Source organism: Rhinoderma darwinii, unplaced genomic scaffold (genome assembly GCF_050947455.1).
Source record: "Rhinoderma darwinii isolate aRhiDar2 unplaced genomic scaffold, aRhiDar2.hap1 Scaffold_969, whole genome shotgun sequence".
Classification (NCBI taxonomy): Eukaryota; Metazoa; Chordata; class Amphibia; order Anura; family Rhinodermatidae; genus Rhinoderma; species Rhinoderma darwinii.
The window spans coordinates 55,144-127,232 of record NW_027464544.1 but is presented as its reverse complement, the minus strand read 5'-3'; the positions used below and the strand labels follow the sequence as shown (position 1 = coordinate 127,232).

At 44.9% G+C, this 72,089-nt stretch overlaps 2 protein-coding genes across 2 annotated transcripts; one reads left to right on the top strand and one right to left on the bottom strand.

Annotated features, from left to right (window-relative positions):
- Positions 1 to 4,923: 4,923 nt before the first annotated feature.
- On the top strand, positions 4,924 to 27,920 carry LOC142734251 (opioid-binding protein/cell adhesion molecule homolog). The gene is made up of 6 exons (XM_075849564.1): positions 4,924 to 5,212; positions 16,891 to 17,016; positions 22,911 to 23,045; positions 23,406 to 23,526; positions 26,270 to 26,421; positions 27,465 to 27,920. Exons 1-6 carry the CDS (start codon positions 4,924 to 4,926, stop codon positions 27,560 to 27,562), a joined length of 921 nt encoding a protein of 306 aa, XP_075705679.1. The 3' UTR covers positions 27,563 to 27,920.
- A 17,017-nt stretch (positions 27,921 to 44,937) lies between these two features.
- On the bottom strand, positions 44,938 to 70,709 carry LOC142734250 (protein CEPU-1-like). Its single transcript, XM_075849563.1, has 6 exons — positions 70,579 to 70,709; positions 52,285 to 52,405; positions 51,407 to 51,558; positions 49,967 to 50,002; positions 49,142 to 49,174; positions 44,938 to 45,821 (listed from the first exon to the last, which is right to left on the bottom strand). Exons 1-6 carry the CDS (start codon positions 70,700 to 70,702, stop codon positions 45,703 to 45,705), a joined length of 585 nt encoding a protein of 194 aa, XP_075705678.1. The 5' UTR covers positions 70,703 to 70,709; the 3' UTR covers positions 44,938 to 45,702.
- Between the last annotated feature and the right edge of the window lie 1,380 nt (positions 70,710 to 72,089).

Here is a 72,089-nt window from a genome sequence, read left to right as displayed (position 1 = left end):
AATGACTTCAGGGGTTTCCTATCGCTGGAGTTCCTGAGCAAAGCATCAGCACTATATGAGAAATGGATAAATAGGGACAGAAAACAAGATTCAGAATGGAGGGAATACATAGAGGGGGGGCTTTCAAATACTGGGGTGCTGGCTCATCCATAAATATGCAGACTTCTGAATAGGGGGAAAGAGAGGAACGGGGAGGTTTTAGTTTTATTTCCCTTTTTTGTTGTGTGGGACATTTGGGAGGAGGGGGCTGCGGTTCTTATTTTGTATAATATATGTGATATTTTTTCTAATAAACGTTGATATTTAAAAAAACAAAAAAATCCTCATCCTATCCTAATGGATCAATCGCGTGATCAATGACAACCAAGCATCCCCTGATCAGCCGGCAGGAGGAACCTAGAAGGGTGACTGTGCCCCCACCTCTAATTCATGATGTTACACCTGTCATCCCTGTAAGCCATCTAGCCCCCCATCAGAACCTACTTATATATTGACATGGTGCAGGAACTATATAAGTGAGAGTAAACCGCACCGCGCACCGCAGCAGCCCGGATATAAGAGAGCTCGGCCTCCAGCACAGAAAGGGTTCGAGGAGTCCATAGGATTACATGTACTCCTCAGTTGGGACCCCCTGGTTCATGCAGAGCCCTCAGGCTGAGGATGTAGAGAGGCGGCTGCACATAAGCTTCTCTTACACTGTACTAATCCGTTCACTTAGAGCAGGATATCTGTAACAGCCGATCGATCCTCACATGGCGTTAATGAATTTAGGATAATGCCACCTTAATCCTCCCCGGCTTTATGGAGACTCCCCAGTGCCGGCTGCACTCACCGCTTTACATGTTCTCCCAATCCTCTTAAGATGACCCCGCGTCTCTGGTTCTACGTTCCCTGTACGCACATTGTCACACTGACTGATGGAGCTGCACCTCTGATCTCCTCCGGAAAACTTAAAGGCGATGTTCACATTCAAAGGTGATTTTTTTTTAACGACATAAAATAAAAAAGTCAATCAGTATTTGGTGAAACTTTATAATTTCGTTTTTTTATTAGAAATTATTTTTCTTTTTGAGATGCAGCTGCTTTGTGTCCTGTATGTAGAGCGGCTGTGTCCTCTATGTAGAGGGGCTGTGTCCTGTATATGGAGAGGCTGTGTCCTGTATATGGAGAGGCTGCGTCCTGTATATGGAGGGGCTGCGTCCTGTATATGGAGGGGCTGCGTCCTGTATATGGAGGGGCTGCGTCCTGTATATGGAGGGGCTGCGTCCTGTATATGGAGGGGCTGCGTCCTGTATATGGAGGGGCTGCGTCCTGTATATGGAGGGGCTGCGTCCTGTATATGGAGGGGCTGCGTCCTGTATATGGAGGGGCTGCGTCCTGTATATGGAGGGGCTGCGTCCTGTATATGGAGCGGCTGCGTCCTGTATATGGAGCGGCTGCGTCCTGTATATGGAGCGGCTGCGTCCTGTATATGGAGCGGCTGCTTCCTGTATATAGAGCGGCTGCTTCCTGTATATAGAGCGGCTGCGTCCTGTATATAGAGCGGCTGCGTCCTGTATATAGAGCGGCTGCGTCCTGTATATAGAGCGGCTGCGTCCTGTATATAGAGCGGCTGCGTCCTGTATATAGAGCGGCTGCGTCCTGTATATAGAGCAGCTGTATCCTGTATATAGAGCGGCTGAAACCTGTACTTGTCAGGTCTGCGGGACTGACAGGTTCCGTGTCATCGGGTCCTGACAGATAAGTCTCAGCACTAGATACAGCCGCTCTATATACAGCACACAGCCGCCCTGCACACAGGACACAGCCGCCCTACATACAGGACACATCCGCTCTACATACAGGACACATCCGCTCTACATACAGGACACAGCCGCTCTACATACAGGACACAGCCGCTCTACATACAGGACACAGCCCCTCTACATACAGGACACAGCCCCTCTACATACAGGACACAGCCGCTCTACATACAGGACACAGCCGCTCTACATACAGGACACATCCGCTCTACATACAGGACACATCCGCTCTACATACAGGACACAGCCCCTCTACATACAGGACACAGCCGCTCTACATACAGGACACAGCCGCTCTACATACAGGACACAGCCGCTCTATATACAGCACACAGCCGCCCTGCACACAGGACACAGCCGCCCTACATACAGCACACAGCCGCCCTACATACAGGACACAGCCGCTCTATATACAGCACACAGCCGCCCTGCACACAGGACACAGCCGCCCTACATACAGCACACAGCCGCCCTACATACAGGACACATCCGCTCTACATACAGGACACATCCGCTCTATATACAGGACACAGCCGCTCTATATACAGGACACAGCCGCTCTATATACAGGACACAGCCGCTCTATATACAGGACACAGCCGCTCTATATACAGGACACAGCCTCTCTATATACAGGACACAGCCTCTCTATATACAGGACACAGCCTCTCTATATACAGGACACAGCCTCTCTATATACAGGACACAGCCGCTCTATATACAGGACACAGCCGCTCTATATACAGGACACAGCCGCTCTATATACAGGACACAGCCGCTCTATATACAGGACACAGCCTCTCTATATACAGGACACAGCCTCTCTACATACAGGACACAGCCTCTCTACATACAGGACACAGCCTCTCTACATACAGGACACAGCCGCTCTACATACAGGACACAGCCGCTCTACATACAGGACACAGCCGCTCTACATACAGGACACAGCCTCTCTACATACAGGACACAGCCGCTCTATATACAGCACACAGCCGCTCTATATACAGCACACAGCCGCTCTACATACAGGACACAGCCGCTCTACATACAGGACACAGCCGCTCTATATACAGGACACAGCCTCTCTATATACAGGACACGCAGCCGCTCTATATACAGGACACGCAGCCGCTCTACATACAGGACACGCAGCCGCTCTACATACAGGACACAGCCGCTCTACATACAGGACACAGCCGCTCTACATACAGGACACAGCCGCTCTACATACAGCACACAGCCGCTCTACATACAGGACACAGCCCCTCTATATACAGGAGACGCAGCAGCTGCATCTCAAAAAGTAAAAATAATTTCTAATAAAAACTAAATGATAAAGTTGCACCAATCACACTGACTGTTATTTTTTTTTTATTAAAAGGTCATTGAAAGGTTTACATAGAGTTTAATATCAAATAAGAGCTACAGTTATGCCGGATTGATGGCCAGTTACAGAGTGTCTTCTACTCCAGCCAAAGCTGCAGTTCTAGTGGTCCGGCTGCAGCCCCTGCTGGTTCAGTGTCTGTAAACGCATCGAGTGATCGTCCAAGATAGTCATCTCTCTCACTACGAAACGTTCATAAAAACGACTATGGCGCGGACGATGAATCCAATCTCACTGGTCACTTTCCTGCCATCGTCCGCACAAGAACTGCAGATTTGTCTTGTGTCTGCAGAGCGGGGGCGCCCTGTGGCCTGACCTCATATATGGCACCTTACAGGGAGGGAAGTGTCCTATCTGGTGCGCTCCTCCTCCGGTCACTTCTGGTCTCCAGTTAATGCGATCTGAGCCGAGTGTCCTGTTCATCATGTTGAGAAGGCGTTGATGTGAATGACCGCAGAACATTTTCCTACCTGTGCAGCGGATACGCGACTAACTGACAAGGAGCTTCCATTTTTCCGTCCTCTAATTCAGTTTTGTCACCACTTTTTGGGAAACATGCGGCGCGGAGAGCTAATCCCGGCAAGAAAGAGAAAGGCCATTACCTAGTTTTAAAGAACATTTGTGCTGCGACGAGTGAAAGTTCCAGCCGCAATGTGGGTTATTGAGCGGAACCTGCGCAGCCGGGGAGCGAGCTCGGAAAGTGCACAGCCTCGATCTGCTCCTGGTGCTCATTGAAAGCTGCGTCTGTACTGAGCGGAATAATCATGTTTCCAGCAGAGACGCTAACAGCTTCCAGGAGCGGAGACCTGATCTATACCACATGCCCAACTGTGAGACAGCGGTGCGGAATACCAGGGGTTAATGAAGGACGCCGGGGCTGATCTCTGTACACGGATTTATTAGAAGGCCGTCTAAATGTTCAGTTAAACCCATGGAGGACCGCTGTAAGGGTCAGTTCACACGTTGCGTAAATACTGCGCTTTTTGCCGCAAAGGAATTTGTTACAGGAAAATCTGCAGCAAGTACAGTAACCGCAAAGTGGAAAACAAATCTCCTCCACCTGCTGCGGAAATACGGAGCGGAAATCGACCTGCGGCGCAGAAATGTGTTCCGCGGCGTGTCCATTGTATTTTGAATTCAATGATTGCAGTAAAACCCGCAACAAATAGCAATTGTTGTGTTTTTTGCCGCAGGTTCACATCTCAGAAAAAAAAACTCATAGCCAGAAGTCTGTGTTCCTCCGTCCAGCGCGGCCTCCTGGGATGAGGCTTCATCCCATGTGACCGCCGCTGCAGCCAATCACAGGCTGCAGCGGTCGTCTGTGATGTCATCCTGGGAGGCGGGGCTGTTAGCAGGGCGGATAAGTGCTGCAGTTTTCCGCATGGGACATTCCGGACAAAAAACTGCACAACGGCGCACAGGGCGGATGCGCTGCGTACTTTTATGCAGCGTATCTGCCCCGTGTGAACTCAGCCTAAAGGTTGGAATTTGGGAAATGTATGAAATGTCGGAGCAGATGAGGTTGTGTAAGACTCTGAGCCCCAAAGATCGCAGATGTCGCCCAAAGTCGTCAACCAACAGCGTACGTTTCTTCCCTTTTTGTAGTTCCTATGTTGCATCCATAAGTGTGTGGTCGTTTCCAGCGTATACACCGCTCCAGGTGAAGATGCTGCCTGTCTATAGATATAGGGTGTCCGTAGATTTCTGAGGACCCCCCCCCCCCCCAATTCTGTGATGTTGAGTGTATTGAAGGTTCTTCTCTTTACCAGACTCCCTCCTTCTCTCTGCAGGTGCACGGTGGACAACAGAGTGACCCGCGTGGCCTGGCTGAACCGCAGCACCATTTTATACACCGGCAATGACAAGTGGTCCATAGACCCCCGTGTGGTACTTGTGGCCAACACCAAGAGCCAGTACAGCATTGAGATCCAGAATGTGGGCATTTATGATGAGGGACCCTACACCTGCTCCGTGCAGACCGACAATCACCCCAAAACCTCCCGCGTGCACCTCATTGTACAAGGTAAGTGTGACCCTCCTCATTCGGTCCTGGGCACTGGGGTCAGTCTGCAGGAACAGTCTTACCTTTACATTTAATACTCGGGTGTAAATGGAATTGATGGTTTTGGCCGTTAGGTCATTTTTCTCTTGTGAATCAGATTCTATAGAATAACCAGCAGTTTTTATATTTCGAGATCTTCCGATGTCCTGCCAGTTCTGGTGCAATGTTCTGCAGGCCGGGGCGCTGTGGTCAGAATGTGTGCGCTATTCTCATTGAGCCAGGTAGCGGTCACTTCGAAGAGCTCCTGCAGCAGCTTCCACGTTCTGTGATGGATCAGGGACAATGAATCCCAGTAAGATCCGGACTCCCGCGCTGTGATCACTGATGACTTCACAGTCCGATGCTGCAGGTTGTACTCGCTGTACCGGAGACGTATATTCATGCAGTACCACAGTCTGGATTTCTTGTATATAGAGTCGGGGCATCTCCGCTCCTCCACCATATTAATGATCGTTCTTTACATTCTGGTCACTTTTGTTTGCAGTAATTGTGAAGTTTGGGACTTTGCTGTTGTACCCCCCCCCCCCCCCCCATGACCTCTCCTCTTGTACTGGCTCACCCCCCCATGACCTCTCCTCTTGTACGGGCTCACCCCCCCCCATGACCTCTCCTCTTGTACGGGCTCACTCCCCCCCCCCCCCATGACCTCTCCTCTTGTACGGGCTCAAACCCCCCCCCCCATGACCTCTCCTCTTGTACGGGCTCAACCCCCCCCCCATGACCTCTCCTCTTGTACGGGCTCAACCCCCCCCCATGACCTCTCCTCTTGTACGGGCTCAAACCCCCCCCCCCCCCATGACCTCTCCTCTTGTACGGGCTCAACCCCCCCCCCCATGACCTCTCCTCTTGTACGGGCTCACCCCCCCATGACCTCTCCTCTTGTACGGGCTCACCCCCCCATGACCTCTCCTCTTGTATAGGTTCACCCCCCCATGACCTCTCCTCTTGTATGGGCTCACACCCCCCCCATGACCTCTCCTCTTGTACGGGCTCACCCCCCCCATGACCTCTCCTCTTTTACGGGCTCACCCCCCCCCATGACCTCTCCTCTTGTATGGGCTCACCCCCCCCCCCCATGACCTCTCCTCTTGTACGGGCTCACCCCCCCCCCCCATGACCTCTCCTTGTACGGGCTCACCCCCCATGACCTCTCCTCTTGTACGGGCTCACCCCCCCCATGACCTCTCCTCTTGTACGGGCTCAACCCCCCCCCCCCATGACCTCTCCTCTTGTACGGGCTCACCCCCCCATGACCTCTCCTCTTGTACGGGCTCACCCCCCCATGACCTCTCCTCTTGTATAGGTTCACCCCCCCATGACCTCTCCTCTTGTATGGGCTCACACCCCCCCCATGACCTCTCCTCTTGTACGGGCTCACCCCCCCCCATGACCTCTCCTCTTGTACGGGCTCACCCCCCCCCATGACCTCTCCTCTTTTACGGGCTCTCCCTACCCCCCATGACCTCTCCTCTTGTACGGGCTCACCCCCCCCCCATGACCTCTCCTCTTGTATGGGCTCACCCCCCCCCCCCATGACCTCTCCTCTTGTACGGGCTCACCCCCCCCATGACCTCTCCTTGTACGGGCTCACCCCCCATGACCTCTCCTCTTGTACGGGCTCACCCCCCCCCCCCCCATGACCTCTCCTCTTGTACGGGCTCACCCCCCACCATGACCTCTCCTCTTGTACGGGCTCACCCCCCCCCCCCCCATGACCTCTCCTCTTGTACGGGCTCACCCCCCACCATGACCTCTCCTCTTGTACGGGCTCACCCCCCCCATGACCTCTCCTCTTGTACGGGCTCCCTACCCCCCATGACCTCTCCTCTTGTACGGGCTCACCCCCCCCCCCCATGACCTCTCCTCTTGTATGGGCTCACCCCCCCCCCCCATGACCTCTCCTCTTGTACGGGCTCACCCCCCCCCCATGACCTCTCCTCTTGTACGGGCTCACCCCCCCATGACCTCTCCTCTTGTACAGGCTCACCCCCCCCCCATGACCTCTCCTCTTGTACGGGCTCACCCCCATGACCTCTCCTCTTGTACGGGCTCACCCCCCCATGACCTCTCCTCTTGTACGGGCTCACCCCCCCATGACCTCTCCTCTTGTACGGGCTCAACCCCCCCTCCACCCCATGACCTCTCCTCTTGTACGGGCTCACCCCCCCCATGACCTCTCCTCTTGTACGGGCTCACCCCTCCCCCCCCATGACCTCTCCTCTTGTACGGGCTCAACCCCCCCTCCACCCCATGACCTCTCCTCTTGTACGGGCTCACCCCCCCCCCCATGACCTCTCCTCTTGTACGGGCTCACCCCCCCCATGACCTCTCCTCTTGTACGGGCTCACCCCCCCCCCATGACCTCTCCTCTTGTACAGGTTCACCCCCCATGACCTCTCCTCTTGTACAGGTTCACCCCCCCATGACCTCTCCTCTTGTACGGGCTCACCCCCCCCATGACCTCTCCTCTTGTACGGGCTCACCCTCCCCATGACCTCTCCTCTTGTACGGGCTCACCCCCCCATGACCTCTCCTCTTGTACGGGCTCAACCCCCCCTCCACCCCATGACCTCTCCTCTTGTACGGGCTCACCCCCCCCATGACCTCTCCTCTTGTACGGGCTCACCCCTCCCCCCCCATGACCTCTCCTCTTGTACGGGCTCAACCCCCCCTCCACCCCATGACCTCTCCTCTTGTACGGGCTCACCCCCCCCATGACCTCTCCTCTTGTACGGGCTCAACCCCCCCCCCCATGACCTCTCCTCTTGTACGGGCTCAACCCCCCCCCCCATGACCTCTCCTCTTGTACGGGCTCACCCCCCCATGACCTCTCCTCTTGTACAGGTTCACCCCCCCATGACCTCTCCTCTTGTACGGGTTCACAGCCCCATGACCTCTCCTCTTGTACGGGCTTACTCCCCCATGACCTCTCCTCTTGTACGGGCTCACTCCCCCATGACCTCTCCTCTTGTACAGGTTCACCCCCCATGACCTCTCCTCTTGTACAGGTTCACCCCCCCATGACCTCTCCTCTTGTACGGGTTCACAGCCCCATGACCTCTCCTCTTGTACGGGCTCACACCCCCATGACCTCTCCTCTTGTACGGGCTCACCCCCCCCATGACCTCTCCTCTTGTACGGGCTCACCCCCCCCCCCCATGACCTCTCCTCTTGTACAGGCTCACCCCCCCCCATGACCTCTCCTCTTGTACGGGCTCACCCCCCCCCCATGACCTCTCCTCTTGTACAGGTTCACCCCCCCATGACCTCTCCTCTTGTACGGGCTCACCCCCCCCATGACCTCTCCTCTTGTACGGGCTCACCCCCCCCATGACCTCTCCTCTTGTACGGGCTCACCCCCCCCCATGACCTCTCCTCTTGTACGGGCTCACCCCCTCTTGTATTTGTCCGTGTTCTTCACGCTCCACAATCTTATGAGCAGAGAAATCTGAAACGCTTCATCAACCTTCATCATCGAGGCTAGAGGAGGTTTACATCGGCCTCATAAATAAATCCTTAAACTACAAACCGAGAGGAATATTTCATTATTCTCCCAGTTATGTGCAGAGGGGGAATAGCCGGGCCGTGTTTTCTATACTGGCTCCTGGAGCTCCTGAATGTGGCCCCTGGGGATGAGTGCCTGACACTGGACTTCTCAGAGATGATTCTCAATATGGCTCCTGTATGAGAGACATTCAATAGTTCACATCTTGGAGAGAAGCTGAAGCACTGCTGGGAGTTGTAGTGCTGCAGCATTGATTTCCTGCCTTCTCTGCTGTGTACAGCAGGGGGCGCTGATACATTGGTTCCCCCAGGTTTGTGGATTCAGGGTATGAGGGTAATAACTGAAGATGATTCCTGGGAGCAGAATCCACAAAGCAATAGTAACGTGGTCTCCAGGACGAGCGCAGCAGACGCAGCTCTATCTGTTCCTCATCAGCTGGGAATCAAGTGCAACCAATCAGGGGGCTCAGGGCTAACAACCAATCAGCTCTGGTGTCGCGGACAATCACGCTCCTCTTCTACGTTAAACAGCCCTGACTGCTCCGATAATTCACTTTCTGCCTAATTGTAAACTGAACGCTCATCCTCTCCGTCATCTCCTGCAGCGAGAATGTGAATAAATGTACAACCCGAGCAAGAACTAACGAATCCAGACGAGAGGACCCAAGTACCCCCCCCCCCTGATACCCACACCGTGGACGACACACACATATATATATACTATCATGTACGAGGATCATATATGAGCTGCGGTTATAAATGACTTCCCCACTACACAGTGCAGAGACCTCGCTGCTCCTGGGTATGAAGTGCTGCACCATCCGATACTGGAACATGATGGAGCAGACTTTATTGTAGCCTTCATGACTGATGCTTGAACGTCTTCAAAAAAATTGCGTCTGGTGGTGATCGGGTCGTCTCACGGGCCGAGATGTTCACCCGCGCTCTAATAAACAGGACAATCGTGTAACGAGCCGCTCTAATACAGACGTGCGAACATAACGGCCGCCGGACGGAGCACACGTGGAGCCCGATCTCCCATCACCCGCACACGTGGAGCCCGATCTCCCATCACCTGCACACGTGGAGCCCGATCTCCCATCACCCGCACACGTGGAGCCCGATCTCCCATCACCCGCACACGGAGCAGCGCTATTCATCGGCGTCATTATGAGGCCAGGGCAGCGTTCAGCTTGGGGCACCAAATCCGCGTAAAGGGCGTCATAGTCAGAGCGTCCACATGATGTAAGACGTTGAGACCGGCCGGACATCGGAACAGAGCGCAGAACTGGACCAACGCTGCAGAAAGTGCAGCTCTTACGTGGGGTTTGCCTTAAAAAAAAAAAAGCAGATGGGGCATAAAGTAGAAGAAGCCGCAGATTAAACCCGGGACTACAACCGCTGCTCAGTGTCCAGTCCGGTGTCCAGAGGAAAGTACATTTTGCATTTCATTTGGAAGGTCCCGGAGTCTGGAGGAAGAGTGGAGAAGCGTCAGTCCAAGTGTCTGCGCTCCAGTGTGAAGTGTCTGCGCTCCAGTGTGAAGTGTCTGCGCTCCAGTGTGAAGTGTCTGCGCTCCAGTGTGAAGTGTCCTGCGCTCCAGTGTGAAGTGTCCGCAGTCAGTGATGGTTTGGGGGCCGTGTCCTCTGCTGGTGCCGGTCACTGTTTTATATCAGGTCCGGAGTCAGCGCAGCGTCTAGCAGGACATTCCCAGCACTTCATGCTTCCCTCCGCTGACAGCTTTATGGAGACGCTGATTTAATTTTCCAGCAGGACTTGGCACCTGCCCACACTGCCAAATGTACCAACACCTGGTGTAATAACCACAGGATCACTGCGCCTGATTGGCCAGCAAACTCACCGACCTAAACCCCATAGAGAATGTATAGGGTATTGTCAAGAGGAGGATGAGACCCCAGACCCAACAATGCAGACGAGCTGAAGGCCGATATCATACAACCTGGGCTTCCATAACACCTCAGCAGTGCCACAGGCTGATCGCCTCCATGCCACGCCACATTGATAACCTCTCAGCAGTGCCACAGGCTGATCGCCTCCATGCCACGCCACATTGATAACACCTCAGCAGTGCCACAGGCTGATCACCTCCACGCCACATTGATATCACCTCAGCAGTGCCACAGGCTGATTACCTCCATGCCACGCCACATTGATAACCCCTCAGCAGTGCCACAGGCTGATCGCCTCCATGCCACGCCACATTGATAACCCCTCAGCAGTGCCACAGGCTGATCACCCCCATGCCATGCCGCATTGATGCAGTAATTCACGCAGAGTCTGAGCCCCGGCCAAGTATTGGGGGCAGATACTGAACAGACTTCTCAGTAGGACGACATTTCGTATTAAAAATAATTTTGATATTGGGCTTATAGAATATTCTCATTTTCTGAGACACTAAATTTTGGGTTTTCAGTAACTGTTCCCATAATCATCAACATTACATGAAAACAATGCTGGAAATAGATCCCTCTGTGTGTAATGAAGCCATAGAATATACGTGACACTTTATGAGCCGAATTACTGAAATAAATGAACTTTTTGATGATCTTCTAATTCATTGAGAGGGACTAGTATGTACACAGTGACTCCACCAGCAGAATAGTGAGTGCAGCTCTGGAGTATAATACAGGATGTAACTCAGGATAAGTAATGTATGTACACAGTGACTCCACCAGCAGAATAGTGAGTGCAGCTCTGGAGTATAATACAGGATATAACTCAGGATCAGTACAGGATAAGTAATGTAATATATGTACACAGTGACTCCACCAGCAGAATAGTGAGTGCAGCTCTGGAGTATAATACAGGATGTAACTCAGGATCAGTACAGGATAAGTAATGTATGTACACAGTGACTCCTCCAGCAGAATAGTGAGTGCAGCTCTGAAGTATAATACAGGATGTAACTCGGGATCAGTACAGGATAGGTAATGTAATGTATGTACACAGTGACTCCACCAGCAGAATAGTGAGTGCAGCTCTGGAGTATAATACAGGATGTAACTCAGGATCAGTACAGGATAAGTAATGTAATGTATGTACACAGTGACTCCACCAGCAGAATAGTGAGTGCAGTTCTGGAGTATAATACAGGATGTAACTCAGGATCAGTACAGGATAAGTAATGTATGTACACAGTGACTCCACCAGCAGAATAGTGAGTGCAGCTCTGGAGTATAATACAGGATGTAACTCAGGATCAGTACAGGATAAGTAATGTAATGTATGTACACAGTGACTCCACCAGCAGAATAGTGAGTGCAGCTCTGGAGTATAATACAGGATGTAACTCGGGATCAGTACAGGATAAGTACTGAAATGTATGTACACAGTGACTCCACCAGCAGAATAGTGAGTGCAGCTCTGGAGTATAATACAGGATGTAACTCAGGATCAGTACAGGTACAGAATAAGATCTCTGTTTCGCATTATGGTTCTATATCACATTGACATGACAGCCTCTATACAACCTTCTTAAGAATGATTAAATCGCTGCGCTCAGTGTTTTTGTCGCATTTATTACATTGGGTGCTGGTAATTTCCAGATAATGGAATGTCAAATTAGAGGGAAAATACCTAAATGTATTATCCGAGGTTCTCAGTGTATTCACCCAACTCCACTTCACTTTATTAGGAAATAGTCTCCCCAATGACGAGATCCGGCACTCAGGTCGCACTGGCCTTTCATGGTGCACATACGATAGTGCCCCCCCTGCCCATGCTGTGGGGCCCCTAAAGAGGTCGTCACATTCAGGTTGGCCCTATAAATTGGTAATGAACCATTACAGAGCTCCATCAGCCAAGATTAGCAATCAAGGTGAGAGGGCGGGTAACAGACCAAGATGACACGGATCTGTCCTACAAGGGACCGGCAGGGAGCAGGAAGCCGTTTTGCTTTGTTCACATACTGCAGGAAAAACGTGCCGTTCTAAAAGGCGCGGAAACGATTGTGAGATCAGCTGTTTACCATAATGATGAGGAGATTATGGCGACGGTTGAGCGGTTTTCCGTGTTCCCGCAGCCGGCTGTTAACCGGAGCCGCGTCTCTGTACATTATTATATCCCATATTGATCCCGCACAGCTGATAATACCACATTATGAAACCGCCATTCAGGATAAAACATGGTATTGATGAGGCTCTCGCAGGGTCAGTATATTCTGGAGGTAGGATGCGCGTCGCAGGTATATAGATCCGTCACTCCTGTCTGCAGCCACTAAGTGCACCAGTTTAACACTATACATCAGTGCTAGTAATAACCCTTACTGACCTCTATCCATCGGCCCGGACTGATGCGCTGAGGGCTGGTGGGACAAATGTCGGCGGGTTCCTCAGCTGTATATAAGCAGTCGGCTTTAAAGTCCACTCTCCTGACGTCACCACTGATTGGACAGTGTGTAGACACGCATCATTAACAAGGCAAATCGTAATGTTCAGTTGTAAGTTCATTCTTACATTACCATGAGGAATAACAGAGGAACGGCACAATGTAGAGTTATAAAAAAAAAATGCTCCAGAATTGTTATTTTATTGGGGAATTTACGGAGGAGGAGCAGAGAAGAGAGCAGAGGAGAGGAGAGAAGAGAGCAGAGGAGAGGAGAGAAGAGAGCAGAGGAGAGGAGAGAAGAGAGCAGAGGAGAGAGCAGAGGAGAGAAGTCCTATTGAGGGACAACCTGTCGCCTTCCAGTTGTTTTTTAATCTTAGTCACGGATTTACAGCTGTCTAATCCATAGTCGTAACAGTTTCTGTGCTTATGGCAAATATCCAGCGGATGCCGCCATTTTTTAATAAGTTGAAACTGGACATGGCCTATTTTTTATTTTACGGACTGTTCTCCCATACTTTATAATAAGAGCACGGCCCGTAAATGCGGACAGCTGTCTGCGGCCGGCCGTGCCCATAATTAAAGAAGATGACACAGGAACATTCAACACAGGGCATGAATTATATACCCAGTCAAGCGTGGGAGGTGTTACAAGCATGCCCCTCCCCTGAGGAGTACCACACATGAACCTCGCACTTTGTTACAAGAGTAATGCTTCTATATTAGTCAGTCCCCTATACAGAGGCCCCTTCCACACTATGGTCCCTCTACTGTAAGATCAGTCACACTATGGAGCCTCTACTGTAAGAGCAGTCACACTATGGAACCTCTACTGTAAGATCAGTCACACTATGGAGCCACTACTGTAAGAGCAGTCACACTATGGAGCCTCTACTGTAAGAGCGGTCACACTATGGAGCCTCTACTGTAAGAGCAGTCACACTATGGAACCTCTACTGTAAGATCAGTCACACTATGGAGCCTCTACTGTAAGAGCGGTCACACTATGGAACCTCTACTGTAAGAGCAGTCACACTATGGAACCTCTACTGTAAGATCAGTCACACTATGGAACCTCTACTGTAAGAGCGGTCACACTATGGAGCCTCTACTGTAAGAGCAGTCACACTATGGAACCTCTACTGTAAGATCAGTCACACTATGGAGCCTCTACTGTAAGAGCGGTCACACTATGGAACCTCTACTGTAAGAGCAGTCACACTATGGAGCCTCTACTGTAAGAGCGGTCACACTATGGAGCCTCTACTGTAAGAGCAGTCACACTATGGAGCCACTACTGTAAGATCGGTCACACTATGGAACCTCTACTGTAAGAGCGGTCACACTATGGAACCTCTACTGTAAGATCAGTCACACTGTGGACCCTCTACTGTAAGAGCGGTCACACTATGGAGCCTCTACTGTAAGAGCAGTCACACTATGGAACCTCTACTGTAAGAGCAGTCACACTATGGAGCCTCTACTGTAAGAGCAGTCACACTATGGAGCCTCTACTGTAAGAGCAGTCACACTATGGAACCTCTACTGTAAGAGCAGTCACACTATGGAGCCTCTACTGTAAGAGCAGTCACACTATGGAGCCTCTACTGTAAGAGCAGTCACACTATGGAACCTCTACTGTAAGAGCAGTCACACTATGGAGCCTCTACTGTAAGAGCGGTCACACTATGGAGCCTCTGCTGTAAGAGCAGTCACACTATGGAACCTCTACTGTAAGAGCGGTCACACTATGGAACCTCTGCTGTAAGATCAGTCACACTATGGAATCTCTACTGTAAGATCAGTCACACTATGGAACCTCTACTGTAAGAACAGTCACACTATGGAACCTCTACTGTAAGAACGGTCACACTATGGAACCTCTACTGTAAGAGCGGTCACACTATGGAACCTCTGCTGTAAGATCAGTCACACTATGGAACCTCTACTGTAAGAGCAGTCACACTATGGAACCTCTACTGTAAGAGCAGTCACACTATGGAGCCTCTACTGTAAGAACAGTCACACTGTGGAGCCTCTACTGTAAGAGCAGTCACACTGTGGAATCTCTACTGTAAGATCAGTCACACTATGGAACCTCTACTGTAAGATCAGTCACACTATGGAGCCTCTACTGTAAGAGCAGTCACACTATGGAACCTCTACTGTAAGATCAGTCACACTATGGAACCTCTACTGTAAGATCAGTCACACTATGGAGCCTCTACTGTAAGATCAGTCACACTATGGAACCTCTACTGTAAGATCAGTCACACTATGGAGCCACTACTGTAAGAGCAGTCACACTATGGAACCTCTACTGTAAGAGCAGTCACACTATGGAACCTCTACTGTAAGAGCGGTCACACTATGGAACCTCTGCTGTAAGAACAGTCACACTATGGAACCTCTACTGTAAGAACAGTCACACTATGGAACCTCTACTGTAAGAGCAGTCACACTATGGAGCCTCTACTGTAAGATCAGTCACACTATGGAGCCTCTACTGTAAGAGCAGTCACACTATGGAGCCTCTACTGTAAGATCAGTCACACTATGGAACCTCTACTGTAAGAGCAGTCACACTATGGAGCCTCTACTGTAAGAGCAGTCACACTATGGAGCCTCTACTGTAAGAGCAGTCACACTATGGAACCTCTACTGTAAGAGCAGTCACACTATGGAACCTCTACTGTAAGATCAGTCACACTATGGAACCTCTACTGTAAGAGCAGTCACACTATGGAGCCTCTACTGTAAGAACAGTCACACTATGGAGCCTCTACTGTAAGATCAGTCACACTATGGAACCTCTACTGTAAGAGCAGTCACACTATGGAGCCTCTACTGTAAGAGCAGTCACACTATGGAACCTCTACTGTAAGATCAGTCACACTATGGAACCTCTACTGTAAGAGCAGTCACACTATGGAACCTCTACTGTAAGAGCGGTCACACTATGGAACCTCTGCTGTAAGATCAGTCACACTATGGAACCTCTACTGTAAGATCAGTCACACTATGGAACCTCTACTGTAAGAGCAGTCACACTATGGAACCTCTACTGTAAGATCAGTCACACTATGGAACCTCTACTGTAAGAGCAGTCACACTATGGAACCTCTACTGTAAGAGCAGTCACACTATGGAACCTCTACTGTAAGAGCAGTCACACTATGGAACCTCTACTGTAAGATCAGTCACACTATGGAACCTCTACTGTAAGAGCAGTCACACTATGGAACCTCTACTGTAAGAGCAGTCACACTATGGAACCTCTACTGTAAGAGCAGTCACACTATGGAACCTCTACTGTAAGAGCGGTCACACTATGGAACCTCTACTGTAAGAGAAGTCGCATTATGAAAAACTGCCAGAGAAAGTTGTAATTGTGAATTCAGGAGGGGGCTGGATGTCGTTCTTGAGTGTGATAATATTACAAGTTATGGTCACTAGATAACTGGAGATGGGTTGTTGGTCCATGGATTTGTTCTGATTGCCATAGTGGAGTCGGGAAAGAATTTTTCCCTAAGATGGCGAAATTTGTCTTTTGCTTCATGGAGGCTTTGCCTTCCTCTGAACCAACATTGCAGAATACCTGCGCCACCTCCGCTCCTGACCGCAGACCTGTCATCAAAGATGCATTAAAGCAGACACTGTCCTTATCCAATGCATCTATGATGGCAGACGTGCGGGATCAGACCGATTCAGGACACAGTCCGGCAGTTCTATAGGTTACAGGGGATTTCTATCCACTTCATTAGTTAACACTTTTTCCTTTTGTTTTCCTACAGTTCCCCCCCAAATCCTAAACATCTCTTCAAATATTACAGTCAATGAGGGGAGCACTGTGACCCTCCGCTGCCTGGCGGCCGGCAGACCTGAACCAGCAGTAACGTGGAAACATTTTTCTGGAAAATGTAAGTATTTGTGAATATCAGTCTAAATAACTTAGATACATATGCGACTGTATGCACGCTGTAGACACGGGTGCGACTGTATGCACGCTGTAGACACGGGTGTGACTGTATGCACGCTGTAGACACGGGTGCGACTGTATGCACGCTGTAGACACGGGTGCGACTGTATGCACGCTGTAGACACGGGTGCGACTGTATGCACGCTGTAGACACGGGTGCGACTGTATGCACGCTGTAGACACGGGTGCGACTGTATGGACGCTGTAGACACGGGTGCGACTGTATGCACGCTGTAGACACGGGTGTGACTGTATGCACGCTGTAGACACGGGTGCGACTGTATGCACGCTGTAGACACGGGTGCGACTGTATGCACGCTGTAGACACGGGTGCGACTGTATGCACGCTGTAGACACGGGTGTGACTGTATGCACGCTGTAGACACGGGTGCGACTGTATGCACGCTGTAGACACGGGTGCGACTGTATGCACGCTGTAGACACGGGTGCGACTGTATGCACGCTGTAGACACGGGTGCGACTGTAGGCACGCTGTAGACACGGGTGCGACTGTATGGACGCTGTAGACACTAATGCGACTGTAGGCACGCTGTAGATACGGGTGTGACTGTATGCACGCTGTAGACACGGGTGCGACTGTATGCACGCTGTAGACACGGGTGCGACTGTATGCACGCTGTAGACACGGGTGCGACTGTATGCACGCTGTAGACACGGGTGCGACTGTATGCACGCTGTAGACACGGGTGCGACTGTATGGACGCTGTAGACACTAATGCGACTGTAGGCACGCTGTAGATACGGGTGTGACTGTATGCACGCTGTAGATACGGGTGCGACTGTATGCACGCTGTAGACACGGGTGCGACTGTATGCACGCTGTAGACACGGGTGCGACTGTATGCACGCTGTAGACACTGGTGCGACTGTATGGACGCTGTAGACACTAATGCGACTGTAGGCACGCTGTAGATACGGGTGTGACTGTATGCACGCTGTAGACACGGGTGTGACTGTATGCACGCTGTAGACACGGGTGTGACTGTATGCACGCTGTAGACACGGGTGCGACTGTATGCACGCTGTAGACACGGGTGCGACTGTATGGACGCTGTAGACACTAATGCGACTGTAGGCACGCTGTAGATACGGGTGTGACTGTATGCACGCTGTAGACACGGGTGTGACTGTATGCACGCTGTAGACACGGGTGCGACTGTATGCACGCTGTAGACACGGGTACGACTGTATGCACGCTGTAGACACGGATGCGACTGTATGCACGCTGTAGACACGGGTGCGACTGTATGCACGCTGTAGACACGGGTGCGACTGTATGCACGCTGTAGACACGGGTGCGACTGTATGCACGCTGTAGACATGGGTGTGACTGTATACACGCTGTAGATACGGGTGTGACTGTATGCACGCTGTAGATACGGGTGTGCTGTACACACGGATGGATGCGACTATGCACGCTGTAGACTCGGATGAGTCTGTATGGACGCTGTAGACACTAATGCGACTGTATGCGCGCTGTACACACGGATGGATGCGACTATGCACGCTGTAGACACTAATGCGACTATGCATGCTGTAGACACTGGTGCGACTGTATGCACGCTGTAGACACTGGTGCGACTGTATGCACGCTGTAGACACGGGTGCGACTGTATGCACGCTGTAGACACGGGTGCGACTGTATGCACGCTGTAGACACTGGTGCGACTGTATGGACGCTGTAGACACTAATGCGACTGTAGGCACGCTGTAGATACGGGTGTGACTGTATGCACGCTGTAGACACGGGTGTGACTGTATGCACGCTGTAGACACGGGTGTGACTGTATGCACGCTGTAGACACGGGTGCGACTGTATGCACGCTGTAGACACGGGTGCGACTGTATGGACGCTGTAGACACTAATGCGACTGTAGGCACGCTGTAGATACGGGTGTGACTGTATGCACGCTGTAGACACGGGTGTGACTGTATGCACGCTGTAGACACGGGTGCGACTGTATGCACGCTGTAGACACGGGTACGACTGTATGCACGCTGTAGACATGGGTGCGACTGTATGGACGCTGTAGACACGGGTGCGACTGTATGCACGCTGTAGACACGGATGCGACTGTATGCACGCTGTAGACACGGGTGCGACTGTATGCACGCTGTAGACACGGGTGCGACTGTATGCACGCTGTAGACACGGGTGCGACTGTATGCACGCTGTAGACATGGGTGTGACTGTATACACGCTGTAGATACGGGTGTGACTGTATGCACGCTGTAGATACGGGTGTGCTGTACACACGGATGGATGCGACTATGCACGCTGTAGACTCGGATGAGTCTGTATGGACGCTGTAGACACTAATGCGACTGTATGCGCGCTGTACACACGGATGGATGCGACTATGCACGCTGTAGACACTAATGCGACTATGCATGCTGTAGACACTGGTGCGACTGTATGCACGCTGTAGACACTGGTGCGACTGTATGCACGCTGTAGACACGGGTGCGACTGTATGCACGCTGTAGACACGGGTGCGACTGTATGCACGCTGTAGACACTGATGGATGCGACTGTATGGACGCTGTAGACACTAATGCGACTGTATGCGCGCTGTACACACGGATGGATGCGACTATGCACGCTGTAGACACTAATGTGACTATGCACGCTGTAGACACTAATGCGACTATGCACGCTGTAGACACTAATGCGACTATGCATGCTGTAGAGACTAATGCGACTGTATGCACGCTGTAGACACGGGTGGATGCGACTGCATGCACGCTGTATACACGGATAGATGCGACTGTATGCACGCTGTAGACACGGATGGATGCGACTGTATGCGCGCTGTAGACACGGATAGATGCGACTGTATGCACGCTGTAGACACGGATGGATGCGACTGTATGCGCGCTGTAGACACGGGTGGATGCGACTGTATGCACGCTGTAGACACGGGTGGATGCGACTGTATGCGCGCTGTAGACACGGATAGATGCGACTGTATGCACGCTGTAGACACGGATGGATGCGACTGTATGCGCGCTGTAGACACGGGTGGATGCGACTGTATGCACGCTGTAGACACGGGTGGATGCGACTGTATGCACGCTGTAGACACGGATGGATGCGACTGTATGCGCGCTGTAGACACGGATAGATGCGACTGTATGCACGCTGTAGACACGGATGGATGCGACTGTATGCACGCTGTAGACACGGATGGATGCGACTGTATGCGCGCTGTAGACACGGGTGGATGCGACTGTATGCACGCTGTAGACACGGGTGGATGCGACTGTATGCACGCTGTAGACACGGATGGATGCGACTGTATGCGCGCTGTAGACACGGATAGATGCGACTGTATGCACGCTGTAGACACGGATGGATGCGACTGTATGCACGCTGTAGACACGGATGGATGCGACTGTATGCACGCTGTAGACACGGATAGATGCGCCTGTATGCACGCTGTAGACATGGATGCGACTATGCAACTTGACATAACAAAAGGGAACATATATATGCTGTGTATACTGTGGTACGTTGTTCCTGGACTGGAGTCGTGCAGAGTTTTGATCATGGTGCAGGTACGTGGACGCTGATGTCGGTGTATTTTGGGTGTATACAGGGAGGGTGTTGTGTCCCTGAACTCTCAGCTGCTGTGGAGATGAAGCTTTCATTTGGTTCCTTCGTGTAGAGATTAACAAACGCCTCTCTTGCTGCTCCCTTGGTGGTCGGTTTTAATTGGAGCATAATATTTAATCTCTGTAATTATACCAAGTAACTTCACAGCAAGGTCAGATAACGAGGGATAGAGCTGGAGCCTGGGGTTGTCATTACAGACAAGCTCGTACATCCACGTGAACATGGATAATCAGGCGTAATCTCAGCCGGCACCCACGACCCCCATGTCATAATGTACCTGTGCCCCTCAGTCGGTGATCCCCTTCCGGAGGCCTCCAGATTCGCGGCTCTGTCTTCTATCTGCTGCTTAATTAGCTCCTCTAAACCCTCCGCACATTTGCATATTAAGTGTAAGATCTAATTAAAACTCTACACATTTCTATTTCCACTCTCCTTTCTCTGCAAGTTCCCTTGAGCTGCCGGCACCAGGGTTCCTGTGTCTGCTGTCCCCATTCTGTCACTCGGTAAAGTCACAGCGAGGCTCCGGCTCTTAGACATGGAGGCAAATGAGAGCGGGGAATTAAGAGGCCGGAGAGGCTAAGGAGGGGGTCGCCATGTCCTGCACAAGGCTGGCATCTCCTGGCATGGTGCAGGGCTCGGATATTTGATTGTTGAAGCTCCACTCTATGAGGCACTGACTCCAGCAAATGATCAGCTCCAGCCCCCCACTCAGTGCAACATGGTGGGGTGAATAGCTAAATCGATGTGACCATGGAAGGATCGTTGGAGCGAGCGGAGAGAACATCATCTCCTAGGATTTTTGGCAGAGGTTAATGGGCAGCAGATGACCTCAATGGACACCACTTATATCAGCAAAAATCAAGACACTGCAATGGGCACAGGCCTCGCTCTTCTAATCACCACTTCCAGCAGGATAATGCTCCATGTCCCACATCACTCATCATCCACAGCTCATGAAGATGATGATTTCAGTCTCCTCTAATCACGGATAAGTCTCAAGATCTCATCCAACAAAGCTCCAAGATGTCGGGAACAGGTGATTCAACCACCAAATCTGCAGCGACTGCATAAAGATATCAACGTGGAGCACATGGTGGAACCTATGATCCATTACTAGGCTGGAGCCGCAGAGTGAACATACAAGACCGGGCCGGAGTCACTCAATATACAGATGTGGTGATTATAGAAGCTGCAGCGCTGGCCGGAGGCTGGAAATCTCTTCTAATAATCGGACGCTCCAGTCCAGTCCTTGTAAACCTTCACCTGTCCCTGTCTTTCCAACCTGCAGATGCCAAACATTTCCAGCGATGCGTCCTGCACCTTATTCTGTTCTATTAGAATATATAACCAAAGAAAAACCCTGGCATGAAGTATAGGTGCCCCTGAATTCACCCCCCCCCCCCCCAACAGTCTGTGGAGACATCGTCCATCTAGTACGTGGTGGTCCTGGCATGAAGTATAGGTGCCCCTGAATTCACCCCCCCCCCCCCCCAACAGTCTGTGGAGACATCGTCCATCTAGTACGTGGTGGTCCTGGCATGAAGTATAGGTGCCCCTGAATTCACCCCCCCCCCCCCCCCAACAGTCTGTGGAGACATCGTCCATCTAGTACGTGGTGGTCCCGTCATGACCAGTAAGGTGCAGGCTGCCCGGAGACATTACGGAGGCTCTGTCCAGGCCTCAGGGTGTATGGGCCGTGTTTCTTAGCTGGTGCTTTTTATATTGAGGGGAGGGGGTGGCAGGTCTGTGACTGATGCTCCGTTTGTTCTCGGCACTGAACGGTTCCTCTCAGGACATTTCCTTTTTTTTGGTAACTACAGATTGTTCAGAATTGTAATTAATCCCGGAATCGGAGTCAGGCGATGAGTTACTGTCCCTCTGGTGCTGCATCCTCCCTGCACCGACAATAAATTCACTCCACTGACCATCAGACAGAAATGGAATATGCAGCGTTGTGTCGTACGTCTAACCCTTTCCTGGCCGATCCTCTGAAGTTACGCTGGGCAGGTCTGGGATAATGTGCATGAAGACCGATTCCAGAACTGCCAAGTCCTCCCCTCCCCCTCTTACTGCTCAGGTCACACTGTTCCCCAATATAGTCCACATCCCCCCCCCCCACTATATCCCCGATCTTATCAGCCGACCTCACTCGATCACATTCAATGCAGTGGATTGTTACCGGCTCTTTCTTTTTCTAGCTCATAGGTTTGTGAGTGATGATGAATATTTGGAAATTTCTGGAATCACAAGAGAACAGTCAGGCCAATATGAATGCAGCGCGGCCAATGAGGTGGCAGCCCCTGCGATGCGGCACGTTACAGTCACGGTCAACTGTGAGTATGCTCCACGTGTAGTGTCCAATGGGTTCAAGTCAGAAGTCACAGGAGACAAAAACCTGTCACATTAAGGACATGAAAAGATAATAAACCATTGAAGAAACCCGTCCAGTGGGGGGAGCAGGGCGGCTCCTTCGTACAGTAGATGTTATATAGGGTCATATAAGGAGGGTACAGCTTTACGAAGGAATTGACACTTTCCCCGGCTGTAAAGCTCCACAAACTATGTTGGTGCTTTGTGAATGCCAGTTATTATAATTTACCATGAGGGCTGGTGACTGCATAAGTATTCACCCCCTGGATAGTGCACAACCACGTTCTATCAGCTAATGTTTATACTTTTGATTACCCCCACAGATCCTCCCTACATCTCCGATACCAGAAACACAGGGGCATCGGTTGGACAGAAGGGAACCCTGCGCTGCTCCGCCCTGGCCGTTCCGCTGGCCGAGTTCCAATGGTATAAGGAAGAAAGCAGGTAATGTGTTTTTTCTTCTTGATGCACTACAACTCCCAATATTACTACTAACTCTCATAGAATTCATACACATAATAAGGATAGAAAAATATCAACCAGAAATGCCCTGGATGAAATCAAACTGATGCAGCGGAGTCCCACATAACCGCGGCTACCGAGTACGGTCAATCACCGGAGATTACGCTGCGATCTCATAATTGTGTGAAGGGGCCATTATTTACTATGGATATTGTAATGGGACGGGACTCAGAATATTCTGCGCCAGCCCCAATACCACCAAGCACAAGATTATGACTTTTTAGGCTCCATAAAAGAGGAGTATTTTATTAACCAGGTTCCGAACAGAGTAAAATCCTCATGAAATAAAGGTCACGATCACAAGAGCATTGTCAGGAAGTGTGGATCTAAGGGGATCCACCATACCAGCTCTTCAGGGGATTGTGAGCAGATCACATGAACATTTTGGGGCAAACATTCAAGAGCCTTGGTCATAAAGACTGCAAAGATTAGAAGGAACACTGCTCCTCCATACACCAGTGCTGCCCCTGTCCATTGTTGCATCTAATATGAGCTGCAATATAATCAATCATGGGGAGGAGGGGGGGGCACTGTTTTTGGAGAGAGAACTTGGTCGGTAGAGAGAGGGAGAGTATGGCGGATAGAGAGAAGGAACAAGGCGGCTAGAGAGAGGAATAGCATGGCAGAGAGAAGGAGAGCATGGTGGTTGGAGAGGGAGAGCGTGGCGGGTAGAGAGAGGGAGAGCGTGGCGGGTAGAGAGGGAGAGCATGGCGGGTAGAGAGAGTATGGCGGGTAGAGAGAGGGAGAGCATGGCGGGTAGAGAGGGAGAGCATGGCGGGTAGAGAGAGTATGGCGGGTAGAGAGAGGGAGAGCATGGCGGGTAGAGAGAGGGAGAGCATGGCGGGTAGAGAGGGAGAGCATGGCGGGTAGAGAGAGGGAGAGCATGGCGGATAGAGAGAGGGGGAGTATGGCGGGTAGAGAGTGAGAGCATGGCGGATAGAGAGGGAGAGCATGGCGGATAGAGAGAGGGGGAGTATGGCGGGTAGAGAGTGAGAGCATGGCGGATAGAGAGAGGGAGAGCATGGCGGATAGAGAGAGGGGGAGTATGGCGGGTAGAGAGTGAGAGAATGGCGGATAGAGAGAGGGAGAGCATGGCGGATAGAGGGGGAGTATGGCGGGTAGAGAGAGGGAGAGCATGGCGGATAGAGGGAGAGCATGGCGGATAGAGAGAGGGGGAGTATGGCGGGTAGAGAGTGAGAGCATGGCGGATAGAGAGGGAGAGCATGGCGGATAGAGAGAGGGGGAGTATGGCGGGTAGAGAGTGAGAGCATGGCGGATAGAGAGAGGGAGAGCATGGCGGATAGAGAGAGGGGGAGTATGGCGGGTAGAGAGTGAGAGCATGGCGGGTAGAGAGAGGGAGAGCATGGCGGATAGAGAGAGGGGGAGTATGGCGGGTAGAGAGTGAGAGCATGGCGGATAGAGGGGGAGTATGGCGGGTAGAGAGAGGGGGAGTATGGCGGGTAGAGAGTGAGAGCATGGCGGGTAGAGAGAGGGAGAGCATGGCGGATAGAGAGAGGGGGAGTATGGCGGGTAGAGAGTGAGAGCATGGCGGATAGAGAGAGGGGGAGTATGGCGGGTAGAGAGTGAGAGCATGGCGGGTAGAGAGAGGGGGACCTCTTTTTTTCTGGTCTGGGATATAAGGTCGCTTTAGAAGAACTTTAAGATCTACCTGTTTTTTTTTTCTTTTGATCTGTGATCCAGAAAGTATTTTTCAGAATGAGGTTTATTTCAGTGCCACATCACGCGCCTGTCCTGCCCCGGTCGCCATCTTATCCTGCGATCCGCACTGTGCGTGACGGATGAGACATCATGTATAGAAAGCATCTCCGTCCATTTTTGGCGTCAAGAATTAATTCACATTCTGCGGCCGCTGCTGAATCGTTTATTGGGTATTAGCATTTTTCTTTGGCATCTTGATTCTGAGCCTTGGCCAAATGTGAACCGCAGCTGCTGCAAGGACTTTACGGAAAATCACTGCGGTTTACGGCAAAAATGTGTTTATAATAGGAATGGAGGGGGGGGGGGGGGGGCTTTATCATCATTTATATCACCTCACAGTCCCCGGCAGATGCGCCAGCATTCTCTCTCTATATAACATGGGCAGGAGACCAGGTTAGGAAGGGAGAGGGGTCAGAGTTAACCAGCCCAGAGCCCCTGCTGAGAACACTGTATATAGAGGAAGAGCCAAGTCATAAACCCAAACGTGCACGCAGAGCATGAGCCCCAAACATGATGGGAACCCATGAGCCCTGATAGACCATGCAGCTGGGGGTCACACATCATTGTTCCATGTGGGCCAGGCTGCACTCATTGTTTTCCCCGACCCCCAAGGTCTGTTGCAGAATCTGAGGATCGCACCGTGGCTTCATTATCCCTGATGCGTCCGGATTCCTGCAGAGTCCCTTTATATTAATCTATAATATGCATTGATATAATCTGTTCAAGAGCTTACAATCTACAGTCCAGACTGTCAGATGTGAGACTCCCTGCAGTGCCCTGGGCCTGTGAGGTGATGCAGCAGCTGAGATCTGTGTGCTGTATGGTGTAGCGCTATCTGCCGGGGCCTCAGAAGCTCCGGTGACGGCTCTTAGAGATTCTGTGCCGGTCTGGAGCCACATGAACTAGGGAGGGTTTCTAGATGTAACATGTCCGTGCTTCACTGCAGGTTATCCAGCGGACTGGAAGGGGTGAGGATCGAGAACAAAGACCACATGTCCGTCCTGAGCTTCTTCAACGTATCTGAGAAGGACTACGGCAACTACACGTGTGTGGCCTCAAATAAACTGGGGAACAGCAACGCCAGCGTCATCCTGTACGGTAAGTGACAATATGTGGGAGGTGGCGCCCCAAACACGAGCTAATCACTGTAATAATGGCGATAACGTACCACTTACGTCATTTCACTAAACGTCAGCAGGTTTACATCATTTGCGCCGGGCATTTCATATGGAGACAATGAGACACGGTCAAAATGAAGAGAAATACTGTAGGTATCACTGAAAAAAGTGCAGTCCCGTGTGCGCTCCACCTGCGCAGTCCACTCCACCTGCGCCGTCCAAACCGGGTGTTACGTGCGGTCGGTCGGTCGAGATTTGTAAAGATCTTCACATTTTGTGGCTTTGTTACCGTTTCCGTGGTAATTCATGTTCTGTTAGAAGATATTTTGGTCCACGTTGACCCTTTTCGTGTCCTGGTCTTCTTTACCCAATCACATTCACCGTTGCTCAGCAGTGTGTTCACGAGTGGCCAATCCACTCTCAGCATGTAAGGGAGCCGGTTATATGACGTATATGTATATATATATGTATCATTTATAGAACGGTATTTACGTGGCCTCGTTCCGTGTGCCACTTTTTTTGCCCATTAAAATCTGTAAGAAGAGCGATTATCCATAGAAGAAGTTGTAGGAACGTTTCCTAGGACTGATCGTTTCATAAGAAGCACATTTATTAGCCATGGTTTGCGGTTGTGCACGGCGGGGCCCCGGATATTCATGGATCTCAGTGGAGGAGACTCGGCCTCATCTTTGCAGCAGGAATTTATTTGCATGTCGGGTAGGAAGCGGAGAAGCAATTAGCTTCCCTCTAACACACATCAGTAAATACAATTATGGAGGAGACTCTGCCTCTCGTTTCAATTACGACAACTTGTCGTCTTCTCCTTTTCACGGGCCGGCGCCGCTGCTCCGCGTCACCGCCAGTAAATAGATCCTTTTACTTTCGCTCCCACAACGAGCCTTTGTTCATGTGGTTTTGTTTGGGGAGTTGACAAGTTCATTTAGTTTACTGTCCCCTTCATGAAGTGCGAGCTGGTGCCGGATTTACTGCTCTGCATTGTTAATGGAAACTTTCTCCCCTCAGGTCCCGGGGCCGTGCAGAACAGGAGCAGCTCGGCCTCCACCACTCTGGCTGCCACCTGCCTCTGGTGCTCCATCCTCTATTCCCTCACGAAGTTTTGATGAAGCCGGATAGCGTGGAGGTGGGGGCTGTGGCGAGACATCTGGAAAACAATAGTCCTCTTCTCCCACCCCACAGGAGAAACTCCTCTCAAACATTGTGGGTGACGCTTCGACCCTTCTCATCCTCCCTGGGGTTATTTCATGAGATTGACGCCTTTATTGGAGCAGATCGCTGATCTCAATCCCAGATGTCCGGGGGAGCTGGAGCTGGTTTCTTGTGTTGGTGTCTTTGTAAATCCCTGTGTGATGCTCTGCAGGCATGTAAGGATCTGAGAGGGTTTGGGGGGAGGAGAATGAACTTGCCTGGTTACTAAAGTACGGTGCCCTCCATGGCACGAGCATAACCCTCTACCGGAGCTGGTGCCCCAAAGATAAATCCACAAGGAGGGACACGTACAGTTGGACACACTAGAGCCGGGGGAACTTACTGGACCTACAGGAAAAACTCCGGCCCCGGCAAGAGGATCTCTGGATGTGACGTCTCCTGTAACCAGATGATTGACCGCACAGCACATAATCCTTGCCACTAAAGGACCACAAAATCCACCAGTGCACCCACCCACCCACATCTAGTCCTTTACTCCCCCTCTCTGTCTGTAATTGAGCCTCCTTCTGTTCTCCGCACTGTCGTCACAATCCACCCCTGTACAGTAAGTCCGTCTGGTCATATCTGCAGTGATTCATTGTGCAGTATAGATTATACACCGAGCCTGTAGAGGTGGCCGGGGAACAGTGGACTGATAAGTCACATTCCTAAATATTGATGGTTATTGTATCAAGCACATGCAGCGTCATTTAGGGTCTTGTGTGTGGAGAATTGGCGATTATGTTCCCGCATTATTATCGCAGTGCCACTTCATGATTTGCAGCACCCGCCCTGTCCTTAGGATTCCACCATGTGCTTTTCTGTCCCACCGTTCAAGGACTGTAAGTAAAATTGTGTTCAATCAGTGGCAGAGCATTGCAGCAAACAGGTCACAGACTGCGGCAGGGACTGGGAAGTGTAATGCTCTGCGGCGCTCGGTCATTGCAGCAATAGTTTGATTCTATGGAGGAGCACGTTTGGTGTATTGTGAAGAAACGGAGTTTGGGATCTTTTCATTTGGCTCTTTGGAACCGTAGGAGGCTGGCGTGTCAAATCCGTGCTCCTCAATGCCGACACGGCCAGATCGCTGCATGTTACACAGAGTTTGTAAACTTTTCTAGTCAAGGAAAGTCGGATGGTTGTAATCCTGTGATGTGTCAATAAAGTCTGATATTTGTAGCTGCTGATCTCTTTTTACATTGTGCCAAGCGATGATGCAGCAAACCGGGCCGATCTACCAGTATCACCGCCAATGTGTGCCGCACCGTACAGGAATACAGGCAAATAGTCAGCGGCACTGGAAACGCACAAACACACTCTAAACATGAGGCATTTCCCCGAATAGCTTGTGGCAATATGGTGACATCATGCCCATGACTGGGGTGTAATGTAAACTCTGTGGTGTAACTTTCCGAGCAGTCAGAACTGTCACGTTGGGTGCGTGGACCCACTGGGCTGTACCCCCTTAATGGTATGGCAGCTGGCCAACAGGACACAGGTCAAAGTCTATAGTTCATATAGGTGTACCTGTGGCAACTTCGGACAGCAGCAAGGCAGGCTCGGATGAGACTCTGGCAGGCACCAGGCGTGGTACTCAGCGCAGCACGACTCCAACTCTATACGGCACTTGGACCAGGATAGCACGGGATACAGGTAGCAGGAACGGGAAACACTGGGAACTGGATGACAATTAGGGAACCATTTGCAAGACTAACATAGGTAATAACAACCCTCAGGCAAAGCAGGAAGGAGCAGAGCCCTTCTTATAGTCCAGGGTGCTCATGGCCTAATTTGGTTCTTCAATTCAGGTGCGCGCACTGGCCCTTTAAGAGCGGGAAAGCGCTCACGGGACACGGCTGAGCGAAGCTGAAGTGTGTGCTGGCGTCTCGAGGAGAAGCGGGCCAGCGCTCCCTGATCCATGGCTCTGGCCGTCAGGAGGTGAGTAAACCTGACGGCCCGCACCCATCGGCATTACAAGAACCACGTCAGGCTTTCAGGCCTCCTTCACACAGTTTTTTCCATCAATATTTGTAAACCAAAAACCAGGCGTGGATCCTAAACACAGACAATATTATGTCATGATTTAGACTTTTTCTCTTATATGCACCCACCCCTGATCATTTCTTAAAAATAATAATAAAAATACTGACCAAACCTACAATGTGTGAACGAGGCCTTATGGCTATGACTTTTCTATAGTTGCTCTGCTATAAAAGTCTGTGGTGGGAAAGCACTTTAAACGAATTCACTAAATCGCCCCTAAACTTCCCATTTGTGGTACCCTAATACATTCTAAATGTGTTCTCTATGTGTAACCCAGCAAAGTAGGACACCCGGGGCTATGGGTGAGAGGCCACACTGCACCCCCCTCCTAAATAATGGATGGCCACGGTGAGGAGAAGCCAGGATCCCGTCCCAGGGAGAGGCTTAATGTGACATTTGCTGTCGCTGTCGCACACAATCCCTCCCTGCACCACGTTACACACAGTTCACTCCACCAGATGAAAACTCATAAACTTTAGATTAGAATATTAAATTAAGAAATTCTCTGGAAACCACTAAACGAGATCATCGCCTATTAATAAAACTGCTGATTTCTGAAGGAGATTTTTACTGCGCTTATTAAATGAAACCAGGAAAGAATCTATTTATTTCTGATCATGAGAGTAAAGAAAAGTCCACCCAAGAGATCAGGTCTCTGCAGCTCCTCTGATGTCTGCGGTAACCGCGCCATTGGACGGAAAGTTGTATATCATTAAGGGGGCACATATTTACAGCACAAATCACCACTGACCCCATAACGGCCTGTGTGTCCTATAGACTATGTTAAAGAGGCTGTCACCACATTATAAGTGTCCTGTCTCCTACATAATGTGATCAGTGCTGTAATGTAGATAACAGTGGTCCTAGTAATAAAGAGGCTGTCACCAGATTATAAGTGCCCTGTCTCCTACATAATGTGATCGGCGCTGTAATGTAGAGAACAGTGGTCCTAGTAATAAAGAGGCTGTCACCACATTATAAGTGTCCTGTCTCCTACATAATGTGATCAGCGCTGTAATGTAGATAACAGTGGTCCTAGTAATAAAGAGGCTGTCACCACATTATAAGTGTCCTGTCTCCTACATAATGTGATCGCCGCTGTAATGCAGATAACAGTGGTCCTAGTAATAAAGAAGCTGTCACCACATTATAAGTGCCCTGTCTCCTACATAATGTGATCAGTGCTGTAATGTAGATAACAGTGGTCCTAGTAATAAAGAGGCTGTCACCACATTATAAGTGTCCTGTCTCCTACATAATGTGATCAGCGCTGTAATGTAGATAACAGTGGTCCTAGTAATAAAGAGGCTGTCACCACATTATAAGTGTCCTGTCTCCTACATAATGTGATCAGCGCTGTAATGTAGATAACAGTGGTCCTAGTAATAAAGAGGCTGTCACCACATTATAAGTGTCCTGTCTCCTACATAATGTGATCGGCGCTGTAATGTAGATAACAGTGGTCCTAGTAATAAAGAGGCTGTCACCACATTATAAGTGTCCTGTCTCCTACATAATGCGATCAGCGCTGTAATGTAGATAACAGTGGTCCTAGTAATAAAGAGGCTGTCACCACATTATAAGTGTCCTGTCTCCTACATAATGTGATCGCCGCTGTAATGCAGATAACAGTGGTCCTAGTAATAAAGAGGCTGTCACCACATTATAAGTGTCCTGTCTCCTACATAATGTGATCAGCGCTGTAATGTAGATAACAGTGGTCCTAGTAATAAAGAGGCTGTCACTACATTATAAGTGTCCTGTCTCCTACATGATGTGATCAGTGATGTAATGTAGAGAACAACAGTGGTTTTTATTTTGAAAATGATTATTTTTGAGCAAGTTAAGAGCAATTTTAGATTTATGCTAATTAGTTTCTCAATAGACAACTGGGCGTTTTAACTTTTTTATCAACTGGGCGTCATACACTTCTCTCCATTCATTTTCAGCACTACTCGCGAGATCACGCTGTGCAGTCACATACTCCCATATTAACTTTACTGAAGTGTCTTCACACTCCCGACACTTCGGTAAAGTTTCTTGGGGACTTACAGCACAGCGTGATCTCGCGAGATCATGTGTGCTGTCATTCACAGTATCTTTACAGAAGTGTCGGAGTGTGAATAGACATCGTGCCCTGGCTGGAGGTGATGTCTATTCACTCCCAAGACACTTCGGTAAAGTTACTGTGGGAGTGACAGCAGAGCGTGATCTCACAAGATCACGCTGTGTTGTGAGTACTGCTAAAAATGAATGGAGAGAAGTGTATGACGCTGATTGGTCACTTCTCTTTACAACGCCAAGTTGGTAAAAAAAAAAAAAAGTAAAAACACGTCCAGTTGTCTATTAAGAAAGAAATTAGCATAAATCTAAAATGGCTCATAACTTGCTCAAAATTGATTGTTTTTCAAAATAAAAACCACTGCTGTTCTCTACATCACAGCGCCGATCAGATTATGTAGGAGATAGGGTACTTATAAACTGGTGACAGAGCCTCTTTATTACTAGGACCACTGTTCTCTACATTACAGCACTGATCACATTATGTAGGAGACAGGACACTTATAATCTGGTGACAGCCTCTTTAAAGTTCCTTCTCCTGTTACCGTAGGCCGACCTATTGATCCCTCCTGCTCACATGAAGTCACCAACAAACACCTTCCCATACCTTGTGTCATAGGAGGGAAGAAGTAGTTTCCCTTCTCTTCAGGGTGAAGGAGACCCGATATCTGGCACCTCTAGGTAATACACAGATTACACGCCGCTGGAATAGACTTTAGAGGTGCAATCGTCTGTACACGAGAAACGTCCTTAGTTCTGACACTCAGACAAAAAAAAAAACACAAGGCAAAGACGGGGTCTGTGTGCTCCGGCGATCCCACCAGAGGGCAAGAAGATGTCTCCGTCTTGTCACTATTACTCTTGAGAAGTTTGTCGGGAATACCGGGATGTCATTGCTCTGGAGCGAATAATAACTTCCGGAGTCACGGAGATTAGAAGTTCTTCATTCATTGATACAGTGTAAAAGGTGACGAGTTATGGGACCGGACAAGCCTCTTGCTCAGCCACATACACAATCAATCAATCACGTAGCCCTTTGTATAAATGAATAAGGAACTTCTCATCTCAGGGGCTCTCAGAAGTTATAATCCAGTGTGGAGCAAGGATAGCCTACTTTTCCCATACTTATACACTATATAGATAGAAGAGTTCTGAATACCGAAGTGAAGAAAAGCTTCTCAGGCCTTGCATCCAGCAGCAATATATATGGGAAGAGGAAAATTGGCGGTAATTGGATTTTCCGTTAATCTACAAAACGGCTATGACAAAATCATAAAAGCAAAAAAATAAAGTCTGCTCCCCTTCACCTTATGTGAATGATGCGAAAAAAGTTATATATTAGCCGGCAAAGGCATAGTAAGACATCAGAATTGGGTTATGAAAACTCTGTGCCGTTATAAAATGATCATCTTTTCCTAACACCTCCACTTATAGAAGAAATGACAGAGAAGACAACCAGGGTGGGGCTGCCGCGGAGGGGAACTTGCGGCCAAAAGATAAGTCCTGGTTAGATACCACAATTAGCTTGCCGTGCTTGTAGGTGGTTAGAGAATTAGCCCTTGTGGCTGCCTGACAAATCTCAGCCCTGTAGGTAACCACTGCCATGATGGAATGGGCTTTTAAACCTTCTGGCGTTTTTTCTCGAGCCTGAAAGAAGGATGTGATGGCTGGTCTGGTCCAGCAAGTAACAAAGTGGTTTTACTTGCCCCTCAATGTCTGTTCTTGGTATTGAAAGAGATGGTCACATTTCCTGACCTCCTCAGTAAGTACTTGAGAACACACTTATGATAGAATTGGCGCCGTTCCTCTGTAGATGGATTAGCACAGAAGGGAGTGATCATTTGCCGACAATGACATTTTGAGATAACTTTGGGAAGAAAGGAGGGTTGGTGTTTGAGAATGATTGTATCTTCAAAGATGGTAAAATATTGAGCCCTGAAGGAGAAAGCTTGTATCTCGCCCACTCTTCTGGCAGTCGTGACAAACAACAATAAAGCAATTTTTAAATGTTAGGAAGCGAAGAGGGATGTCAAAGATCAGTTGAAATGGAGGAACCATAAGGATGGATAAAACAAGATTAAGGTCCCAAGGAAGAACAGAAGAGCGGAATGAAGGGTGAAGTCTGGTCGAGCCCGTATGTTCAGCCAGTTTAAAGTCTAGAAAGGCATACAAAGCGGCTTTTTGTCATTTTGGAGTGTGAGTCTTGAGGCCTCTGTCCAGGTCAGCCTGTAAAAAAATCCAGAATCAAAGAGAAGTTGGGTTTTTCAAAGAGGTCCCATTTGTTTTTGTTTTTTAGAAAAGGTCAGAAAAGCATTTCAAAATCTACGATAGATTGTAGATGTGATAGGCTTATGGCTGTGAAGTAGGGGAGATATCGCAGGATCTGAAAGGCCTCTCTATGTTAAGATGGAATGTACAGCATCAATGCGGTCAACCAAAGTTGAGGGACCCCCAAATAGAAGGCTGGACCCAAAATAAGAAGGTCTGGAACTGGAAGAAGACTGAAATTCCTCTTTGACAATTGGAGGAGTAGCAGGAAACGGGACCTCTTTAGCCAGAAAGCGGCAATTAGAATCACTTTTGTCTTTCGTTCCTGAATCTTCCTTGGGATGAGAGAGAAGGGTGGAGAGACATATAGGAGGCTGTACTGCCAAGTTTGTGACAGGGAATCCACCTATAGGGGATGATCTGGAAAGGACAGGGAGTAGAAATTTGACACATGGTGGGTGTATCTCGTAGTGAACAGGTCCAGAACTGTAAGGCCCCACGTCTTTGTCAGCTATAGAAAATTCTGGGGTTCACACGCCATTGCCTTCCCAAAGAGAAAATTGGGCAGTAGATTTTCCTTGCCTCTCAGGTGAGTCGTGGAAAGGGAGGAAAGATTCTTCTCCCAAAGAGCAGATTAAGCGGTCACAGAAGAGAGCTTTCTGCTACTTGTACCCCAGCTTAAGTCGGCCACGGTAGTTACACAGTCCGATAAAATCTTGACATGTCTTGATTTCACTGCAGTGGCTGGAGCCTCGAGAGATTCCCAGACTAACCTTAGAGAGCTTTCAGCAAACGAGGGTTGACATAGACTTACCAGGTCCCCTGGACTACAGCCTTAGATGTGTGGCCTCCCCAACCTCGACAGCTGGTATGTGTTGTAATCAGAATCTGTTTCTCCTGCAGCCATAAGACTCCTCTTTGTAAAATTAATTCTGGCCTGCCACCCGCTTGGGGAGTCTCTTACTTTCGGATAAATCTTTATTTTTCTGTCGAGTGATTTCTGTTTTTGTCCCAGTAGAATAGAAGAAAGATGGTAGATTTTTTGAATGTGCTTGGGCACACAACTGCTTGGAATGGCCACAATTGTCATGATGTCTCGGATAAAAGCTGATCTTGTATAATGAAAGGAGGATATTTTGTTGATTAGAGATTCCTGCTTCTCTAGAGGAAAAAAATATGTTATCAGATGAGAACTCAATCTTGCTGACTAGGAACTAGATCTTATTTTGCATGGTTCATGATCCATCCGAGACCAGAGAAAACCTGTAGGATTTCTCCTAGATTTAGAGGAAGTTGAGCCTGAGTTGGGGCTGAGACAAGGGAATTGTCAAGGTAAGGGATCACTTGGAATCCTTTTAAATTAAAAAAACCTGAGACTTCTACCATGATCTTGGTAAAGATCCTTGGGGCTGCAGATTAGTGGCATAACCTGTTGTTTAGAAAGATGCCAATTCTCATATACTTGTGAAAATCTGTGTGGATAGGAATCTGATAGTAAGTGTCCTGAAGATCCAGGGTCACCATGAAGCAATTCTGACACAGGAGGTTTATTGTGGAATTGATGGTCTCTGTCTTTGTTTAGAGATTTAAGGCTTATGATGGCAATTCATTTTTTTCACCAAAAACAGCCTAGGCCCTATAGAGAGCTGGCTACTGAAACTAGGACCTGTTTTTGGAGGAGAGAAAGGTTTCAGTTTCTAACGCCTTCTGACAGTTGACTGGGGAGAGAGGCTTGTTGATCATTAACCAGCTGGGAGGTATTGTAGAAACAGGAACTCCAGCCTGTACCCGACTGGATAACATTTATAATCCAAGGAGAAGATATTTCTTTCCAGGCTTAAATTAATTGACTGAGTTGGCCTCCCACCTGAGTGTTGGCATCATTGTGATGGACGACTGGAATTTCCAGAGTTGAAGAGAAAACCCTTCCCTCTGGAGGACTGCCATTTCTCGGTTCCTTCTCTCTTGAGTTCTGGGCAACCTCTTATCAGGTTCAGAAAGAATGGTCTCTGTTCATGGTTTCCGAAGGGCACCCTTTCGCCAATGCCTTCATCAAAATGTCATCTAGCCCTGGACCAAACAATTTTCCGGCCTCGCGTGGGAAGGAACAAAGGCAACTTTTGGAACCCGCATCACCAGTCCATGAATGAAGCCATAAAGCGCTATGAGAAGCATTGGAGAGTGCTGCTGATCTAGCTGATAATTTGACCAGGTCCACTGAGGAATCCAACAAAAAACGAGCAGCTCTTTTAAGCACTGGATGAGAGAATATAATTTATTTCCTTGAAGTTCATGCACAAAGATGATCTAGATTGATCCAACCAGAGAGCGAGAGCACTCTGGCCGTGCAAGTAGCAGCAATGCTAGCCCTAAACATAGCGGTAATGTTTCCCATGAACAATTTAGATATTTTATCCATGGATCACAGAGTAGGCCTACTCAAAGGATAGCGAGGTCTTTTTATACATCTTGGTTACTGCGGCGTCAATCTTTGAGCGCGGGGATTAAGAACACTGGGACAAAACAACAGAAGGATACTTGAGCGTAAAGGCCCAAAACGGATCTTTTCTCAGGATCAGACCATTCCTTGGCAATTCATTTTTTTAAGTATTCTTATGAACAGGAAATACTCTTTTACTTCTCCCACCAAGACCCTGGAACATCTGGTCCGTAACCGATTGGAGTTCCTTGAGGTCTTCAATTTTCATCATTGCTCTAATGGCCTTTCAATAGTGTCTGTGTCTTCTACAAAAAAAGAGAGGGTGGCCGGAGGAATCATCAGAGGAATTTGATTCTTCCCCAGAGACCACTTCACCTTCATCAAGCACAACTTCAATGTCTGACAAATCTGATCGAAAAGATGATGGAGGGTTTTGGTGAAAGATGAGGCATTCTTTTATCAATAGCTGAATTTGCTTGTTCTTTGATCGTGGATCTCATGCTATTCAGTAGAGAAGCGGATTCTTCTGGAACCACCTTTTCTGTACATTTTAAACGTTTTTTTGTGTAGCGAGAGACGTCTTACAAATGGCATATATTTATTGGTGGTCTCAGTGCTAGACTTTTTAACAGGTTTTATCCTTGAACTGTAAGACGTAAATACAAATATTAAATCCCCTAATAACACCCCACAGTTTCAAGATTCACCCCCCCCCCCCCATTTGCTGTTTTTTGGGGAGGGGGTAGGAGGAGACATACTGGGCTAAAGGCTTTGCTAGGACCTGTAGAATTTTGTGTGGGATTAGATGAGTCAGTAGGCGTAGACATGGCTAATAAAACCAGAAGTCAGAACACCACTGAAAAACAGCCCTATTTTAATTTAAATTTGACACGGAAGAAGAAAGGGGCAGAGCCCTCACATGGATCTCAAATTGCTGAGATTTTTGTGACGTTCTCTTGCATCGGCGTATGCCATGCCATGACCAGAAGTGATAGGGAGGCGAGGAGGAGGGATTCCCAGTCCCAGGGCAGGTCCCAGACTGCCTTATATCGAAGAGCTTATGCTTAGCGTGTGGGGGATAGCTTTTTTGCGGCCACGAGCCCCCACTCTCTGCGCCGTACCTCCCAGCCTCAGCTGGGGAAGAGGACAGGCTGGGCAAACATTGATCCCTGCTAGTAGCAGCACTTGCAGGACAAGCTACACTTGTCCACGAGGGACAGGAAACCACTGCATAAGGTAAAAGGGGAGAAGGCCTTTTCGAAATTTCTCCTTCCACGTTGTTTCCGGTCCCTACTGAGGTGGGGAAACCCTACTGTCAGTGCCATTGTGGAGGTGTTAGGAAAACCATAAGAATATATAGAAAGAGTGAAGACCAGATTTACAGTCAATATAAACACTCCTGGTTTTACTATTACAGCTTAAAGAGGCTCTGTCACCACATTATAAGTGGCCTATATTGTACATAATGTGATCAGCGCTGTAATGTAGAGAACAGTGGTCCTAGTAATAAAGAGGCTCTGTCACCACATTATAAGTGGCCTATATTGTACATGATGTGATCGGCGCTGTAATGTAGAGAACAGTGGTCCTAGTAATAAAGAGGCTCTGTCACCACATTATAAGTGCCCTATATTGTACATGATGTGATCAGCGCTGTAATGTAGATAACAGTGGTCCTAGTAATAAAGAGGCTCTGTCACCACATTATAAGTGGCCTATAATGTGATCGGCGCTGTAATGTAGAGAACAGTGGTCCTAGTAATAAAGAGGCTCTGTCACCACATTATAAGTGGCCTATATTGTACATGATGTGATCGGCGCGGTAATGTAGAGAACAGTGGTCCTAGTAATAAAGAGGCTCTGTCACCACATTATAAGTGGCCTATATTCTACATGATGTGATCAGCGCTGTAATGTAGGTCAAAATTCAAATGCCAAATACCTTTGTACCCACAAGAAATAAGCCACTGCCAGGGGGGTCTGGAAGGGACAGAGGCATCTACGGACTTATTCCCCTTTCTCTATTGAAATAAAAATGCACGATGGACAATATCTTTACACATATACCAAGCATAACATTCTTAGACTGTATTATTATTATTACAATGCACATCATCTATATACCAAGTATCATCCGTACACTATGAATCCTCTATATATCAAGCATTTCCATACACTGCGCATCATCTATATACCAAGCAGTATCCATACACTGTGTATCATCTATATACCAAGTATCATCCGTACACTATGAATCATCTATATACCAAGTATCATCCGTACACTATGAATCATCTATATATCAAGCATTTCCATACACTGTGTATCATCTATATACCAAGTATCATCCGTACACTATGAATCATCTATATACCAAGCAGTATCCATACACTGTGTATCATCTATATAACAAGTATCAGCCACACACTGCCTATCTATCAAGCATTATCCACACACTGCACATATTCTATATACCAATCGTTCACTGTTAATTGTGCATCATTCTCAGGAATCATGCACATGACCGTAGACATACGGGGAAGGTGTCTGTTGGCCATAGAAATAAATGGGCCCGTAACTACGGTTCATAATTTCAGGCGATTTTACGGTCGTGTGCATGGGGCATATGTATGAATCACCCATACACACATCACCCATACACTGTGCATACTCTGGACACTGTACATCAGCTATATACCAAGCCTTATCCATACATTGCACATCCATATACCAAGTATCATCCATACACTGCACATCTATATACCAAGTATTATACATACCCTGTGCATCATCTATATACCAAGCATTATCCATGCACTGCGCATCACCTATTATACCAGGTATCATCCATACACTGTGCATCATCTCTATACCAAGTATTATACATACACGGTGTACACCAAGCATCATCCCTACGCTGCACATCCATATACCAAGTATCATCGATACACTGCACATTATCTATATACAAAGTATCATCCATACACTGCACATCACCTATATACCAAGCATCATCTATATACCAAGTATCATCCGTATAATATGCATTATAAGCATCATTTTTACACTGTGCATCATCAGGACACTGTACATCATCCGTATATCAAGCATTACCCATACACTGGGCATCAACTATATACCAAGTATTATCCGTACACTGCACATCGCGTATATACCGATCATCTGTAAACTGCCCATCATCTATCAAGCATTATTCATATACTGCACAAAATCCATATACCAAGCATCCCGCGTACACTGTGCATCATCCATATACCAAGCATCCCCCATACACTGTGCATCATCCATATACCAAGCATCCCCCGTACACTGTGCATCATCTATATACCAAGCATCCCCCATACACTGCATCTATACACCTAGCAATATCCAAACACTGTACATTATCTGTACACTGCACATGATCAATATACCAATATAACACTGTGCATTATCTATCAAGCATTATACCTTATACTGCGCATCATCTATATACCAGGTATCCATACGCTGCACATCTATATACCAAGCATCCATACACTGCACATCATCTATATATCAAGCATTATCCATACACTGCGTATTATCTATCAAGTATCATCCATACACTGAACATCTTCTACATACCAAGCATCCCCCGTACACTGCACATCTATAAATCAAGCATTATCCATACACTGCACATCCTCTATATATCAAGTATCATCCATACACTGCACATCTATATATCAAGCATCATCCATATACTGTGCATCATCTATATACCAAGCATTATCCATATACTGCACATTATCTATATCCATACATCCATACATTGTATATCATCCTTATAACAAGTATCCTCCATAAACGGTCTATCATCTATATACCAAATATCATCCATACGCTGCACATCATCTATATATCAAGTATCATTCATAAACCAAGTATCATCCATACACTGTGTATATCTATATATATCAAGTATCATCCATACACTGTATCATCTATCAAGTATCATCCATACACTGTGTATCATCTATATACCAAGTGTCATCCATAAGCTGCGCATCTATATACCAAGTATCATCCATACGCTGCACATCATCTATATATCACGTAACACCCATAAACCAAGTATCATCCATACACTGTGTATCATCTACATATCAAGTATCATCTATATACCAAGCACCACCCATACACTGCACATCATCTATATACCAAGTATCATCCATACACTGCGTATCATCTATCATTCATACACTGCACATCTATATGCCAAGTATCATCCATACACTGTATCATCTATATACCAAGCATCTCCCGTACACTGCACATCATCTATATACCTATCATCCGTACACTGCACATCATCTATATATCAAGTATCATCCATTATTGCGCATTATCTATATACCAATCGCCATCCATACACTGCACATCTAAAAATAAAGCATTGTAGCTACACCGCACATTATCTGTATTCTGTAATCCACTATTTGCAGGGATGCTCCGTCTTTGTGAAATAAACATCAATGACCTTATCCAAGCAGGAGTGTCCCTGCAGTGTGTGAATTCTCCCAGCAAAGTCCCTAATATCAACTCTGTGCTATCGGCAATATGTGGTGTTAACTTATGGAGTATGACAACCTTCGCAAACTGACAGTAAGTGATAATGGATACAGAAAAAAAGCCATGAAATGCGTAATGTATGCTGGCTTATATGGCAGAATCAGTGGGGGGGGGCTCTGTACTCTCTCCGTTCTCCTGCACTTTGGACGTTTACATCACGACTTCCGTTATAAAACATTATATAATCCCTTCAACAAAAATAAAACAACGTCTCCAGACAAACTGTTAAACTAATGATAAAGGGGCACCCTGCGGTCATCCCCACAGAAGACTAGGGATAGGCTACAGTAGATGTCTTATTTCTAGGTGTGAATCGTTCTAAAATAAAACGGTTTTGACTCCTGATATTGACAATGGAGCGCCAGGTCAGATACAACAAAACTAGAAAATAAATGTTGTGCGGGAGGGAATGAGATCATGGAGAATATAGAGGGATATCCTCAGCTCTGCAGGAAGACACACTGCCCATACCTCCAAGGCGAGAACATGCCGAACCGTAGATCAAGCCACCGCCCACACCAAGAATTAGGAATATTTGAGACCTTGTCACACCACAGGAAACAGCAGTGTTACTGGCTGCACATGGAGGGAATATCTCCATCTACTCCAGGTAAACAAACCACACATCTAAGATCACAACAGATTAGCTGGGAATGGCACCCCCCTCAGGCAGTTGTCATCATGGCGTCCGCTGGGAACAATCGCTGTTCCTGATGTCCAGTCTGCAGCTTGTGCCAATGGACAGGTGTGAGTGAGGATTTACATGTGTGTGTGGGGTCGTGGGTCGTCTCGCTCTTGCGTCACATTGAGGCTGCGGAGAGTATAACGGTCATTGCTTCGCATCACGTGCTGCAGGCTCACAGGCGTATCTCCAGCCAGTATCGCAGGACATTACAACACACACTCGGATCGACCATGGTCTGTATGTCTCAGTATATTTATATTATGTTAACAGTGTACTCAGCTCTTTACAAGATTATTACAAATATAAAGAAAATATAATACAGTAACAAACAATAGTGAGAAGGACGGCTACTAAATGATGAGGTGGAGGATGGGAGACCCTGCTCTGAGGAGCTCACATTCTTTGTACCGCACAGGATCCGCTCTCCTCTGGCTATACACAGTGCGAGGTACAGGGGTGATGCCCATCTCCAGCGAGGCTGCAGGTGGAGTAGACCTCAGGACCTGGATCAGCAGGTGCTACCGATCTCCCCTGACAGGATCATTTCCTCTGGTTTCTCAGATATTTTGTGTTTTCTATCATTAAAGGGGTTATCCGAGATTAAATGACTGTGTTAATGCGTGTAAGTTTTTACTGTAAATACATTTGTAATAGACTTACATTTTCCAAAGTGGCCCGTCTCCAGATCCTGCCGTGGGGAACTTGACGGGTGACGTCACTCTCTGCACTGGCTCTGGCCGCTGTGTTGATCTTCAATTCTTTTCCGGGTATACGACACTTCACTTGCGACGTGGTGTATATTGGCTTGTTCTGTTGTAACGCGCATGCGCAGCCCCTGCTGTTATCTAGAGAACAGCAGGGACCGCGAGAACGGCAGGGACAGCGCATGCGCGTTACGGGCTGTGCAACAGAACAGCCCATACACGGCACCTCACAAGTGACCTGTCATATACCCGGAAAAGAATTCAAGATCAACACAGCGGCCAGAGCCAGTGCAGAGAGTGACGTTACCCGTCAAGTTCCCCACGGCGGGATCTGGAAACGGGGCCACTTTGGAAAATGTAAGTATATTACAGAAGTATTTACAGTAAAAAATGACACGCATTAACACAAAGTCATTTGATCTCGGACAAACCCTTTAATGATCACAACCTTCATCGTGTTTAGTTGTGATGGAACACGATGAGGAATTCACAGGAACTTCTAAGAAACAGTTCCGATGTCCGTTTCTCATCATTCCTATTGACGTCTTTCGGCTCCACGTTATTTTATCTGCACCTACTAGAAACATAATGTGGAGAGAGGACAACCTGACCAGAGGGGGCTGAGGGTTATACTCCTGTCACCAGAAGAAAGGGAATGACCTGAATGTTCTTAAACTTAATGTCCACCGTAAATTTGCTTGTCGTGGATCTCCACTGGATTCTGATCATTTCTGAGACGACGTTCATAGTATTAATGACCTCACGTGGGACAATTATTACACAAGGTGCAAAATGACCGAGGGTGAAACTCAACTCGTGGCCAAACAAGCGAGTCAAAGCCCCAGGATCCCGAGCTTTTAGTGGAGAACAACTCTTCACCTGCAATAATCTGCACTCTCAGGGGCTTCAGGTGTCTGAATCATAAAGACCGAGGAAACCTCACAGAGCGAGGACTGCCAACAATTCCCCAATGTCAGGTGAAAATACAAGAAAACAGTGCACGACAGGAGGCCGACGACTGAGCGTTACCTGCCCTTGTGCGGTCTACAGGTATACGCATCAATTCTATTCCTAGTGATCGATCAGTATGTGGGAAATAAGCAAAGGTCAATGCAGAAACCAACCCATGAACGAGGCGACCGCAGGTTTGTGCTCAGCAAGTTTCAGGCTTGTAAATCGTATTAAAATGTGAATTTCTTAGTGAAGTCTGAAGTAATGAGGAAGAATAGCGGTGGGGGAGGGGAGGCTTCAATAACGGGACACTGCTCTGTGCGTGGTCTCCAAAGTGAAAATGTCCGCCCCGGCTTCTCTCCTAGGACATGGAAAGCCCTTACCTGACAACTTTCCTGTTCCTGTGACTTTTCCATCATAACCCACTGAAATGTAAAACCCGAGACCCAAGTGTGTGCAGCGTGAAGAGACGGCCTCCGAGGCGAGAGGCAACGACTTGTCACCACTTCAATACAGGCAGCGACTTCTACCAAAATGGCGGTCACCCAGACAGGAAGACAAGTGGCTTCTATTTAACCAGGAGCTCAAATAGAATCTGCAGAGGATTTTACTGACTTTATTGTGCGCATGCAACTAGTGCCGTGAAGTCAATTATTATATAATAAAGGCCTCTGGAATCGGCTGCAGCAGGAATGAGGAATAGAGGACAGGAACACGGATCTTAAAGGGGTTTACAGCATTAGAAAAACATGGCGCCACAGCATCTTATGCGTTGTGTCCGTTATTGCAGAGGAGCCATTCAAGTGAACGCGACTAAGCTGCAATACCACACAAGACCTGTGGGCAGGGGTGGTGCGGCTGCTGGAAGTAAGCAGACATTTTCCTAATCCTGGACAACCCATTTCACCTTGTGAGGGGAACAACAACGGCTCTCCTGGTACATTCAGGTAGTTTGTCTGGATTTCTGGAGGATCGGGTCATTCAGAGCTCGTCCTGCTGTTGATTGGCTGATGGATAGAAAACTCTATATTACCAGAGACACACTACGTGGGAATCTTATAAACCCAAAGACCACCCTCATCTCCCTTTGCAGTCCCGCATATTGTAGGTGAGGGGCCCGTGCTGGTGTAAATGGTTGACTGCATGTGCTTATTGTCTGTGATGTCAGACGTCGCTGTGCCGTCCAACGCTTTATAAAGTGAGCTCATCGGGAGAACGTGACAACCCCAATGGAACCATAGGACAGACTGGGCGCTGCTTCTCTCTACAACTCCAGGGTTGAAGACCTGACAATGTCCATGCTAATTGTGACCCATTCAAGTCTCTGCCTGTGACATCATGCATGTATATATATATATATATATTTTAGACTGCTCCTGGAAGAAACCGCTTGACCATCAAATCTACGGTACAGTCTTACTGACATCATAATTAAAGGGCAACTAAGGAATAAATGATCCAAAGCCACTGGCCATTAAAAGGCCTGGTCTGTCCAGCTCCACACAATAAAACTTCTGGGTCTCATTTACTACTCAGGACCACCTATTTATCTATACAATGAAGTCTCATATTCCGAATCTTCTGGCCGACATATACATAGAAAACCCCTGTGTTGAGCACAACATTTTATGAGCAGCATCATAACACATGGTGACAGCACTCGCTCCACATTAACATTTAATACAATTCCCTTTCTCAACAGGGAAAACCTACAGAAGGAGCTCCACAGATCCCGTCATGCTGGAGAGAAATATACCCCAGCAGATATCCGTCTCCCCAGCACTGGAAAGTTTAAGTATTGCTCAGCCAGTCCCCCAGCAAATAAGAAGTGTTGAGCTAGGCTTTGCAGGTGTCCTGGTTGCAGAAAGGGAATCACATTAGCGATCACTCAGCAGTTCCCTGGAGATAAAGGGGAGAGACACAGTCCATGGTTTGCTTGATCAGGGACAGTGAGATGTTCTTCTGAAATGAATAGAACAAAGTCACGTGGTTTCACGAGCGTCGACTTGAGGCGAGTCGACCGTCTTAGCTCAGTCCTTGGATCTGCCAGTTTTCCCCCAGCTGTGTCCTGCAAAAGTCCCTTCACAAAGAAGGTGCAGATTGTGGTGTTTTCACTCAGTGGTTTCCTTGTTTAAACAATCACTTGCAGTATTTTTTTTGTTTTTTTGCTTTTTTCATTAGATTTTGCGACATCAGATTTTGTAATTTCTTTTCTTTTTATTACACTTTTTTTTTTAATTTTAGAATTGTTGTTTCCCTCCTATGAGGACTTCGGATGATTTGCATTTGTCAAAACTGGGCAGGTGGAAGTAGAAGAGACAGACAAAGCACGAAGAAGAGGAGAAACAGAGGAGTGCAGAGGAGACATCGAGAAGACCCACTGTTCCCGTCGTGAACTGCTCCGGGGCCTGAGGAGAGAGGCAGACCACAAGTGTGAACATTCAGAAAGTCAGATCATAAACAAGTGCAGAAGACAAAAAAGACAAAAACAAGACACCACTGGGCAACAGGAAGAACATGGTGGAAATCAGACATTAGATTTATCAAAGGCCGAGGATTCCCAGTGGTAACACAAAACATAAACTTCATCGCTCTCTGACAGATCTACAGCAACGTAAAAGGAAAATAATAATAGAAATGAAAATTAAATATCCCAATTATCACACTGATAATTGTAACTATGACGTGTTGAGGGTTTGGTCAAAGATAATGAAACCCCGTCTACAGCTGGAGCTTTCATTTACAAATCTCTGATGTAAGAAATAGATTTAACCATTGCAGGACACGGCATAATAAACTCTAATCTCTCCATCTCACAATGTAGACAGAACACAGCAGCTCCAGACAGAATATGTGCATGCAGCCGGATTATCCAGGACATGGCCGGTGTCCAAAACCACGAAGACTAAGCTTATCAGGAAGAAGACACAGCTGAATGATGCCACCACTGGATGGACACTACATGCCGCCACCAAGGGCTCTATGAACATGCCGCCACCAAGGGCTCTATGAACATGCCGCCACCAAGGGCTCTATGAACATGCCGCCACCAAGGGCTCTATGAACATGCCCACACGGTCTCTAAACGCTCTACAAAAAGGGATTGCTAAAGTGACCAGTCAATAAATTACCCTGCATGGTGATTGTGACAGCCACGTAATAGGACGCTCCTTCCCCAGTCATTAATTCTATTCAGAATCCACTAACCAGTCAACACACTGATCAAATACATGCAACGACGGGAAAATCCACTCATTGATTGATGTAATGGTGCTAAGAGCAGTGAATTCTGGGATCAGTAGTTACAAGGACAATGAGGATGGACACGTAAATAGGTTACATGCAGTTTTCCTACAGGTCAGAAGCTACTAATGCATAGGCCACATTCATTGCGGTTATTTATTTAGCCCCTGCCATATAGGACCCAAAGTACATTTCATCAATGCCGGACTTCTGTCTTTACCCTGCTGAGCGGCTTGTTGCCCAATTAACCCTGTGATTTTCATGGGCAACATAAGCAGTTAAACGATTAAAACATCAATTACTGTGTAAGGTCAAAAGCAGTGTCTGTGATATGATTATTATGGATGTAAAGAAAAGCTATGCGAAAGGGTAAGAAAATTTAGAACATTTGCTGCCTACTTAATCCTGGAGCAGATTTCAGGGCTGATAAATCAATTAAACAAGCAGTATTAAAAACGAGTGAATACAACAACAAGCTTCAGGACTTGGCACCCGAACAGGAGACCAGAGATCAAAAAAACCAGAGGAGAGAAGACCAGAGAGCAAAAAAACCAGAGGAGAGAAGACCAGAGAGCAAAAAAACCAGAGGAGAGAAGACCAGAGAGCAAAAAAACCAGAGGAGAGAAGACCAGAGAGCAAAAAACCCGAGCAGAGGCGACCAGATTAAAGCCACAGCAGAGGAGACCCTCTTGAAACTAGTATCTAGAGCAGTCTTTGTAAGGAACCCTAGTTTTTAACCTTATCAGGGCTCCCTAGGACACAGCAACGAGACCTGTCCTCTTTTTTTTGAGAGAGATGGCAAACCGATTTCCGCTTCAAGACGCTTGGCAACAGTCAATACATTTAAACCAGAATAAAGTTCTGGGCAAGAATTCTGGAAGGCTTTAATCACCCCTACACCAAGCTCCTTGGAGGTAGGAATGGCATAGGGGTTTCCCAGGAATAAAAAAAAAGTCCAGGGTTTCCTCCAGAGTAATAAGATTGGGATTCACGGATAGGGATGTGACTGACCTGTCAAATTTTACTTTTATTGGGCTGAAGAAGATTTCCTTTCTTAGATAAAAGTTGTTTTATTGATATTGATAATGACCTGGATGAATGTGCCCCCCCCCCCCTCTGTATACAAGGTGAACATTTATGAGTGATTTATGGTCATCACAACCAGGGGAGGTGTGTGCGGATGTGTGTGTGCGCAGATGTGTGTGCGTGCGGATGTGTGTGCGCGCGGATGTGTGTGCGCGCGGATGTGTGTGCGAGCGGATGTGTGTGTGAGCGCGCGGATGTGTGTGTGAGCGCGCGGATGTGTGTGTGAGCGCGCGGATGTGTGTGTGAGCGCGCGGATGTGTGTGAGCGCGCGGATGTGTGTGTGCGCGCGGATGTGTGTGTGAGCGCGCGGATGTGTGTGTGCGCGCGGATGTGTGTGCGCGCGGATGTGTGTGCGCGCGGATGTGTGTGTGAGCGCGCGGATGTGTGTGTGAGCGCGCGGATGTGTGTGTGAGCGCGCGGATGTGTGTGTGAGCGCGCGGATGTGTGTGTGAGCGCGCGGATGTGTGTGTGAGCGCGCGGATGTGTGTGTGAGCGCGCGGATGTGTGTGTGAGCGCGCGGATGTGTGTGTGCGCGCGGATGTGTGTGTGAGCGCGCGGATGTGTGTGTGTGCGCGCGGATGTGTGTGCGCGCGGATGTGTGTGCGCGCGGATGTGTGTGCGCGCGGATGTGTGTGCGCGCGCGGATGTGTGTGCGCGCGCGGATGTGTGTGCGCGCGCGGATGTGTGTGCGCGCGCGGATGTGTGTGCGCGCGCGGATGTGTGTGCGCGCGCGGATGTGTGTGCGCGCGCGGATGTGTGTGCGCGCGCGGATGTGTGTGCGCGCGCGGATGTGTGTGCGCGCGCGGATGTGTGTGCGCGCGCGGATGTGTGTGTGCGGATGAACGAACAAACGAACGCACGCGGGACTTGCTCTAGGAATAACACAACCAGACATTGTGCTAACAATTACTAACAGAGAAGGAGTTGAGGTGGTCGGCATCTGGATGCATTGTATAGAGTAGATACCGTGTAACATGGATATACAGGAGCACAAAGATCAGACGCCATGCATTATTTTGAAATGTAGGGCGCCATCGAGGAGCATCCAGTCATGCAAGAGGACACATGCGCAAAGCGAGCACCGTGTGAGCCCGACACTCCCGGGGTTGAGGGCACCAGCGCACAGTACAGGTGATACATCCGGAAAGTTACACGGCTACGCTCTGATGATCAGGAAATAGTATTTCTAAAAGAACAAAAGACGCCACTTTACTCCAAGGAGAAAGACTCGTGCCCGGAACGGACGGATCCGGAGACCCCTCTTATACCAGCAGTATGGGGGGGGGGGGGGGGGAGTTGTAATGTTACAGAGATTAGAAGCAGGTCAGCTACGCGGGAGGCAGACGAGCAGCTAGGAAGGAAGCCTGGGGTGGGCGCGGTAGCAATAAGTAATACTGACCTTTAGGGGGGGTGAAGGCAGCTGTGGTCTCTTCTAAAAATCAAACAAATTGTTTATTAGGTAAAAGAGAAATTCTTAAACACCACCGAACACTCACTACACGACTTCCATCCCCTGTAATGTCAGCGGGCTCAGGTACAGTGGCGATGCCCACAGCAGCCAACATCTGCCCAGATGCCATGGACATAGACCACTGTCTGCGTCTACAAACTTCACATCTCCTACGGGTCATACAGAAGACCTCACATCTACACAAGGTTAGGACTGGTCTCATGATGAGATGGCGAGGACGATCACTAACGACTACAGGAGCATCCAGGAACCATCCCGACACCGGCCATTTATTGCCTCACTTTACTATGGATAGGAAACAATCTCTGCAACCAAAACTGGTGAACAATCAAACGAGAACATCACGGGGGTCATATAAAAGGGAAACGAGTGACTAGGAGCTGAAAACAAGACGTCATGAGGACAGAAGCAATGATGGAGGAGAGATGCAGCCGTCGTCAACCCCCGAGAGGAAGCACAAGAGTCAAATGTCGGGTGAAACAAGAACAGGTCGTCTACGACCGAGCGCCACAAACACGAGAGATCAAAGAGCCAGGACCTCAGGACAGACCATCACATAGACACAAAGGAGCAAGAAGACCAACAAGACATCCCAGAAGACAACGAGGACTCCGGTTAGTTACCAGGAGGACACACAGGGGTCAATTGTGGCGCGGCCAGGAGAATTATGGGTCAGTGGTAAAACGGATGGTCAATGAAGGGACAAGGGATCAACAAGGAGCAGAACAAGACAGGGGGACAGCGTGTACTGACCTTGCAGCAAGGGTGAGCTGGTGGACTGGAATTTTTCTACAAATGGTGGGAGATATGGGGTGGGGGGAATAAAAGGGGCGGCATTTACACAACAGAATTATAAAATAAATCAAACAGAAATAAGCAAAATAAAAACGCATTCAGCTTCACATCCCTAATATCCCTCCGCACCGGGACAGCCGCAAACGTGAACCATCGAGGACTCATAGCAATGATCACATCAGTGGTCTGGGGAGATCTGCTGCAGACAGTCCTGTGTGTGGGTGAGGGGATGTGTATCGGACTGCAGACACCCCACTCCCGAGCTCAGGGGGGACCAGCACAATGAGGAACCTAGGGGGTCCCTGATTACCCTCTCTGGACATGAGGTCCCATGAGATCTGTGCACTGTAAACACGGGGTGCAGCAATGGCGGCGTGTCCTCTTCATACCCACATGACTGAGGTCATACACCAAGTAATGAGGCGTGGCACATGAACCCCCCGCACCCCACGAGGAGATTATACCGCACCTGTGGTCCTCCCTTCACTACAAGGTTATGACAAGTGGATAAGATCTGGATTTATACAATCCCAACCACAAAGAACCCCAATAAATAACAGACGCAGTAATATCCGACCACAAAGTGTAAACGCACAGATGCAGGAATCCGGCCCCACGCACACGACCGTAAAAAACCTCCGCAATTACGGACCCATCCAATTCTATTGGCCGCAGACACCTTTCCGTATCACTACAGATGGGGGTCCGTGCCGCAGAACTGTGCCGGGAATTATGGAGCAAGTCCTATTTTTCATATTTGACAGGCTGTGTACCTATACTTTGTGATTATGGGCACGGCCATGTGCATGAGGCCCAGTGTATGGAGGATAATGTGTTACCCATGTAAGGGTCTGCAGTCATGGGGTGAGGACGGAGCAACGTGGTGTCTACAGCTGGAGAGTGCGGTACAGAGTCTGGCTGTGTATTCAGGGGCCACACACTATAGACGAGGATCAGGGGGCCACAGACACACAGCCCCACATAGCAGGGAGAAGATTGTCCTCAATATAACTGCGTCCTGTTATCAGCCCCCGGGACCGGGCACAGATCCCTCCGTATACCGGTGTATTATATAAGGCAGTGTCGAGCCTCCTGGAAATAAAGGATTCCACATGAAACCTCTATTATCTATTCAGCACCTTCCCCCAAATACAGTTCACTGAGCCCTGACCGGACCTATCCAGCCCCGGCTCCACATCACTGGGCCTGTCAGCGGCGGTGTGTGCGGACAAAGACCTCAAGAGGAAACGCTGCCCAGCTGTCCACGGTCTACGCCAGCACCTCAGTAAAGGCTGCCACTAATACAGATCAGCTAGAAAAGAGCCAAAATGGCTCCGGGATGACTGGACCCTGATCGCAGCGCTGCAAATACTGGACCCCGCCCGGCGCCAGACTCACCAAACAGAATGACGCTGGCGTTGCTGTGTCCCAGCCGGTTCATGGCCACACACGTGTAGTTCCCATAGTCTTGTTCAGAAACATTGAAGAATGTTACACGAGAAAACGTCTCCCTGTTCTCCACCTTCACTCCTTTCTTAGAGTCGCTCAGCCTGCGAAAAACAACAACTTGTCAAGTCCCATGTTACGGAAATTCACAATCTTCTCTGCCCACATTATACATCTCTCCACCCTGCCACCGCGGTCCTGTGTGCCTCCACCCTGCCGCCCCGGTCCTGTGTGCCTCCACCCTGCCGCCCCGGTCCTGCGTGACTCCACCCTGCCGTCCCGGTCCTGCGTGACTCCACCCTGCCGTCCCGGTCCTGCGTGACTCCACCCTGCCGTCCCGGTCCTGCGTGACTCCACCCTGCCGTCCCGGTCCTGCGTGACTCCACCCTGCCTTCCCGCTCCTGCGTGACTCCACCCTGCCTTCCCGATCCTGCGTGACTCCACCCTGCCTTCCTAGTCCTGCGTGACTCCACCCTGCCTTCCTAGTCCTGCGTGACTCCACCCTGCCTTCCTAGTCCTGCGTGACTCCACCCTGCCTTCCTAGTCCTGCGTGACTCCACCCTGCCTTCCTAGTCCTGCGTACCTCCACCCTGCAGTCCTAGTCCTGCGTGACTCCACCCTGCCGTCCTAGAGCTGCGTGACTCCACCCTGCCGTCCTAGTCCTGTGTGACTCCACCCTGCCGTCCTAGTCCTGTGTGACTCCACCCTTTCGTCCTAGTCCTGTGTGACTCCACCCTGCCGTCCTAGTCCTGTGTGACTGTATCCAGTTTTGATACTACAGTAACATCACCACCGTGTACCACAATCATTGGCTGGTCCAGAATTATTACCTCTTGTCCTCCTTGTACCAGAAGAATTCAGCGGCAGGGACAGCCAGCGCGTCACACTGCAGAATGCCTTGATGTCCCAACGGGACCCCAATATTCCGTGCATCCAAAATATAAGGTGGATCTGCAGAAAACAAGAAACTATCAATAGAAACCAAGCAATGTGGGATCAACAGTTCTGGCATCACAGTCCAATCATATCTGCGCAGCATAGCCCCCTCCTCCCCCAATACACATCACCTCCAAATAAGCAGCCAATGGATAAGAACATGAAGATGATAATAATAACAGACAATCAATATACAACAAGAAGCGACGCGGTCACAATACAGAAACATTGCAGCAGCCCCCCGACCAGACATGTGAACACCGCTATAATGTAAGGAGGTGCAACCAATTATTATACAGAGCAAAGCAAGAACAGCAGTAAAAACAGGTGTAGAAGATCTACATCTTCCTGTATATAGAGATATGGAGCATGCTGGTATAACCTGGGTATCTTCTGTATATAATTATATATGTACAGCTGGTATAAGTTATACATCTTCTTGTATATAGTGATATGTAGCATGCTGGTATAACCTGGGTATCTTCTGTATATAATTATATATGTACAGCAGGTATAAGTCATACATCTTCTTGTATATAGTGATATGGAGCATGCTGGTATAACCTGGGTATCTTCTGTATATAATTATATATGTACAGCTAGTATAAGTTATACATCTTCTTGTATATGGTGATATGGAGCATGCTGGTATAACCTGGGTATCTTCTGTATATAATTATATATGTACAGCTGGTATAAGTTATACATCTTCCTGTATATAGTGATATGGAGCATGCTGGTATAACCTGGGTATCTTCTGTATATAATTATATATGTATAGCTGGTATAAGTTATACATCTTCTTGTATATAGTGATATGGAGCATGCTGGTATAACCTGGGTATCTTCTGTATATAATTATATATGTACGGCTGGTATAAGTTACACATCTTCCTGTATATAGTGATATGGAGCATGCTGGTATAACCTGGGTATCTTCTGTATATAATTATATATGTACAGCTGGTATAAGTTATACATCTTCCTGTATATAGCGATATGGAGCATGCTGGTATAACCTGGGTATCTTCTATATATAATTATATATGTACAGCTGGTATAAGTTACACATCTTCTTGTATATAGTGATATGGTGCATGCTGGTATAACCTGGGTATCTTCTGTATATAATTATATATGTACAGCTGGTATGAGTTATACATCTTCTTGTATATAGTGATATGGAGCATGCTGGTATAACCTGGGTATCTTCTGTATATAATTATATATGTACAGCTGGTATGAGTTATACATCTTCTTGTATATAGTGATATGGAGCATGCTGGTATAACCTGGGTATCTTCTGTATATAATTATATATGTACAGCTGGTATAAGTTATACATCTTCTTGTATATAGTGATATGGAGCATGCTCGTATAACCTGGGTATCTTCTGTATATAATTATATATGTACAGCTGGTATAAGTTATACATCTTCTTGTATATAGAGATATGGAGCATGCTGGTATAACCTGGGTATCTCCTGTATATAATTATATATGTACCGCTGGTATAAGTTATACATCTTCTTGTATATAGTAATATGGAGCATGCTGGTATAACCTGGGTATCTTCTGTATATAATTATATATGTACAGCTGGTATAAGTTATACATCTTCTTGTATATAGTGATATGGAGCATGCTGGTATAACCTGGGTATCTCCTGTATATAATTATATATGTACTGCTGGTATAAGTTATACATCTTCTTGTATATAGTAATATGGAGCATGCTGATATAACCTGGGTATCTCCTGTATATAATTATATATGTATAGCTGGTATAAGTTATACATCTTCTTGTATATAGTGATATGGAGCATGCTGGTATAACCTGGGTATCTTCTGTATATAATTATATATGTACAGCTGGTATAAGTTATACATCTTCTTCTATATAGTGATATGGAGCATGCTGGTATAACCTGGGTATCTTCTGTATATAATTATATATGTACAGCTGGTATAAGTGATACATCTTCTTGTATATAGTGATATGGAGCATGCTGGTATAACCTGGGTATCTTCTGTATATAATTATATATGTACAGCTGGTATAAGTTACACATCTTCTTGTATATAGTGATATGGAGCACGCTGGTATAACCTGTGTATCTTCTGTATATAATTATATATGTGCGGCTGGTATAAGTTATATATCTTCTTGTATATAGTGATATGGAGCATGCTGGTATAACCTGGGTATCTTCTGTATATAATTATATATGTGCGGCTGGTATAAGTTATATATCTTCTTGTATATAGTGATATGGAGCATGCTGGTATAACCTGTGTATCTTCTGTATATAATTATATATGTGCGGCTGGTATAAGTTATATATCTTCTTGTATATAGTGATATGGAGCATGCTGGTATAACCTGGGTATCTTCTGTATATAATTATATATGTGCGGCTGGTATAAGTTATATATCTTCTTGTATATAGTGATATGGAGCATGCTGGTATAACCTGGGTATCTTCTGTATATAATTATATATGTGCGGCTGGTATAAGTTATATATCTTCTTGTATATAGTGATATGGAGCATGCTGGTATAACCTGGGTATCTTCTGTATATAATTATATATGTACAGCAGGTATAAGTCATACATCTTCTTGTATATAGTGATATGGAGCATGCTGGTATAACCTGGGTATCTTCTGTATATAATTATATATGTGCGGCTGGTATAAGTTATATATCTTCTTGTATATAGTGATATGGAGCATGCTGGTATAACCTGGGTATCTTCTATATATAATTATATATGTACAGCTGGTATAAGTTATACATCTTCCTGTATATAGAGATATGGAGCATGCTGGTATAACCTGGGTATCTTCTGTATATAATTATATATGTATAGCTGGTATAAGTTATACATCTTCTTGTATATAGTGATATGGAGCATGCTGGTATAACCTGGGTATCTCCTGTATATAATTATATATGTACGGCTGGTATAAGTTACACATCTTCCTGTATATAGTGATATGGAGCATGCTGGTATAACCTGGGTATCTTCTGTATATAATTATATATGTACAGCTGGTATAAGTTATACATCTTCTTGTATATAGTGATATGGAGCATGCTGGTATAACCTGGGTATCTTCTGTATATAATTATATATGTACAGCTGGTATGAGTTATACATCTTCTTGTATATAGTGATATGGAGCATGCTGGTATAACCTGGGTATCTTCTGTATATAATTATATATGTACAGCTGGTATGAGTTATACATCTTCTTGTATATAGTGATATGGAGCATGCTGGTATAACCTGGGTATCTTCTGTATATAATTATATATGTACAGCTGGTATAAGTTATACATCTTCTTGTATATAGTGATATGGAGCATGCTGGTATAACCTGGGTATCTTCTGTATATAATTATATATGTACAGCTGGTATGAGTTATACATCTTCTTGTATATAGAGATATGGAGCATGCTGGTATAACCTGGGTATCTCCTGTATATAATTATATATGTACAGCTGGTATAAGTTATACATCTTCTTGTATATAGTGATATGGAGCATGCTGGTATAACCTGGGTATCTCCTGTATATAATTATATATGTACAGCTGGTATAAGTTATACATCTTCTTGTATATAGTGATATGGAGCATGCTGGTATAACCTGGGTATCTTCTGTATAGAATTATATATGTACAGCTGGTATAAGTTATACATCTTCTTGTATACAGTGATATGGAGCATGCTGGTATAACCTGGGTATCTTCTGTATATAATTATATATGTACAGCTGGTATAAGTTATACATCTTCTTGTATACAGTGATATGGAGCATGCTGGTATAACCTGGGTATCTTCTGTATATAATTATATATGTACAGCTGGTATAAGTTATACATCTTCTTGTATATAGTAATATGGAGCATGCTGATATAACCTGGGTATCTCCTGTATATAATTATATATGTATAGCTGGTATAAGTTATACATCTTCTTGTATATAGTGATATGGAGCATGCTGGTATAACCTGGGTATCTTCTGTATATAATTAAATATGTACAGCTGGTATAAGTTATACATCTTCTTCTATATAGTGATATGGAGCATGCTGGTATAACCTGGGTATCTTCTGTATATAATTATATATGTACAGCTGGTATAAGTGATACATCTTCTTGTATATAGTGATATGGAGCATGCTGGTATAACCTGTGTATCTTCTGTATATAATTATATATGTACAGCTGGTATAAGTTATACATCTTCTTGTATATAGTGATATGGAGCACGCTGGTATAACCTGTGTATCTTCTGTATATAATTATATATGTGCGGCTGGTATAAGTTATATATCTTCTTGTATATAGTGATATGGAGCATGCTGGTATAACCTGGGTATCTTCTGTATATAATTATATATGTGCGGCTGGTATAAGTTATATATCTTCTTGTATATAGTGATATGGAGCATGCTGGTATAACCTGGGTATCTTCTGTATATAATTATATATGTACAGCTGGTATAAGTTATACATCTTCCTGTATATAGTGATATGGAGCATGCTGGTATAACCTGGGTATCTTCTGTATATAATTATATATGTATAGCTGGTATAAGTTATACATCTTCTTGTATATAGTGATATGGAGCATGCCGGTATAACCTGGGTATCTTCTGTATATAATTATATATGTACGGCTGGTATAAGTTACACATCTTCCTGTATATAGTGATATGGAGCATGCTGGTATAACCTGGGTATCTTCTGTATATAATTATATATGTACAGCTGGTATAAGTTATACATCTTCTTGTATATAGTGATATGGAGCATGCTGGTATAACCTGGGTATCTTCTGTATATAATTATATATGTACAGCTGGCATGAGTTATACATCTTCTTGTATATAGTGATATGGAGCATGCTGGTATAACCTGGGTATCTTCTGTATATAATTATATATGTACAGCTGGTATAAGTTATACATCTTCTTGTATATAGTGATATGGAGCATGCTGGTATAACCTGGGTGTCTTCTGTATATAATTATATATGTACAGCTGGTATAAGTTACACATCTTCCTGTATATAGTGATATGGAGCATGCTCGTATAACCTGGGTATCTTCTGTATATAATTATATATGTACAGATGGTATAAGTTATACATCTTCTTGTATATAGAGATATGGAGCATGCTGGTATAACCTGGGTATCTCCTGTATATAATTATATATGTACCGCTGGTATAAGTTATACATCTTCTTGTATATAGTAATATGGAGCATGCTGGTATAACCTGGGTATCTTCTGTATATAATTATATATGTACAGCTGGTATAAGTTATACATCTTCTTGTATATAGTGATATGGAGCATGCTGGTATAACCTGGGTATCTCCTGTATATAATTATATATGTACCGCTGGTATAAGTTATACATCTTCTTGTATATAGTAATATGGAGCATGCTGATATAACCTGGGTATCTCCTGTATATAATTATATATGTATAGCTGGTATAAGTTATACATCCTCCTGTATATAGTGATATGGAGCATGAAGGTATAATCTGGGTATCTTCTGCATATAATTATATATGTACAGTTGGTATAAGTTATACATCTTCTTGTATAGAGTGATATGGAGCATGCTGGTATAACCTGGGTATCTTCTGTATATAATTATATATGTACAGTTGGTATAAGTTATACATCTTCTTGTATAGAGTGATATGGAGCATGCTGGTATAACCTGGGTATCTTCTGTATATAATTATATATGTACAGCTGGTATAAGCTATACATCTTCTTGTATATAGTGATATGGAGCATGCTGGTATAACCTGTGTATCTTCTGTATATAATTATATATGTGCGGCTGGTATAAGTTATATATCTTCTTGTATATAGTGATATGGAGCATGCTGGTATAACCTGGGTATCTTCTGTATATAATTATATATGTGCGGCTGGTATAAGTTATATATCTTCTTGTATATAGTGATATGGAGCATGCTGGTATAACCTGGGTATCTTCTGTATATAATTATATATGTACAGCTGGTATGAGTTATACATCTTCTTGTATATAGTGATATGGAGCATGCTGGTATAACCTGGGTATCTTCTGTATATAATTATATATGTACAGCTGGTATGAGTTATACATCTTCTTGTATATAGTGATATGGAGCATGCTGGTATAACCTGGGTATCTTCTGTATATAATTATATATGTACAGCTGGTATAAGTTATACATCTTCTTGTATATAGTGATATGGAGCATGCTGGTATAACCTGGGTATCTTCTGTATATAATTATATATGTACAGCTGGTATGAGTTATACATCTTCTTGTATATAGAGATATGGAGCATGCTGGTATAACCTGGGTATCTCCTGTATATAATTATATATGTACAGCTGGTATAAGTTATACATCTTCTTGTATATAGTGATATGGAGCATGCTGGTATAACCTGGGTATCTCCTGTATATAATTATATATGTACAGCTGGTATAAGTTATACATCTTCTTGTATATAGTGATATGGAGCATGCTGGTATAACCTGGGTATCTTCTGTATAGAATTATATATGTACAGCTGGTATAAGTTATACATCTTCTTGTATACAGTGATATGGAGCATGCTGGTATAACCTGGGTATCTCCTGTATATAATTATATATGTACTGCTGGTATAAGTTATACATCTTCTTGTATATAGTAATATGGAGCATGCTGATATAACCTGGGTATCTCCTGTATATAATTATATATGTATAGCTGGTATAAGTTATACATCTTCTTGTATATAGTGATATGGAGCATGCTGGTATAACCTGGGTATCTTCTGTATATAATTAAATATGTACAGCTGGTATAAGTTATACATCTTCTTCTATATAGTGATATGGAGCATGCTGGTATAACCTGGGTATCTTCTGTATATAATTATATATGTACAGCTGGTATAAGTGATACATCTTCTTGTATATAGTGATATGGAGCATGCTGGTATAACCTGGGTATCTTCTGTATAGAATTATATATGTACAGCTGGTATAAGTTATACATCTTCTTGTATACAGTGATATGGAGCATGCTGGTATAACCTGGGTATCTCCTGTATATAATTATATATGTACTGCTGGTATAAGTTATACATCTTCTTGTATATAGTAATATGGAGCATGCTGATATAACCTGGGTATCTCCTGTATATAATTATATATGTATAGCTGGTATAAGTTATACATCTTCTTGTATATAGTGATATGGAGCATGCTGGTATAACCTGGGTATCTTCTGTATATAATTAAATATGTACAGCTGGTATAAGTTATACATCTTCTTCTATATAGTGATATGGAGCATGCTGGTATAACCTGGGTATCTTCTGTATATAATTATATATGTACAGCTGGTATAAGTGATACATCTTCTTGTATATAGTGATATGGAGCATGCTGGTATAACCTGTGTATCTTCTGTATATAATTATATATGTACAGCTGGTATAAGTTATACATCTTCTTGTATATAGTGATATGGAGCACGCTGGTATAACCTGTGTATCTTCTGTATATAATTATATATGTGCGGCTGGTATAAGTTATATATCTTCTTGTATATAGTGATATGGAGCATGCTGGTATAACCTGGGTATCTTCTGTATATAATTATATATGTGCGGCTGGTATAAGTTATATATCTTCTTGTATATAGTGATATGGAGCATGCTGGTATAACCTGGGTATCTTCTGTATATAATTATATATGTACAGCTGGTATAAGTTATACATCTTCCTGTATATAGTGATATGGAGCATGCTGGTATAACCTGGGTATCTTCTGTATATAATTATATATGTATAGCTGGTATAAGTTATACATCTTCTTGTATATAGTGATATGGAGCATGCTGGTATAACCTGGGTATCTTCTGTATATAATTATATATGTACGGCTGGTATAAGTTACACATCTTCCTGTATATAGTGATATGGAGCATGCTGGTATAACCTGGGTATCTTCTGTATATAATTATATATGTACAGCTGGTATAAGTTATACATCTTCTTGTATATAGTGATATGGAGCATGCTGGTATAACCTGGGTATCTTCTGTATATAATTATATATGTACAGCTGGTATGAGTTATACATCTTCTTGTATATAGTGATATGGAGCATGCTGGTATAACCTGGGTATCTTCTGTATATAATTATATATGTACAGCTGGTATAAGTTATACATCTTCTTGTATATAGTGATATGGAGCATGCTGGTATAACCTGGGTATCTCCTGTATATAATTATATAGGTACAGCTGGTATAAGTTATACATCTTCTTGTATATAGTGATATGGAGCATGCTGGTATAACCTGGGTGTCTTCTGTATATAATTATATATGTACAGCTGGTATAAGTTACACATCTTCCTGTATATAGTGATATGGAGCATGCTCGTATAACCTGGGTATCTTCTGTATATAATTATATATGTACAGATGGTATAAGTTATACATCTTCTTGTATATAGAGATATGGAGCATGCTGGTATAACCTGGGTATCTTCTGTATATAATTATATATGTACAGCTGGTATAAGTTATACATCTTCTTGTATATAGTGATATGGAGCATGCTGGTATAACCTGGGTATCTCCTGTATATAATTATATATGTACCGCTGGTATAAGTTATACATCTTCTTGTATATAGTAATATGGAGCATGCTGATATAACCTGGGTATCTCCTGTATATAATTATATATGTACAGCTGGTATAAGTTATACATCTTCCTGTATATAGTGATATGGAGCATGAAGGTATAATCTGGGTATCTTCTGCATATAATTATATATGTACAGTTGGTATAAGTTATACATCTTCTTGTATAGAGTGATATGGAGCATGCTGGTATAACCTGGGTATCTTCTGTATATAATTATATATGTACAGCTGGTATAAGCTATACATCTTCTTGTATATAGTGATATGGAGCATGCTGGTATAACCTGTGTATCTTCTGTATATAATTATATATGTGCGGCTGGTATAAGTTATATATCTTCTTGTATATAGTGATATGGAGCATGCTGGTATAACCTGGGTATCTTCTGTATATAATTATATATGTGCGGCTGGTATAAGTTATATATCTTCTTGTATATAGTGATATGGAGCATGCTGGTATAACCTGGGTATCTTCTGTATATAATTATATATGTGCGGCTGGTATAAGTTATATATCTTCTTGTATATAGTGATATGGAGCATGCTGGTATAACCTGGGTATCTTCTGTATATAATTATATATGTGCGGCTGGTATAAGTTATATATCTTCTTGTATATAGTGATATGGAGCATGCTGGTATAACCTGGGTATCTTCTATATATAATTATATATGTACAGCTGGTATAAGTTATACATCTTCCTGTATATAGAGATATGGAGCATGCTGGTATAACCTGGGTATCTTCTGTATATAATTATATATGTACAGCTGGTATAAGTTATACATCTTCTTGTATATAGTGATATAGAGCATGCTGGTATAACCTGGGTATCTTCTGTATATAATTATATATGTACAGCTGGTATAAGTTATACATCTTCCTGTATATAGTGATATGGAGCATGCTGGTATAACCTGGGTATCTTCTGTATATAATTATATATGTACAGCTGGTATAAGTTATACATCTTCTTGTATATAGTGATATGGAGCATGCTGGTATAGCCTGGGTATCTTCTGTATATAATTATATATGTACGGCTGGTATAAGTTACACATCTTCCTGTATATAGTGATATGGAGCATGCTGGTATAACCTGGGTATCTTCTGTATATAATTATATATGTACAGCTGGTATGAGTTATACATCTTCTTGTATATAGTGATATGGAGCATGCTGGTATAAGCTGGGTATCTTCTGTATATAATTATATATGTACAGCTGGTATGAGTTATACATCTTCTTGTATATAGTGATATGGAGCATGCTGGTATAACCTGGGTATCTTCTGTATATAATTATATATGTACAGCTGGTATAAGTTATACATCTTCTTGTATATAGTGATATGGAGCATGCTCGTATAACCTGGGTATCTTCTGTATATAATTATATATGTACAGCTGGTATAAGTTATACATCTTCCTGTATATAGTGATATGGAGCATGCTGGTATAACCTGGGTATCTTCTGTATATAATTATATATGTACAGCTGGTATAAGTTATACATCTTCTTGTATATAGTGATATGGAGCATACTGGTATAACCTGGGTATCTCCTGTATATAATTATATATGTACAGCTGGTATAAGTTATACATCTTCCTGTATATAGTGATATGGAGCATGCTGGTATAACCTGGGTATCTTCTGTATATAATTATATATGTACAGCTGGTATAAGTTATACATCTTCTTGTATATAGTGATATGGAGCATGCTGGTATAACCTGGGTATCTTCTGTATATAATTATATATGTACAGCTGGTATAAGTTATACATCTTCTTCTATATAGTGATATGGAGCATGCTGGTATAACCTGGGTATCTTCTGTAAATAATTATATATGTACAGCTGGTATAAGTGATACATCTTCTTGTATATAGTGATATGGAGCATGCTGGTATAACCTGTGTATCTTCTGTATATAATTATATATGTACAGCTGGTATAAGTTATACATCTTCCTGTATATAGTGATATGGAGCATGCTGGTATAACCTGTGTATCTTCTGTACATAATTATATATGTACCGCTGGTATAAGTTATACATCTTCTTGTATATAGTAATATGGAGCATGCTGATATAACCTGGGTATCTCCTGTATATAATTATATATGTACAGCTGGTATAAGTTATACATCTTCCTGTATATAGTGATATGGAGCATGAAGGTATAATCTGGGTATCTTCTGCATATAATTATATATGTACAGTTGGTATAAGTTATACATCTTCTTGTATAGAGTGATATGGAGCATGCTGGTATAACCTGGGTATCTTCTGTATATAATTATATATGTACAGCTGGTATAAGCTATACATCTTCTTGTATATAGTGATATGGAGCATGCTGGTATAACCTGTGTATCTTCTGTATATAATTATATATGTGCGGCTGGTATAAGTTATATATCTTCTTGTATATAGTGATATGGAGCATGCTGGTATAACCTGGGTATCTTCTGTATATAATTATATATGTGCGGCTGGTATAAGTTATATATCTTCTTGTATATAGTGATATGGAGCATGCTGGTATAACCTGGGTATCTTCTGTATATAATTATATATGTGCGGCTGGTATAAGTTATATATCTTCTTGTATATAGTGATATGGAGCATGCTGGTATAACCTGGGTATCTTCTGTATATAATTATATATGTGCGGCTGGTATAAGTTATATATCTTCTTGTATATAGTGATATGGAGCATGCTGGTATAACCTGGGTATCTTCTATATATAATTATATATGTACAGCTGGTATAAGTTATACATCTTCCTGTATATAGAGATATGGAGCATGCTGGTATAACCTGGGTATCTTCTGTATATAATTATATATGTACAGCTGGTATAAGTTATACATCTTCTTGTATATAGTGATATAGAGCATGCTGGTATAACCTGGGTATCTTCTGTATATAATTATATATGTACAGCTGGTATAAGTTATACATCTTCCTGTATATAGTGATATGGAGCATGCTGGTATAACCTGGGTATCTTCTGTATATAATTATATATGTACAGCTGGTATAAGTTATACATCTTCTTGTATATAGTGATATGGAGCATGCTGGTATAGCCTGGGTATCTTCTGTATATAATTATATATGTACGGCTGGTATAAGTTACACATCTTCCTGTATATAGTGATATGGAGCATGCTGGTATAACCTGGGTATCTTCTGTATATAATTATATATGTACAGCTGGTATGAGTTATACATCTTCTTGTATATAGTGATATGGAGCATGCTGGTATAAGCTGGGTATCTTCTGTATATAATTATATATGTACAGCTGGTATGAGTTATACATCTTCTTGTATATAGTGATATGGAGCATGCTGGTATAACCTGGGTATCTTCTGTATATAATTATATATGTACAGCTGGTATAAGTTATACATCTTCTTGTATATAGTGATATGGAGCATGCTCGTATAACCTGGGTATCTTCTGTATATAATTATATATGTACAGCTGGTATAAGTTATACATCTTCCTGTATATAGTGATATGGAGCATGCTGGTATAACCTGGGTATCTTCTGTATATAATTATATATGTACAGCTGGTATAAGTTATACATCTTCTTGTATATAGTGATATGGAGCATACTGGTATAACCTGGGTATCTCCTGTATATAATTATATATGTACAGCTGGTATAAGTTATACATCTTCCTGTATATAGTGATATGGAGCATGCTGGTATAACCTGGGTATCTTCTGTATATAATTATATATGTACAGCTGGTATAAGTTATACATCTTCTTGTATATAGTGATATGGAGCATGCTGGTATAACCTGGGTATCTTCTGTATATAATTATATATGTACAGCTGGTATAAGTTATACATCTTCTTCTATATAGTGATATGGAGCATGCTGGTATAACCTGGGTATCTTCTGTAAATAATTATATATGTACAGCTGGTATAAGTGATACATCTTCTTGTATATAGTGATATGGAGCATGCTGGTATAACCTGTGTATCTTCTGTATATAATTATATATGTACAGCTGGTATAAGTTATACATCTTCCTGTATATAGTGATATGGAGCATGCTGGTATAACCTGTGTATCTTCTGTATATAATTATATATGTGCGGCTGGTATAAGTTATATATCTTCTTGTATATAGTGATATGGAGCATGCTGGTATAACCTGGGTATCTTCTGTACATAATTATATATGTGCGGCTGGTATAAGTTATATATCTTCTTGTATATAGTGATATGGAGCATGCTGGTATAACCTGGGTATCTTCTGTATATAATTATATATGTGCGGCTGGTATAAGTTATATATCTTCTTGTATATAGTGATATGGAGCATGCTGGTATAACCTGGGTATCTTCTATATATAATTATATGTGTACAGCTGGTATAAGTTATACATCTTCCTGTATATAGAGATATGGAGCATGCTGGTATAACCTGGGTATCTTCTGTATATAATTATATATGTACAGCTGGTATAAGTTATACATCTTCTTGTATATAGTGATATGGAGCATGCTGGTATAACCTGGGTATCTTCTGTATATAATTATATATGTACAGCTGGTATAAGTTATACATCTTCTTGTATATAGTGATATGGAGCATGCTGGTATAACCTGGGTATCTTCTGTATATAATTATATATGTATAGCTGGTATAAGTTATACATCTTCTTGTATATAGTGATATGGAGCATGCTGGTATAGCCTGGGTATCTTCTGTATATAATTATATATGTACGGCTGGTATAAGTTATACATCTTCCTGTATATAGTGATATGGAGCATGCTGGTATAACCTGGGTATCTTCTGTATATAATTATATATGTACAGCTGGTATGAGTTATACATCTTCTTGTATATAGTGATATGGAGCATGCTGGTATAACCTGGGTATCTTCTGTATATAATTATATATGTACAGCTGGTATGAGTTATACATCTTCTTGTATATAGTGATATGGAGCATGCTGGTATAACCTGGGTATCTTCTGTATATAATTATATATGTACAGCTGGTATAAGCTATACATCTTCTTGTATATAGTGATATGGAGCATGCTGGTATAACCTGGGTATCTCCTGTATATAATTATATATGTACAGCTGGTATAAGTCATACATCTTCTTGTATATAGTGATATGGAGCATGCTCGTATAACCTGGGTATCTTCTGTATATAATTATATATGTACAGCTGGTATAAGTTATACATCTTCTTGTATATAGTAATATGGAGCATGCTGATATAACCTGGGTATCTCCTGTATATAATTATATATGTACAGCTGGTATAAGTTATACATCTTCCTGTATATAGTGATATGGAGCATGCTGGTATAACCTGGGTATCTTCTGTATATAATTATATATGTACAGCTGGTATAAGTTATACATCTTCCTGTATATAGTGATATGGAGCATGCTGGTATAATCTGGGTATCTTCTGTATATAATTATATATGTACAGTTGGTATAAGTTATACATCTTCTTGTATAGAGTGATATGGAGCATGCTGGTATAACCTGGGTATCTTCTGTATATAATTATATATGTACAGCTGGTATAAGTTATACATCTTCTTCTATATAGTGATATGGAGCATGCTGGTATAACCTGGGTATCTTCTGTATATAATTATATATGTACAGCTGGTATAAGTGATACATCTTCTTGTATATAGTGATATGGAGCATGCTGGTATAACCTGGGTATCTTCTGTATATAATTATATATGTACAGCTGGTATAAGTTATACATCTTCCTGTATATAGTGATATGGAGCATGCTGGTATAACCTGTGTATCTTCTGTATATAATTATATATGTACAGCTGGTATAAGTTATACATCTTCTTGTATATAGTGATATGGAGCATGCTGGTATAACCTGGGTATCTCCTGTATATAATAATATATATACAGCTGGTATAAGTTATACATCTTCTTGTATATAGTGATATGGAGCATGCTGGTATAACCTGGGTATCTTCTGTATATAATTATATATGTGCGGCTGGTATAAGTTATATATCTTCTTGTATATAGTGATATGGAGCATGCTGGTATAACCTGGGTATCTTCTGTATATAATTATATATGTGCGGCTGGTATAAGTTATATATCTTCTTGTATATAGTGATATGGAGCATGCTGGTATAACCTGGGTATCTTCTGTATATAATTATATATGTACAGCTGGTATAAGTTATACATCTTCTTGTATATAGTGATATGGAGCATGCTGGTATAACCTGGGTATCTTCTGTATATAATTATATATGTACAGCTGGTATAAGTTATACATCTTCTTCTATATAGTGATATGGAGCATGCTGGTATAACCTGGGTATTTTCTGTATATAATTATATATGTACAGCTTGTATAAGTTATACATCTTCCTGCATATAGTGATGTGGAGCATGCTGGTATAACCTGGGTATCTTCTGTATAGAATTATATATGTACAGCTGGTATAAGTTATACATCTTCTTCTATATAGTGATATGGAGCATGCTGGTATAACCTGGGTATCTTCTGTATAGAATTATATATGTACAGCTGGTATAAGTTATACATCTTCTTCTATATAGTGATATGGAGCATGCTGGTATAACCTGTGTATCTTCTGTATATAATTATATATGTACAGCTGGTATAAGTCATACATCTTCTTGTATATAGTATAACCCGGGTATCTTCTGTATATAGTGATATGGAGCATACTGGTATAACCTGGGTATCTTCTGTATATAATTATATATGTACCGCTGGTATAAGTTATACATCTTCCTGTATATAGTGATATGGAGCGTGCTGGTATAACCTGGGTATCTTCTGTATATAATTATATATGTACAGCTGGTATAAGTTATACATCTTCTTGTATATAGTGATATGGAGCATGCTGGTATAACCCGGGTATCTTCTGTATATAATTATATATGTACAGCTGGTATAAGTTATACATCTTCTTGTATATAGTGATATGGAGCATGCTGGTATAACCTGGGTATCTTCTGTATATAATTATATATGTATAGCTGGTATAAGTTATACATCTTCTTGTATATAGTGATATGGAGCATGCTGGTATAACCTGGGTATCTTCTGTATATAATTATATATGTACAGCTGGTATAAGTTATACATCTTCCTGTGTATAGTGATATGGAGCATGCTGGTATAACCTGGGTATCTTCTGTATATAATTATATATGTACAGCTGGTATCAGTTATACATCTTCCTGTATATAGTGATATGGAGCATGCTGGTATAACCTGGGTATCTTCTGTATATAATTATATATGTACAGCTGGTATAAGTTATACATCTTCTTGTATATAGTGATATGGAGCATGCTGGTATAACCTGGGTATCTTCTGTATATAATTATATATGTATAGCTGGTATAAGTTATACATCTTCTTGTATATAGTGATATGGAGCATGCTGGTATAACCTGGGTATCTTCTGTATATAATTATATATGTACAGCTGGTATAAGTTATACATCTTCCTGTATATAGTGATATGGAGCATGCTGGTATAACCTGTGTATCTTCTGTATATAATTATATATGTACAGCTGGTATAAGTTATACATCTTCTTGTATATAGTGATATGGAGCATGCTGGTATAACCTGGGTATCTTCTGTATATAATTATATATGTACAGCTGGTATAAGTTATACATCTTCTTGTATATAGTGATATGGAGCATGCTGGTATAACCTGGGTATCTTCTGTATATAATTATATATGTACAGCTGGTATAAGTTATACATCTTCTTGTATATAGTGATATGGAGCATACTGGTATAACCTGGGTATATTCTGTGTATAATTATATATATGTACAGCTGGTATAAGTTATACATCTTCTTATATATAGTGATATGGAGCATGCTGGTATAACCTGGGTATCCTCTGTATATAATTATATATGTGCAGCTGGTATAAGTTATACATCTTCTTGTATACAGTGATATGGAGCATGCTGGTATAACCTGGGTATCTTCTGTATATAATTATATATGTACCGCTGGTATAAGTTATACATCTTCCTGTATATAGTGATATGGAGCGTGCTGGTATAACCTGGGTATCTTCTGTATATAATTATATATGTACAGCTGGTATAAGTTATACATCTTCTTGTATATAGTGATATGGAGCATGCTGGTATAACCCGGGTATCTTCTGTATATAATTATATATGTACAGCTGGTATAAGTTATACATCTTCTTGTATATAGTGATATGGAGCATGCTGGTATAACCTGGGTATCTTCTGTATATAATTATATATGTATAGCTGGTATAAGTTATACATCTTCTTGTATATAGTGATATGGAGCATGCTGGTATAACCTGGGTATCTTCTGTATATAATTATATATGTACAGCTGGTATAAGTTATACATCTTCCTGTGTATAGTGATATGGAGCATGCTGGTATAACCTGGGTATCTTCTGTATATAATTATATATGTACAGCTGGTATCAGTTATACATCTTCCTGTATATAGTGATATGGAGCATGCTGGTATAACCTGGGTATCTTCTGTATATAATTATATATGTACAGCTGGTATAAGTTATACATCTTCTTGTATATAGTGATATGGAGCATGCTGGTATAACCTGGGTATCTTCTGTATATAATTATATATGTATAGCTGGTATAAGTTATACATCTTCTTGTATATAGTGATATGGAGCATGCTGGTATAACCTGGGTATCTTCTGTATATAATTATATATGTACAGCTGGTATAAGTTATACATCTTCCTGTATATAGTGATATGGAGCATGCTGGTATAACCTGGGTATCTTCTGTATATAATTATATATGTACAGCTGGTATAAGTTATACATCTTCTTGTATATAGTGATATGGAGCATGCTGGTATAACCTGGGTATCTTCTGTATATAATTATATATGTACAGCTGGTATAAGTTATACATCTTCTTGTATATAGTGATATGGAGCATACTGGTATAACCTGGGTATATTCTGTGTATAATTATATATATGTACAGCTGGTATAAGTTATACATCTTCTTATATATAGTGATATGGAGCATGCTGGTATAACCTGGGTATCCTCTGTATATAATTATATATGTGCAGCTGGTATAAGTTATACATCTTCTTGTATACAGTGATATGGAGCATGCTGGTATAACCTGGGTATCTTCTGTATATAACTATATATGTACAGCTGGTTTGACCTGGGTATCTTCTGTATATCACTCCCCATAAAGTGCAGACACGTGAGAGCGGCGGCTACAGTCGCTGTATATTGATTGGTGATTGGCCGCCCAGTGTGGTTCCAGAATAACATAGGTTTTACGAGCCAGCGCTTTGTATGGACAGGTTTGGTGGAGGATATACTCACAGTTGACAGTAACTGTGACCCTCCGGACATCTGGAGAAGACACGTCATTGGCAGCGCTGCACTCGTACACCCCCGACTGCTCCCGGGTGATTCCTGTGATCTCCAGATACTCGTCTTCACTCATAAATCCGCGTGCTGCAAGAAAAGAACATACGTGTTACATGTCACCATCCCTGGTCTCTGCAGGTTACACGCTGGACATGTGGGGGGAGAACGGAGGGTCAATGGAAAATGGTCATCACACTAGACAGGAAGGGGTTAACCGCTCTCCTCTGCGCTGTCTGTCAGCGCTGGACAGGTAATTCTAGGTTAGGAGCGGAGTAGGAGATGTTCTAGTGCTATAAAAAGAAAGATTTCTTAGCATTTCAGTTCTGCCGCTTCCAGCGTCTCGTGTTTAACCCTCTGAGAGGAGAAGCCTGAGCAGGAAATCAACGACCTCAACATTCATGACATCAACTCAGCGACAGCTCAACCGCGCAGACGAGAAACAGGCGCACGACGAGAAACAGGCGCACGACGAGAAACAGGCGCCAGACGAGAAACAGGCGCAAGACGAGAAACAGGCGCCAGACGAGAAACAGCCGCACGACGAGAAACAGCCGCACGACGAGAAACACGCGCAAGACGAGAAACAGCCGCACGACGAGAAACAGCCGCACGACGAGAAACAGGCGCAAGACGAGAAACAAGCGCAAGACGAGAAACACGCGCACGACGAGAAACAGCCGCACGACGAGAAACAGCCGCACGACGAGAAACAGCCGCACGACGAGAAACATCCGCACGACGAGGAACAGGCGCACGACGAGAAACAGCCGCACGACGAGAAACAGGCGCAAGACGAGAAACAAGCGCAAGACGAGAAACACACGTAAGACGAGAAACAGCCGCACGACGAGAAACACGCGCAAGACGAGAAACAGCCGCACGACGAGAAACAGGCGCACGACGAGAAACAGGCGCAAGACGAGAAACAAGCGCAAGACGAGAAACACGCGCACGACGAGAAACAGCCGCACGACGAGAAACAGCCGCACGACGAGAAACAGCCGCACGACGAGGAACAGGCGCACGACGAGAAACCGGCGCACGACGAGAAACAGGCGCACGACGAGAAACAGGCGCACGACGAGAAACAGGCGCACGACGAGAAACAGGCGCACGACGAGAAACACGCGCAAGACGAGAAACACGCGCAAGACGAGAAACACGCGCAAGACGAGAAACACGCGCAAGACGAGAAACAGCCGCACGACGAGAAACAGCCGCACGACGAGAAACAGGCGCACGACGAGAAACAGGCGCAAGACGAGAAACAGGCGCAAGACGAGAAACACGCGCAAGACGAGAAACAGCCGCAAGACGAGAAACACGCGCAAGACGAGAAACAGCCGCACGACGAGAAACAGCCGCACGACGAGAAACAGCCGCACGACGAGGAACAGGCGCACGACGAGAAACAGCCGCACGACGAGAAACCGGCGCACGACGAGAAACAGGCGCACGACGAG

Coding starts and splice junctions, on each gene's coding strand:
- LOC142734251 (XM_075849564.1), top strand. CDS start 4,924: ATGTTGAGTGTATTGAAGGTTCTTCTCTTTACCAGACTCCCTCCTTCT. Junction 17,017..22,910: donor GAAACATTTTTCTGGAAAAT/GTAAGTATTTGT, acceptor TTCTTTTTCTAG/CTCATAGGTTTGTGAGTGAT. Junction 23,527..26,269: donor TGGTATAAGGAAGAAAGCAG/GTAATGTGTTTT, acceptor GCTTCACTGCAG/GTTATCCAGCGGACTGGAAG.
- LOC142734250 (XM_075849563.1), bottom strand. CDS start 70,702: ATGAGTGAAGACGAGTATCTGGAGATCACAGGAATCACCCGGGAGCAG. Junction 50,003..51,406: donor CGCCAGCGTCATTCTGTTTG/GTGAGTCTGGCG, acceptor CACCATTTGTAG/AAAAATTCCAGTCCACCAGC. Junction 45,822..49,141: donor TGCCTTCACCCCCCCTAAAG/GTCAGTATTACT, acceptor CTCTCTCCTCAG/GCCCCGGAGCAGTTCACGAC.